Here is a 72,089-nt window from a genome sequence, read left to right as displayed (position 1 = left end):
ACACATGAAATATACTACAGTCACATGAATTATACTACAGTCACATGAAATATACTACAGTCACATTAAATATACTACAGTCGCTGTGGTAGAAACATGAAATATACTACAGTCACTGTGGTAGAAACACATGAAATATACTACAGGGTTTACGGGAGGGAAAAGTCTTGGGCACGGCCAGTATTTCATGGGCTGGTAGGGGGAGGCTATGGGTCCAAAAATAACCATGGGGACTAGTATGTGTGCAGAGGCAGATGGTAACTGAAGACGCTCCTTAGTTCACACATGTGCAGGGGGATCACTGTCAGAGCTGTTGTCTCCAGTAAGAGAGACCCTAAGCACTGATTCAGGGTCAGTGTTAATTTGTGATGGTAATACCAAAGGCAGTACAGTATGAAGTTCGGCAGAAACTGCTTCTCCAATAGAAATCCCCGATCATGCTTGTATGTGATGTCATGGTGACGTTGGCTAAGCTCACGCACAGAAACACTTAGTCAGGTCTAACGGTCGTCTTCGGCCGACGTGCGCATGTACAAGCCGTTAAATGAAAGGCACTCGTTCAATATAAAGTCGTTTTTTTTAACGAAAATTTAAACGTGGCTGTTTGTCACTTTCATAAGGTTGGAGCAATATGTTTAGCTACTTTAAGACATTGGCGCAAATCTAGGTTGTGCCTTTAAGAGTTTGAGAAAATTAACAACAAAGGAAAAAAGGTTCACTTCTCATTGACTTCTCAAACCCCAAACCCGGGTCTGGTCTGCCGAGTCTGCTTCCCAAGCGTTCCTGTAAGTCTCGCAATGTTGCTCCTCTGGGTTTAGAAGCTGGTAATACTATCGCAGAGCAGTGTGAAGGGTCAACTTCTTCTCAGAGAGTAGAATACAATGTTGCTCCTCTGGGTTTAGAAGCTGGTAATACTATCGCAGAGCAGTGTGAAGGGTCAACTTCTTCTCAGAGAGTAGAATACAATGTTGCTCCTCTGGGTTTAGAAGCTGGTAATACTATGGCAGAGCAGTGTGAAGGGTCAACTTCTTCTCAGAGAGTAGAATACAATGCTGCCTCCAGGGGATAATGTGGTCTGTTTTAAGAGGCTTGTGCATAATTCCCAAACCTTATGAACGTCGTGACCTACCTTTAGCCTTTCAACGTTTCTTGTGACCTTCCAGTCAGGCTAAACAATATTTCTAGCCACAACTCAGTTGAAAGCTGCTTTGACGTCCAAGTGCACTTTTCTGGGGGAAAACTACTAGTGCTGTAGTGCACTACTGTTACATCATGTCCACTCATTAGCCTGATGAAGAAAACGATTATTTGTACGTCTGATTGCATCAGAGGTCAGTGAGACACGTGCTGTTCTTCAGGTCAAGGCTGAACAGAGGAAAACCAAAAGGTACCTGTCAGACACTCACAATGTTGTCGTACCCTCATTAAAGGCCATCCCTCAGTCGACGTAAAGGAACCAGCTTGTTTTAGCCTGGGTATCAGTCTGTTTAGCTAACATCCCACTCCTTGTACTCGTGTCATTGTGAAACATGACACGAAGTCAGACTGGTGCCCAGGCTTAACTTATTCTGCCGATCATGATACCCTCCCATAGCCTCTGATAAGTCCATTCAAGAACATTTTGATTGAGTAGTAATACTACTGTATACTGTAATACTTTATATTTACAGGTATAGCTATTACTAGCTACAGATAGACCTTTTTGGAACATGGCTGTAGAGCTGGCTAGAAATCAAATTATTTGTTCATTTGGACTGTCATGTTACTGACTGTTGTAGTCTTTCGAGGATAATTATTCAGAACCACACCAGTAGTCATAAATATGCTTTATTTATTAAAAATACACTATTTACAGTACATATGTGCTGAGAGTCAATGTGACTCAGTAAGTGGTGATAACTGCTGTTATTCAGGTGTATGCCTGTGTGCTGTCCATCCAGCTCCTCACCACTCCGTACCTGGTTGTATCCAGACTTACAGTAAGATCTGCACGCTCAACTCAAATGTTCACATAAAAGAATGATGTACGTTTTGCATATTTATGAGGTTTGTGTGCAGATCTCAGGTATGAATACCATCCACCATTAATACAGTCTGAAATACAGTCACATAGAGGATTCCTCAAATGCATGTAATAATAACGAGGATTTGTCGAACAATTTCACCCTAAAATTAGAACGCTAAACTGAGTATAAAAATGTTAGACAATTAATTTGGTTCCTTGTGTCCCAAAGCCTTTAATACCGAAGAGGAGAAGTGAATCCTTTTCAGACTAGCTATAAGGCAAACTGGTTTAGAGACACAGATTCAGAGTCCTATTCAATCAACTTGGTCCGACTGTGCAGCCGACAGAAGAGACTCACTAAACTGACCTCCTAAATCTCCTTAAGGCCTTGTTGTCAGAGACTTATCACATATTTTCGCCAAAGGTTGGCCAAGGTCTTGTTTCTGTCCAGAGGTAAATGTCTGGTGTTCATTCTGAGCTGAAGTTGCCTGTCTCTGAGGAGGTTGAAGCGAAGATAGCGGCAGGGGTGGAGCGAATGGAGATCTGGGTGGATCGGAGGAAGTAGGAGGCCCCTCGGGTTGGCATCCAGTGGATTCCCCTCCTACGCTCTGACCGTCCCTTGGGTCTCACGTGGATATATTTCCCGTTCAAATTGGTGTCTCCGCAAGCGTTGAACCACCAGCCGCCTGCAAAAACCCATCGGATTAGTTAAACTGGATGCTGGTGTGAAAAATAGCAATCTCCATTCAATCTAATGTTCCATTAAATCGTATGCTTCATAAATTAGAGGAAATTAAATGATTTCATTCAAACAAACCCTGTACTTGAGCCCTACGATAAACAATGCATCCATAAAATCCTATAACATCCTCCCCACTCCCCACCACTTTACCTGTGTAGGTATAGGCACAGTGTGAGTCTTCAAGTTTGTCATTGTCCTGGTCCTTGGTGGAGAACATCATACCAGTGTGGTTGCTCATTGCGTCAGGCAGATTTCCGGACGCCCGTGAGAGGTGGATTCTATAGTGGGCCTCGGGTCCATCCAGAGAGAAGTTGTACTCAATGAAGCGCTTGCCCCTTTTCCAGTCCTCCAGTTGGATGTTCAGGAAAGTGTCACCTTGACTAGCGAGGGAGTGGATCTTCCTCAGGCCCAGCCAGAACTCTCCTGTGACACAGACAAATCAATAAGGCTCAGTGCTGAAGTTGTACACACATACCCAGGCAGGTGACTGGTCTGGTTCACTGGGTCATGGCAAGTACACATTACACCTCACAACTTGATCACTCACCTTGAAAGTCTCCAAATCCGTTTTCATATTTCTCCCAATTCTGATGGAAATTCATCGACCCATCCTTCCTTCTCTGGATGACAGTAGCGCCTCCATCTGCAGAAAGGAAAGAAGAAATGCTTAACTTCAAATCAATAAATATACGTTAGTACATAAATGTTTCAGCTCATACGAATGGCTGGAATGGTGAAAATGGAATGGTATCGAAAACATGGTTTTCACGTGTTTGATACCAGTCCATTCCACTCCACTCCACTCCACTCCACTCCATTCCACTCCATTCCACTCCATTCCACTCCACTCCATTCCACTCCACTCCATTCCACTCCACTCCACTCCACTCCACTCCATTCCACTCTACTCCACTCCACTCCATTCCACTCCACTCCATTCCAGCCATTATTATGAGCCGTCCTCCACTCAGCAGCATTCAATGGGAGCATTGGTGCTACTCGTCTGTCTTACCTTCACCCATGTCACAGTAGACCATGAAGGGCTCAGATTGGTTGGGCTTGATGGCGTACACTCCACTGGCTCTCTCGCCCTTGTTGAATAGCTCACTGCAGTCTGATGAGAGATCTGTGACACAACCATATTTTACAGTCTATCAGCAGCACCTTGCTGAAACCTGTAGTTCCTCAAACACTGTGTTTTAGTGTGGACCTTGAGTTTTGTAGGGACCCTGAAAGAGTAGCGGCTAATGGGAATACAAATAAACAAAAGGATCATGACCCTTTTAAAGCACCGTACCCGTCATGTCCAAACTACCATTGGTGGAGGTGTTGGTCAAATACCCAGCGAGGGTGGGTGTGGCAGACTGGAAGTTGTCAGATGGTTTCTCAATGGTCTCTTGCATGAAAGGGTTGTAGGTGAGCTGAAAATGAGAAGGAATAGTGTTGTTACGGCACAAGCAGTCATTTCTGTCACTCTGCACAATAGTTGTTTTTATAGGTTTGAAGCGTACACACAAATAATCCTGGTAGATGAGGTGAATAATCGCAGGTTGGTGTTTTTAGTCATGAATCTTGTTCTGGAGGCAGCTCTGCAGAGTGGTCACTCGCTGGCAGAGCCACAAAGTCATCAAGTCTGATTTTAAACCTAACTCTGACCTCAATTATTATTATTTATTTTTTTACTCCATAGACAATTTTAACTTTGCAGCTACCTCCAGGACAAGATTCATGACAAAAAAATGTCAACCTGCTGAATAATCAAAATAGACTAAGTGAGTTTCACCCATATAATGTAAAGCACTTTGAGCATCTGGTTATATATACATCCAAATAACTATCGTTACTATAATGGATTGAACATAAAAATGAAGTCATTTGTCTGTTCTCATGGTTGTAAGACTGTAAGGCTCAGGCTACATGTTGTACAATAACTACCTTCACCTCCAGAGTTTTCATCTTGCTCCTCTGGTGGTCGAGCTGGTCGCTCTGCTCTCTCACAGCCTTCAGCAGCTCACTGATGCTCCTCTCCTGGGTGTGGATCACATCCTGTGGGACACATGACGGGACAGGGTTGGGTCATTTCTCCAGACATGACTATTTATCCTTATAGGGTTCAACAGTTCTATCTGGTACTATAGTGGTGTTAGGGAGTAAGCTAATCACTAGAACCAAAGGTGACTTTGGCCAATGTATCTTCTTGAGGTTGGTTGAAGTGACTAAAACCCCTGCCAAATTTCCCCATAAACCTTACCTTGTCCTTGGTATCTTACCACGTCAGTATTATACATGGATATTGCAGTGAGTATTGGGAGAATCTTAATCAGCTTTAACACTATGTTAAGGTCATGTTTGGGGTGGCTCACCTTCAGTGAGTTGATCTCAGCCAGCTGCTCGGCGGGGACGAGGCCCTGAGACAGGCTGCTCAGCTTCACCTCCAGCCCTCCCACCTTGCTACGAAGCTGGCTACGCTCCTGCAGGATGCTCTCCACTTTTGAATTGATCTCCAGCGACAGGTTCCGTATCTCCTCGTTGTTGGCCTTGAGCACCACTGTGGTTTTCTTCAGCTCCTCCTCTTCCCCCTTGATCTCGCTGGCCAGCACGGAGAGCTGGTTGAAGGAGCTGTCGAAGATGTTGAGTTTCTGGAAGATGTCGTTTATCTGGCTCTTGGTCTTATGGACGAAGTCCCTGAGGCTGTGGCCGAGCTGGAGGAGACCGTTGGCCAGGAGGCGCACGTCATCCAGAGCGGCGAAGCGGGAGCGAGTTTCAACGGCGGGAACCTGAGGGAGAGGAGAATCTTTGGACATGGGCTCCTCCTTGGCGCAGAGGACCAGGGGCCAAGAAGCCACAAGAACGAACAGAAAGGTTAGCGTTAGCTTCATTATGTTTTTTTTTCTGTCTTGAGACCTTCAAGGTGTTGGTAGTGAGCTGGCCAGCCACTTCAGTCCCCTCTTCCCTTGAAAAGACACCACAGGACACAGAGCTAGTAAACTATATAGGCTGCCTGGGATGAGGTTGATTATTAACTTACTCAACTGATTTTACCTCTACATATATGGATGCAACGTTCACGAGTCCAATTTACAAAGAGCTTAACTCCTTCATGAGAAGACTGTTTGAAATGACTGGAGTCTGACTATTACTTCAGTGTTCTATTCTGAAATTCAAAAGAAAAGAACTGAGTGGGCAGCTGTTTGTGATGCATTCAATCGGAATGTTCAGTTCAAAACACACTGGTGTGCCAGTCTGGTACCATCGATGCCAATTCCAAAATTGGTACCAGTCTGGTACCATCGATGCCAATTCCAAAATTGGTACCAGTCTGGTACCATCGATGCCAATTACAAAAATTGCCACATCCGTGTGCCAGTCGGGGAATCGTCATGGAAGACCAAATAATATGTTCTTGTTGGTTCTCAGAAAGCATCTTAAGCAAAAAATTGTTGGAATAAAGTTCCAAGTCCAAATGTATTTAGACTTGAACAGGGCACACAATAATCAACAACCACTGTGTATAATTATTATATCTGATTGGAGTTTCTTTTACATTTTTTAGAAATAGACATTCATAACATTTACATTGGGTGAGTTGCAGGAAATTAAGCTACTGGAGTGCAGTACAGTGATTCTAAAGCCTTGTTCAAATTGGCAGTTTGAAGTAACACATTTTTTTGGGGGGGGAGTTAAATATCGTATTCGAATCTGTTCTTTTTCCTGCAGTCTGAACAGCCAAAAAGCAGATGGAATAAGATATTTCAAGCCCCATTTCAAACAACCTCTGATTCCTGGCCATGCGACTTGTGTCTGTTCGCCATGCAAACAGTCAAATCTGATTTATTTTCCCTCAAGTGGTTTTTAGACTGTTATTAGGCATATCTTGTTGCGTGCTAGCTACTTTGTTGACAGTTTTGACAAGAACATGTGGTAGCTAACTAATTTGTTAATTGTTTACAAACAAAATTAGTGAATGTGCTCGAATGCAAAACAGCTACTTAGCTAGCTAGTTGACTTCTGTGGCTAGCCAGAAAGGACTTGTTTTGAAAGTTGGATCATCGTCCAATGGCGGCGAGCTTTACACCACTCCAGCCGACGTTTGGCATTGCGCATGGTGATCTTAGGCTTGTGTGCGGCTTCTCAGCCATGGAAACCCATTTCGTAAAGCTCCAGATAAACAGTTATGCGCTAACTTTGTTTCCAGAGGTAGTCTGGAACTCGGTAGTGAGAGTTGCAACCGAGGAGACAATTTTTATGCGTTACACGCTTCAGGAATTGCCAGTCCCATTCTGTCAGCTTGTGTGGCCTACCACTTTGCGACTGAGCCAATGTTGCTCCTAGACAACACCACTTCAGAATAATAGCACTTACTGGTGACCGGGGCAGCTCTAACAGGGCAGAAATTTGACAAACTGACTTGTTGGAAAAGTGGCATCCTATGATGGTGCCACGTTGAAAGTCACTGAGCTCTTCAGTAAGGGCCATTCTCTTACTGCTGTTTGTCTATGGAGATTGCATGGCTGTGTGCTCGATTTTATACACCCGTCAGCAACCGGTGTTGCTGAAATAATTTGAAGGGATATCCACATACTTTTGTATATTTAGTGTACTAGCGAGCAATAATGGTGCATTTGGAAAGTGACTTTTTCCACATTTTGTTACGTTACAGCCTTATTCTTCTCATCAATTTACACATTATACCCCATATTGACAAAGAAAAAACAGAAATATCACATTTACATTAGTATTCAGACCCTTTACGCAGTACTTTGTTGAATCACTTTTGGCAGCGATTACAGCCTCGAGTCTTCTTGGGTGTGACGCTACAAGCTTGGCACACTTGTATTTGGGGAGTTTCTCCCATTCTTCTCTGCAGATCCTCTGAAGCTCTGTCAGGTTGGATGGGGAGCGTTGCTGTACAGCTATTTTCAGGTCTCTCCAGAGAGGTTCGATCAGGTTCAAGTCCGGGCTCTGGCTGGGCCTCTCAAGGACATTCAGAGCCTTGTCCTGAAGCTACTCCTGCTTTTTCTTGGCTGTGTGCTTAGGGTCGTTGTGCTGTTGGAGGGTGAACCTTCGCGCCAGTCTGAGGTACTGAGCACTCTGGAGCAGGTTGTTATCAAGGATCTCTTTATGCTCCATTCATCTTTCCCTCGATCCTGACTAGTCTCCCAGTCCCTGCTGCTGAAAAACATTCCCACAGCATGATGCTGCCACCACCATGCTTCACCGTAAGGGATGGTGCCGGGTTTCCTCCAGACGTGACGCTTGGCATTAAGGCCAAAGAATTTAAACTTGGTTTCATCAGAACAGAGAGTCTTGTTTCTCATAATCCGAGACTCCTCAAAGCGGGCTGTCATGTTCCTTTCCTGAGGACTGGCTTCCTTCCGTCTGGCCCTTCTATCATAAAGGCCTGAATGGTAGAGGGCTGCAGAGATAGTTGTCCTTCTGAAAGGTTCTCCCATCTCCACAGAGGAACTCTGCAGCTCTGTCAGAGTGACAATCGAGTTCTTAGCCCCTCCCTTACCAAGGCCCTTCTCCCCAAATGAGCTGGGCTGCCAGCTCTAGGAAGAGTCTTGCTGGTTCCAAACTTCTTCCATTTAAGAATGATGGAGGCAAGTGTGTTCTTAGGGACCTTCAATGCTGCAGAAATGTTTTGGTAGCCTTCCCCAGATCTGTGCCTTGACACAATCCTGTCTCTGAGCTCTACGGACAATTGGCTTGGTTTTTGCTCTGACCTGCCTTATGTAGACAGGTGTGTGTGCCTTTCCTAATCATGTGAATTTCCCACAGATGGACTCCAATCAAGCAATAAGGCCCGAGGAGGTGTGGTATATGGCCAATATGCCACGGCTAAGGACTGTTCATAGCACGACGCAACGCCGAGTGCCTGGATACAGCCCTTAGCTGCGGTATATTGGCCATATACCACAAACCCCCGAGGTGCCTTATTGCTGTTAGAAACTGGTTACCAATGTAATTACAGCAGTAAAAATACATGTTTTGTCATACCCATGGTATATGATCCCATATACCATGGCTGTCAGCCAATCAGCATTCAGGACTCCCACCACCCAGTTTATAATAGAAAATAGGATATTGATACTGCAAATACTGCTACTGTACAGTAGTGCTGATGTGATTTTGATCCATACAACCAATATACAACCTACATACAACCTAATATACAAACTCTGATGCAACATAAGATATGCCCGTGCTCCAGAGGTCCCTCTGTTAAATGTTAACTGATTGGTCCGACATCAAGCCCCAGTGTGTGGACACAGCAAACACTGCCCTCACCCCTGTGTTGAACCAGAGGCCCCTGTCTCTGGTCACTCTCTCTGGAGGGGAGCGGCTCTAACCCTCTATGCTGTGTGTGTGTGCGCGCATATGTTTGCGTGGGCGTATGTGCTGAAGGGATAGTTTCATGGGGCACGGCGGAGAAGTAAGTTGGAACTGGTCAACAGGAGTTGACACATTGCCCTGTTGCCCTACATTTTGCTTGATCACTTCAAATGGAAGTACCTGTTAACCTGACAGTGACCATAAAGGCTAGTTTATAGTCTGTGAGAAAAATGCAACTAGCTACGAAAAAAGCCTGGTTAACTGCTATGCTAAAGAAAAACTCTAGTCATGGTTGCCAACAGCCTTTTGACTTTTGGTCGTGGAACCATGTGTCTCATGTGATGCAAGAGAAGCTACTCTTGCCTCACATATGCTTTCTGTCAGTAGCTCAGTCTGGCTGGAACGCAGTGTAATGTGACGCAACTACACAACGTAGTCATTTTGAGTAGCTAATTGCGCTGTGAGCTTTATCTATGTAGACAACAAATGAGGCTTTAGAATTGTCTCGTGGAGGAAAATCTGATTTTGACCAATTGAATTTAAAGCTAATTTTGTATTTGAAGATTCAGTTAAAGATCCAGTAAGATAAGGTTTCATCTGGCACACGCTTGACAGTAGATAACTGGTTTCCCTTGAACTGTCTGCGGCCAGGCATGCTATACGAGTCTACAGTGGCTTTTTATCATTGACTAGTCAAACAGTTTCGCCAGAGAGCATATCTACAGTAGACACAGCTTGCTAATCAAACCAAAGCCAATGTGTGTTTGAGCAATCGATAAGTCACGTTTCAAGCCCAACCAGTGATGAATGTCACGTTTTTGTCCTCGCTGTCAATCACCCCCTATAACCCCGTTTTGCCTCATCATGTTCCTATCCATGTCATCTGTGTAGCAGCGGCTAGATGTTCTTTACCATTCGGGCTTATCAGATTTGCCACCAATGCTCCTTATAGGACACATCACTGCACTCTATACTCTTCTGTAAACTGGTCATCTCTGTATTTCTGTCGCAAGACTCACTGGTTGATGCTTATTTCTAAAACCCTTTTAGGCCTCACTCCCCCCTATCTGAGATAGCTACTGCACCCCTTGTCCTCCACATACAACACCCGTTCTGTCAGTCACATTCTGTTAAAGGTCCCCAAAGCACACACATCCCTGGGTCGCTGTCTTTTCAGTTCGCTGCAGCTAGAGACTGGAACGAGCTGCAACAAACACTCAAACTGGACAGTTTTATCTCAATCTCTTCATTCAAAGACTCAATCATGGACACTCTTCCTGACAGTTGTAGCTGATTTGTGTGATGTATTATTGTCTTTGACTTCTTGACCGTTGTGATATTGTCTGTGCCCAATAATGTGTGTACCCTGTTTTGTGTTGCTACCATGTTGTGTTGCTACCATGTTGTGTTGCTACCATGTTGTGCTGCTACCATGCTGTGTTGCTACCATGTTGTGCTGCTACCATGTTGTGTTGCTACCATGTTGTGCTGCTACCATGTTGTGTTGCTACCATGCTGTGTTGCTACCATGTTGTGCTGCTACCATGCTGAGTTGCTACCATGTTGTGTTGCTACCATGTTGTGTTGCTACCATGTTGTGTTGCTACCATGTTGTGCTGCTACCATGTTGTGTTGCTACCATGTTGTGCTGCTACCATGTTGTGTTGCTACCATGCTGTGTTGCTACCATGTTGTGTTGCTACCATGTTGTGTTGCTACCATGTTGTGCTGCTACCATGCTGTGTTGCTACCATGTTGTGCTGCTACCATGCTGTGCTGCTACCATGCTGTGTTGCTACCATGCTGTGTTGCTACCATGTTGTGTTGCTACCATGTTGTGTTGCTACCATGCTGTGTTGCTACCATGCTGTGTTGCTACCATGCTGTGTTGCTACCATGTTGTGTTGCTACCATGTTGTGTTGCTACCATGTTGTGCTTCTACCATGCTGTGCTGCTACCATGTTGTGCTGCTACCATGTTGTGCTGCTACCATGTTGTGTTGCTACCATGCTGTGTTGCTACCATGTTGTGCTGCTACCATGCTGTGTTGTTGTCCTAGGTCTCTCTTTATGTAGTGTTGTTCCTCTTGTTGTGATGTGTTTTTGTCCTATATTTGTAAGTATTTGTATGTATGAATCCCAGGCCCCCGTCCCGCAGGAGGCATTTTGGCAAGGCGTTATTGTAAATAAGAATTTGTTCTTAACTGACTTGCAGACATTTGATTTAGATTTGTTTCTAATACTTGTTTGATTAAGTCTGTAGTGCCAGATGGGTTCGCATATTTATTTAACTAGGCACGTAAGTTAAGAACAAATTGTTACTTTACAAATAAAAAATGTGTAAGGAAAGGGAAAGGATACACAGAGACAAGTAAATATGGATCGTATTTGATCCTTGATATATATACAAAGGGACAGGACTTCACACTAAACTGCATAGACCTTTGCAGTAAAGTCGAATCGTCGCTATAGTAACTGTTTGGATAGTGCAATACATACTACAACGACAGGTAATCCTTTTGTGGATGTGGATTCTAGTAAGATACGTTGTGATTGGTCCTTCTTGCTGAAAGAGGCCAGTTCAGTTTGAGGTCTATGAACTCTCGATCAAGAGGAGACCTCTGCAGCACAGAGGACTATACTAATACTGCCAATAGGAACCAATAACCACACTGACCTACAGTAGCATAGAGGACTATACTAATACTGCCAATAGGAACCAATAACCACACTGACCTACAGTAGCATAGAGGACTATACTAATACTGCCAATAGGAACCAATAACCACACTGACCTACAGTAGCATAGAGGACTATACTAATACTGCCAATAGGAACCAATAACCACACTGACCTACAGTAGCATAGAGGACTATACTAATACTGCCAATAGGAACCAATAACCACACTGACCTACAGTAGCACAGAGGACTATACTAATACTGCCAATAGGAACCAATAACCACACTGACCTAGAGTAGCATAGAGGACTATACTAATACTGCCAATAGGAACCAATAACACTGACCTACAGTAGCACAGAGGACTATACTAATACTGCCAATAGGAACCAATAACCACACTGACCTAGAGTAGCATAGAGGACTATACTAATACTGCCAATAGGAACCAATAACACTGACCTACAGTAGCATAGAGGACTATACTAATACTGCCAATAGGAACCAATAACCACACTGACCTAGAGTAGCATAGAGGACTATACTAATACTGCCAATAGGAACCAATAACCACACTGACCTAGAGTAGCATAGAGGACTATACTAATACTGCCAATAGGAACCAATAACCACACTGACCTAGAGTAGCATAGAGGACTATACTAATACTGCCAATAGGAACCAATAACCACACTGACCTACAGTAGCATAGAGGACTATACTAATACTGCCAATAGGAACCAATAACCACACTGACCTAGAGTAGCATAGAGGACTATACTAATACTGCCAATAGGAACCAATAACCACACTGACCTACAGTAGCATAGAGGACTATACTAATACTGCCAATAGGAACCAATAACCACACTGACCTACAGTAGCATAGAGGACTATACTAATACTGCCAATAGGAACCAATAACCACACTGACCTAGAGTAGCATAGAGGACTATACTAATACTGCCAATAGGAACCAATAACCACACTGACCTACAGTAGCATAGAGGACTATACTAATACTGCCAATAGGAACCAATAACACTGACCTAGAGTAGCATAGAGGACTATACTAATACTGCCAATAGGAACCAATAACACTGACCTACAGTAGCATAGAGGACTATACTAATACTGCCAATAGGAACCAATAACACTGACCTACAGTAGCATAGAGGACTATACCAATATTGCCAATAGGAACCAATAACCACACTGACCTACAGTAGCACAGAGTTACATAATGCACATCAAATTCATGTATATTGTAGTCCAGATTTATGATTTACAATAACCCAGCACGTATACCTTCATATAGTCACTGTGGGGACGACGTAGTCTATGCACTTATCATTGCATTGCTGCTGTTTTTATTTAAAGAAATGGAGGTCGTAGCGGGCTTATTTATATGGGTCCATGTCCGTGTCCCGTTCCTTGTAATCGGTAGCTCTAGCCTTTAACCCAGCATGCATACCTTCATGTAGTCGACTGTGGGGACGCCGTAGTCTATGCACTTATTGATGAAGCCTGTGACAAATGTGGTAAATTAGCCTAGCCTCTGTTTCATCGGAAACACTTCCGTATTATCGTTGCATTGCTGCTGTTTTTTATTTAAGGAAATGTTCAAGGCTGTTCTATTTATGTGGCCTATACGGTAGTCCTATGAATTTGTTAGTTTATTTTCAGTTATCGACTCTGTCAATTTCGTTAAAATGTGTTTCCGCCCGGTCTCGAACCGGGGACCTTTCGCGTGTGAGGCGAACGTGATAACCACTACACTACGGAAACCTTGAAAAGATTGCAGACTTGCAGTGTGCCATCACTAATGGCACAGTCCTAAGGATTGTGTATCACTTCCAATAGAGAAATGTTTATGGAGTGAATTCAGTCACACTTAGATTAACATATTTCTTACTTAGATAAACATATTTTCTACTTAGATATTTTCAGTTGTGCAAATTACGCAACACTACATGCAACAACATCTCCTGGGTTTAACTTTAACTTAAAGCCTCCGTTATAAAAGGGCCATACATGCTTAAAACACATTATACAGTATTATACCTGCAAGCTGGTACCGTTACCAATATCAAATATGCACGTAATAAAAGCACCAATTGGAGCTCTCCTAAACCTGACCTTTATGTGATGATCACCTTTCACCACTAGAGGGCATTCTTGACAAATGAACAATATAAGCATTGGGGAAAGTTGACATGGAACAGATTTTAGATTTTTTTTTTATTGTCACAGCTAAATGTTTTTTTTTGTCACAGCTAAATGTTTTTTTTTGTCACAGCTAAATGTTTTTTTTATTGTCACAGCTAAATTTATTGTTTTACAGGGTACGGCACCCCTAGATGAAATTAGGGTTAAGTGCCTTGCTCAAGTGTTGACAAAAAATTGACCGTTTTTTATTTATTTTTTACCTTGTCTGTTTGGGTATTTGAACGGGAGACTTTTTGGTTACTAGCCCCACGCTCTAACCGCTAAGCTAACTACCTGCAGGCCAAAATACAGTGCATGTCCCAAAGATGTAGAACAAAGATTTATACAGGTAGAAACAAACATCTAGATGATTTGCAGTCTTAGTACTAATCAAGAGAGAGTGATCTTCAACTAGCCTACATTCACATGTTTTAAATGTATGCCTTTCCTTACCACAGTAAAGTAACGCTGACTCTTCCCTTTATACTGTAGCCGCCCAGATCTGCAGGGGCGGAATGGGACCAAAAATCCGTCTGGGCATTTTTAACACAACATCCCATTTTTTTCCTTGAGGCTCACCATTATTAGCCACATAATGATCATTTTGCACAAAACTGTAATTTAGACTGGTCCACTGGGCTAAAATGGAGCAGTCCATCTGGAATTTGCACAAACTGCCCTATGGCCAGTCCATTTCTGCAGACCAGCTATGGCAGCTCAGAGTTTTCTGTTGTGTACGCTGCAGTATGTAGTCATTCAGCAGTGCTTTGGTCCCGTGTTTTTTTTTGCCTTCGGAGTTAAACAACAATCCCTTTCGGAGTCAGATGTCTGCGTGTGTAATGGAAAAGGAGCCTTTCTTTGCTAATTCCTTTTCTATCCGTGTTAGGAACACAATGAAAGTGAAATGCCGTGGTTAATGCTCCATGGGCATCTCTTTCTGTGTAATTAAATTCAGCAGAATATTATTTTGACTATGTCAATAAGGTTTTTTGTTAGTTTGAACAAACTCGTTTAAGTATAGTATTTCTGTTTTGAGATTGGTAATTTGTTTTTTCAGTTTTCCTCTATTGCTGGGAGGACTATATTTCTCTTGGCCTGGGTAGATGAAGTGCCATTAGGCGAGTTAAAATAGAAGTGTGCTTGTTTGTAGGAGACACACATTACTGACTACCTAGGGGAGTTTATTTTGAAAACTCACATCCAACAGCACGGGTCTCGAGTGAGCTGCTGTCCACTGCTTTGAGTGAGGGACCCCACCTGCAAGCTCCTATTGGTCGATATCTAATAACGTGGGTGTGGCTGTTCAGTGTGGGCCCCCACCCGCAGTCTATTTGGACGGAGGGAGAAAGGCATGCTCTGAAACCCATCCCCACAACAACAGTACAGCCTGTGCTATGAGAGGATTCTAAATTTGCCAAGCAGCTCAGGCATCCCATTCTCCATGTTGGTACCTCCCTCTAGGAGACAGACTGACAGACAAGCTGGGCTGAGAGAAGCGACTGGAGAAGTACTGGAACTCAGACTGGAGTGGACACTCTGACATCAGGTTACAGTAGAACACTCTGAAAAAGCCGGGGCAGAGTTGGTAAAGGTAAAGTTGGACACAGTTGTTTCTTCCAGTTCTGTGCTGCTTGCTTGTACTATAATAATTCACAAGGTGGATAATACTTGTAGGTGCTGTATGTTTCAGAATATATGTATGTTGTCCTTAATTGTCTTGAATTAAACATGGGTCATTTTAAACTTAGAATTTAAATAACAAGTAGATAGCATAAGGGGTATTCAGTTGTCCGAGAATCAGGTATACAGGTTGGACTTGGAGCCCTTACAGTTTATCATCTGACTGTCTGACAGACAGTCGACTTTTAGAGGTCAGATGTCTACCACACCCCTCACTCACTCACACACACAAACTCTCTCTCTCTCACACACACACACACACATTTGAAATACCATGTTGTTTTTCTTCCTTGCGTGAAAGACCCACTGGCAGCTGTTTCATCCCATTGGCTTTATGTCCTGCTGCACACGGAGAGGAGACCCTGTAGTTGTTATTTTAGTTGATTTATTTGACCATTTTGAGCACAATACAACCACACACGTGGATACAGAACAATGGTATTAAAATTCATTGAGGATGACACAAAAACAGTTTTAAAACGTATTTCCATTGGGGAGATACACACATCTCAATCAAAATACATCTCAAATACATTTCATCAATAGGGAGGAAACAGTTAAAAGAACAAATGGATTACCAAGTGACAGTAAGTTAATTGAAGCAATTATACTTTCTTTTAGGCTGTGCAGTTTTAAAGCATTTTGCCCATAAACCATTTCTTAAGGTATGGATTTGATATGGTTTGGTGTGGATTTGATATGGTTTGGTAAGGATGGGATAGATATATGGTTTGGTATGGCTGGGTTAGATATATGGTTTGGTATAGATGGGATAGATATATGGTTTGGTATGGCTGGGATAGATATATGGTTTGGTATGGATGGGATAGATATATGGTTTGGTATGGCTGGGATAGATATATGGTTTGGTATGGATGGGATAGATATATGGTTTGGTATGGATGGGATAGATATATGGTTTGGTATGGATGGGATAGATATATGGTTTGGTACGGATTTGATATGGTTTGGTATGGGTTTGATATGGTTTGGTACGGATTTGATATGGTTTGGTACGGATTTGATATGGTTTGGTATAGATGGGATACATTTTATATGGTTTGGTTCGGGTTTCATATGGTTTGGTATGGATTTGATATGGTTTGGTATAGATGGGATACATTTTATATGGTTTGGTTCGGGTTTCATATGGTTTGGTATGGATTTGATATGGTTTGGTATGGATTTGATATGGTTTGGTATGGTTTGGCACGGTTTCGTACGGTTTCATATGGTTTGGTACGGATTTCATATGGTTTGGTATGGATTTCATATGGTTTGGTATGGATTTCATATGGTTTGGTACGAATTTGATATAGTTTGGTATGGGTTTGATATGGTTTGGTATGGATTTCATATGGTTTGGTACGGATTTGATATGGTTTGGTATGGGTTTGATATGGTTTGGTATGGGTTTGATATGGTTTGGTATGGATTTCATATGGATTTGGTATGGATTTCATATGGTTTAGTACGGATTTCATATGGTTTGGTATGGATTTCATATGGTTTGGTATGGATTTCATATGGTTTGGTACGGATTTCATATGGATTTCATATGGTTTGGTACGAATTTGATATAGTTTGGTATGGGTTTGATATGGTTTGGTATGGATTTCATATGGTTTGGTACGAATTTGATATAGTTTGGTATGGGTTTGATATGGTTTGGTATGGATTTCATATGGTTTGGTACGGATTTGATATGGTTTGGTATGGGTTTGATATGGTTTAGTACGGATTTCATATGGTTTGGTATGGATTTCATATGGTTTGGTACGGATTTCATATGGTTTGGTACGGATTTCATATGGTTTGGTACGGATTTCATATGGTTTGGTACGGATTTCATATGGTTTGGTACGGATTTCATATGGTTTGGTACGGATTTCATATGGTTTGGTACGGATTTCATATGGTTTGGTACGGATTTCATATGGTTTGGTACGGATTTCATATGGTTGGGTATGGATTTCATATGGTTTGGTACGGATTTCATATGGTTGGGTATGGATTTGATATGGTTTGGTATGGATTTCATATGGATTTGATATGGTTTGTTATGGATTTGATATGGTTTGGTATGGATTTGATATGATTTGGTACAGATTTCATATGGTTTGGTATGGATTTCATATGGTTTGGTACGGGTTTGATATGGTTTGGTATAGATTTCATATGGATTTCATATGGTTTGGTATGGATTTCATATGGTTTGGTACGGATTTCATATGGTTTGGTACGGATTTCATATGGTTTGGTACGGATTTCATATGGTTTGGTATGGATTTCATATGGTTTGGTACGGGTTTGATATGGTTTGGTATAGATTTCATATGGATTTCATATGGTTTGGTACGGATTTCATATGGTTTGGTATGGATTTGATATAGTTTAGCATATCTTCGCATTCTAATGTAAAACCAAGAGGGCAGCATCATCCACATCCATGAACAGGCAGAGTCCATGAACAGGCAGAGTCCATGAACAGGCAGAGTCCATGAACAGGCAGAGTCCATGAACAGGCAGAGTCCATGAACAGGCAGAGTCCATGAACAGGCAGAGTCCATGAACAGGCAGAGTCCATGAACATGAAGAGTCCATGTCAAAAGCAAAGGTCTCAAAATGTTGAAGAGATAGCAGAATGATCTAAATTCTCTAAAACACACAGAACAGAGTCATTAGAACACAGAACATAAACACTAGAACACAGAACAGAGACACTAGAACACAGAACAGAGACATTAGAACACAGAACAGAGGCATTAGAACACAGAACATAAACATTAGAACACAGAACAGAGACACTAGAACACAGAACAGAGATAATAGAACACAGAACAGAGGCATTAGAACGCAAAACAGAGGCATTAGAACGCAGAACAGAGGCATTAGAACACAGAACAGAGACATTAGAACACAGAATACAGACATTAGAATACAGAGAACACTGCAGAACCACAGGGAATCAAACTGGATGGAGGGATAGAACGAGTGCGTGTGTGAGAGAGTGACAGATACAGGAAGTTGGGAGAAGAGAAAGACAGTGGTTGGTTAGGGGCGGTTGGAGTCCAACAAGTTGGCTTGAGTTTCTAAACCAACTCCAAATAGAAGACAAGGAATAGAGTTATGTACTGGAAATACCACATAGTCAGCATGGCCAAACTGGAGGAAGAAAATATCCCTTTTCCTGACAACAGAACAGAGATGAGAAAGTCACTGCGCCCTCCAGTTGTAGAGTACGTCCCAAAAGGCACCCTAATCCCTATCTAGTGCACAACTTTTGACCAGAGCCCTATGGGTTGGAAGTAGTGCACCAAATGGGGAAGGGAGGTCATTTGGAATGCATCTGTAGTCATGCCTGTAACTAGTACACTGACTACAGAGCAAAACTAACACATGGCCTTCTGTTCTACCCACTAGGGTGCCATGAGTGAAGAGAAAACAATCACCTGGATGTAGAAGTGGGATGGATTGCTTTGTTAATGGAACCATTCATTCATTCCAGTCCACAGCACTTTGTAAGTAGCACTTCAGAGTGAATCACAAATAAAATGCACACACACCACCACCGCCACAGCTAAAGGGTCAATCTGCAGTAGGTACATCTATTTTTGGACTATGTACCCATTGATTCTTGAAGAATTTAACTTGTAAATGGCTCATGAGCTGTAGTTCAACAGTTGTACCCCATCAGAATCCAAAATATCAGCTTGTTTTACCACAATGTTTGTAAACAAAGTAAATGTTGTTGTTTTTTACACTAAAAATCCTCTAAACATGGTTAAAACCATCATGGATGGTCAGTCTTTGCATCCATAGTGGTCTATGAATGTGAGAGCTGTTCCATTTCTCCAGTCCCATCCCTCAGCTTTATAGTGAACCAGTGGTGGTCCTTCTTTTGCTTTGTTATTGTTTCAACTGCTGATTGGCGCTTTAAGGAAAGGGAGAGAAGAACATCTGATCTTATCAGAGGAACCAGTCCAGGAACAGCTGAGATACCAGGAATCTTCTGGACTCATATGTTGATGACAGCTTTATGTCTTCTACAACATTCTCCACAAAGCTTGTGTGAGAGCCCAATTCCCAACCCTTTGTCTTACTGTAGCAACTTATGTAGCCTGGTCCCAGATCTGTTTGTGCTTGCCAACAATGGTCAGTGTCAACATACATTATAGGTGTTAACACAAATAGATCTGGGACCAGGCTAACTTCAAAGTGTTCTAGAACAAAAATCTAAACAATGTGTCTGTGTCCCCATTATGGATCTAAAACCAGAAACTAAATGGTGGCCTTAGTGTTCTAGAACATATCTAAAACCAGAAACTAAAATGGTGGCCTTAGTGTTCTAGAACATATCTAAAACCAGAAACTAAAATGGTGGCCTTAGTGTTCTAGAACATATCTAAAACCAGAAACTAAAATGGTGGCCTTAGTGTTCTAGAACATATCTAAAACCAGAAACTAAAATGGTGGCCTTAGTGTTCTAGAACATATCTAAAACCAGAAACTAAAATGGTGGCCTTAGTGTTCTAGAACATATCTAAAACCAGAAACTAAAATGGTGGCCTTAGTGTTCTAGAACATATCTAAAACCAGAAACTAAAATGGTGGCCTTAGTGTTCTAGAACTTATCATAAACCAGAAACTAAAATGGTGGCCTTAGTGTTCTAGAACTTATCATAAACCAGAAACTAAATGGTGGCCTTAGTGTTCTAGAACATATCTAAAACCAGAAACTAAAATGGTGGCCTTAGTGTTCTAGAACTTATCATAAACCAGAAACTAAAATGGTGGCCTTAGTGTTCTAGAACTTATCATAAACCAGCAACTAAAATGGTGGCTTAGTGTTCTAGAACATATCATAAGCCAGCAACTAAAATGGTGGCTTAGTGTTATAGAACACATCATAAAACAGAAACTAAAATGGTGGCCTTGGAGCTTTCGAACATATCATCTTAGGGAGGCGACAGTTTCAACAGTGTCATGAGTTCAAATTTAATTTGCGGTTTTTAGTCAAGAATGCTGTGGCTGGAGATTTTTGGTTTGTAACGATGTGAGGAGAAACCAATGCATTTATACACAGGACAGAGCAGTGGTGGGAACAGGAAGAGAAACAAAGCCCTCAAATTGGCCCCAAAATGGCCATTGAAAAATATCTAGACTTCTTTCTTCGATTACCTTTAAAATGGGGAAAAGGCTTTAAGGGCCATCCCCACCAAGGACGATAACTATACGATAAATTATACATACTGGAACTATAAACATTGACGAGCATCCACACCAGCGGACAGTTTATTGTTCTGCAGTAGGGGAGGGTGGGGTAAGTTAGGCCAAAGGGGTCATTTGAGCCATCCTTGTCTCTCAATCAAAAAAAAATGTATTTTCATCAAGTCAACTGAATATATTTTGTTAGATGAAACTTGTATCAAAAACAAAGTAGATCATTTTAAGATTGTTCAATACATCGGCTGGGGTCTCTATACGTTTTAATATTAGGACCTAAACCTAGCATGAATGTGCATACTGTACTTATAGCTGTGTGGGCTAATATAGTCTAAATGTTTGCCTTGGGGTAAGTTGAGTCAATGGCCATGTGGTAAGTTGAGACAATGGCCTTGGGGTAAGTTGAGTCAATGGCCATGGGGTAAGTTGAGCCAATGGCCATGGGGTAAGTTGAGCCAATGGCCATGGGGTAAGTTGAGCCAATGGCCATGGGGTAAGTTGAGCCAATGGCCATGGGGTAAATTGAGCCAATGGCCATGGGGTAAATTGAGCCAATGGCCATGGGGTAAATTGAGCCAATGGCCATGGGGTAAATTGAGCCAATGGCCATGGGTTAAATTGAGCCAATGGCCATGGGGTAAATTGAGCCAATGGAAAATTGAGCAAGTTGGATTTTTTTCTTCCCAGGCATAATGCAAGGCCTTATTGCTGGGATGTGAGGTAACAACAGGGCCTGGCCTATGTTAAGTGTTTACGTTGTACAAAGACAGTTAAAGTCATGTCTGTAGCTATAACACCACAGTTAAAGTCATGTCTGTAGCTATAACACTGTAGTTAAAGTCATGTCTGTAGCTATAACACCATAGTTAAAGTCATGTCTGTAGCTATAACACTGTAGTTAAAGTCATGTCTGTAGCTATAACACCATAGTTAGTCATGTCTGTAGCTATAACACTGTAGTTAAAGTAATGTCTGTAGCTATAACACCATAGTTAAAGTCATGTCTGTAGCTATAACACTGTAGTTAAAGTCATGTCTGTAGCTATAACACCGTAGTTAAAGTCATGTCTGTAGCTATAACACTGTAGTTAAAGTCATGTCTGTAGCTATAACACCATAGTTAAAGTCATGTCTGTAGCTATAACACTGTAGTTAGTCATGTCTGTAGCTATAACACCATAGTTAAAGTTATTATGTAGCTATGCACCATAGTTAATGTTTCTAATTAGCTATGCACCACAGATAACATTTCTAATTAGCTATGCACCATAGTTTACAGTTTCTAATTAGCTATGCACCACAGTTAAAGTTTCTAACTAGCTATGCACCATAGTTAAAGTTTCGAATTAGCTATGCACCATAGTTAAAGTTTCTAACTAGCTATGCACCATAGTTAAAGTTTCGAATTAGCTATGCACCATAGTTAAAGTTTCGAATTAGCTATGCACCATAGTTTACAGTTTCTAATTAGCTATGCACCATAGTTAAAGTTTCTAACTAGCTATGCACCATAGTTAAAGTTTCTAACTAGCTATGCACCATAGAAACTTTAACTAACTAGCTATGCACCATAGTTAAAGTTTCTAATTAGCTATGCACCATAGTTTACAGTTTCTAATTAGCTATGCACCATAGTTAAAGTTTCTAACTAGCTATGCACCATAGTTAAAGTTTCTAATTAGCTATGCACCACAGTTAAAGTTTTTCGAATTAGCTATGCACCATAGTTAAAGTTTCTAACTAGCTATGCACCATAGTTAAAGTTTCTAACTAGCTATGCACCATAGTTAAAGTTTCTAACTAGCTATGCACCATAGTTTACAGTTTCTAATTAGCTATGCACCACAGTTAAAGTTTCTAACTAGCTATGCACCATAGTTAAAGTTTCTAACTAGCTATGCACCATAGTTAAAGTTTCTAATTAGCTATGCACCATAGTTAAAGTTTCTAATTAGCTATGCACCACAGTTAAAGTTTTTCGAATTAGCTATGCACCATAGTTTACAGTTTCTAATTAGCTATGCACCACAGTTAAAGTTTCTAACTAGCTATGCACCATAGTTAAAGTTTCTAATTAGCTATGCACCATAGTTAAAGTTTCTAATTAGCTATGCACCATAGTTAAAGTTTCTAACTAGCTATGCACCATAGTTAAAGTTTCTAACTAGCTATGCACCACAGTTAAAGTTTCTAATTAGCTATGCACCACAGTTAAAGTTTCTAATTAGCTATGCACCATAGTTAAAGTTTCTAATTAGCTATGCACCATAGTTAAAGTTTCTAATTAGCTATGCACCATAGTTAAAGTTTCTAATTAGCTATGCACCACAGTTAAAGTTTCTAACTAGCTATGCACCATAGTTAAAGTTTCAAACTAGCTATGCACCATAGTTAAAGTTTCTAATTAGCTATGCACCATAGTTTACAGTTTCTAATTAGCTATGCACCATAGTTTACAGTTTCTAATTAGCTATGCACCATAGTTAAAGTTTCTAACTAGCTATGCACCATAGTTAAAGTTTCTAATTAGCTATGCACCATAGTTAAAGTTTCTAATTAGCTATGCACCATAGTTTACAGTTTCTAATTAGCTATGCACCACAGTTACAGTTTCTAATTAGCTATGCACCATAGTTAAAGTTTCTAACTAGCTATGCACCATAGTTAAAGTTTATAATTAGCTATGCACCATAGTTACAGTTTATAATTAGCTATGCACCATAGTTACAGTTTCTAATTAGCTATGCACCATAGTTACAGTTTCTAATTAACTATGCACCATAGTTAAAGTTTCTAACTAGCTATGCACCATAGTTAAAGTTTATAATTAGCTATGCACCATAGTTACAGTTTCTAATTAGCTATGCACCATAGTTACAGTTTCTAATTAGCTATGCACCATAGTTACAGTTTCTAATTAACTATGCACCATAGTTAAAGTTTCTAACTAGCTATGCACCATAGTTAAAGTTTCTAACTAGCTATGCACCATAGTTAAAGTTTATAATTAGCTATGCACCATAGTTACAGTTTCTAATTAGCTATGCACCACAGTTACAATTTCTAACTAGCTATGCACCACAGTTACAGTTTCTAATTAGCTATGCACCACAGTTACAGTTTCTAACTAGCTATGCACCATAGTTACAGTTTCTAATTAGCTATGCACCATAGTTACAGTTTCTAATTAGCTATGCACCATAGTTAAAGTTTCTAATTAGCTATGCACCATAGTTAAAGTTTCTAATTAGCTATGCACCACAGTGTGGCAAATCGTTTGGGGGAAGTCCGACCAAGATCCAGCAAATGTCAAGCCAACACCTTAACCGTTATGCCAAAACATCTGAACCGCTTGAGGAGGTTAGTTAGTTATGTTAGTTTAAGGCCGTTACAATGGGAACAGTTATGTACAGTATATAGCTTCATACAGCGGCCTCATCCTGGATGCTGATTGGTTAAAACGGCATTCCGTCTCGGTCCTAACAACATCCGGACCATTACATCCTCCAATCACCTGCTTCTGGGGCATTATCACTTGATCACACCACAGAATAGATAGACATGTGTGTACAGTTTAGTATCTTAGAGGTAACAGAGCGTCTCAGTCAACACCCTGCTCTCTCTCTCTTCACTAACTCCTAAGACAGTTTGTTTTGTTTGACATTTCCCCTTCTCTTTCCTTCCTAAGATGTCTCTGTTTGTTTCACCCCATTGAACATACTAGAGTATTCTGTCAACAGTCACCTGTGAACATTAAGATTGCGTGCCTTGGTCTATACCCTCTGCTGTCACAGCCCCAGGCCTAATCAGGTGTTCAAAGACTACTTTCATCTCAGTGAAAAGGCCTGGCACCACAATGTCTCCATCACCTTTGTACTGTGATTTGTATTGTTTGTTTATATTGGGGGGCAATTGGTGTCAACGATGATGTGTGTAGCCTGGGGATTAAGGGATAAATCACACGTGTGTGGATTGTTGTGGGTCACACGTTGTGTGTGGATTGTTGTGGGTCACACGTTGTGTGTGGATTGTTGTGGGTCACACGTTGTGCGTGGATTGTTGTGGGTCACAGGTTGTGTGTGAATTGTTGTGGGTCACAGGTTGTGTGTGGATTGTTGTGGGTCACACGTTGTGTGCTGATTGTTGTGGGTCACAGGTTGTGTGTTGTGTGTGTAACAAGAACTGTGTGTCAATACATTCCATTAACACAGTATATTTTTTATTAAATGTATTTTACCTTTATTTAACTAGGCAAGTCAGTTAAGAAGAAATTCTTACTTACAATGACGGCCTACCAAAAGGCAAAAGGTCTCCTTTCGGGACAGGGGCTGGGATAAACAACACAGCATGGTAGCGATACAACATGGGAGCAGCACAACATGGTAGCAGCACAAAACATGGTACAAACATTAAGAAGGTAGAGACAACAATACATCACGTGAAGCAACCACAACTGTCAGTAAGAGTGTTCATGATTGAGTATTTGAATGAAGAGATGGAGATAAAACTGTCCAGTTTATCTTATTTTATTTACAGTAGTATGCACATGTATGTAAGTGATCTTTATGAATGTATGCACAGTATGTTCTGTATGCATGGAGAGTGTGTGTGTGTGTGTGTGTGTGTGTGTGTGTGTGTGTGTGTGTGTGTGTGTGTGTGTGTGTGTGTGTGTGTGTGTGTGTGTGTGTGCACGTCTATTATAGTGCTTATTGCATGTGTGTAGGGCGTCATTCACAGCGGGACTGTTCAGTCAGTGGTGTTTCTCTGTTTACTGCATAGCTGACATTGTTTGGGTCTGTGGCTGCGTGTGGCTGTCACTGTGGTCCCCCAAGAGGCCAGAAACTCTAGCACCTACCCACTGAGGGGTCTGGAGAGAGAGGGGGGTTTAGAGTCTAGCATCTACCCACTGAGGGGTCTGGAGAGAGAGGGGGTTTAGAGTCTAGCACCTACCCACTGAGGGGTCTGGAGGGAGAGAGGGTTTAGAGTCTAGCACCTACCCACTGAGGGGTCTGGAGAGAGAGGGGATTTAGAGTTTAGCACCTACCCACTGAGGGGTCTGGAGAGAGAGAGGGTTTAGAGTCTAGCACCTACCCACTGAGGGGTCTGGAGAGAGAGGGGGTTTAGAGTCTATCACCTACTCACTGAGGGGTCTGGAGAGAGAGGGGGTTTAGAGTTTAGCATCCACCCACTGAGGGGTCTGGAGAGAGAGGGGGTTTAGAGTCTAGCACCTACCCACTGAGGGGTCTGGAGAGAGAGAGGGTTTAGAGTCTAGCACCTACCCACTGAGGGGTCTGGAGAGAGAGAGGGTTTAGAGTCTAGCACCTACCCACTAAGTGGTCTGGAGAGAGAGGGGGTTTAGAGTCTAGCACCTACCCACTGAGGGGTCAGGAGAGAGAGGGGGGGTTTAGAGTCTAGCACCTACCCACTGAGGGGTCAGGAGAGAGAGGGGGGTTTAGAGTCTAACACCTACCCACTGAGGGGTCTGGAGAGAGAGGGGGGTTTAGAGTCTAACACCTACCCACTGAGGGGTCTGGAGAGAGAGGGGGTTTAGGGTTATAGAGGGGAAGGAGGGAGGAAGCTTTGGAAGAGGTGAGAGACTAAAAGAAAAGTGAGATAGATATGGGTGGTCAGGATAGACTAAAAGAAGAGTGAGATAGATAGATATGGGTGGTCAGGATAGATTAAAAGAAGAGTGAGATGGATAAATATGGGTGGTTAGGATAGATTAAATTTAGACAAGATGGCTGGAGGACAAGAGGGGAGAATGTAGAATAAGTAAAGAGAGTTGAAGAGAGGCGAGAATTATCAGGAGAGAAATATATTGAGGAAGAGAAACAGAGAAAGCACCGGGAGAAAAGAGGGAGGCCGAGAGAGTAGGAGAGACATTTTTATATGTAGGAGTGTATTGGGTTCCCTGGCTATTGGTCCCAACCGTCTAGGAGTTATTTTGAGATCTGTATTTGGACTGAAGGTCTATAATCAGGGGCGGACTGGCCATTTGGCATTTCGGGAAATTACCAGATGGGCTGGTCCATTATCTGGCTAATAATGGGGGCCTCAGGGAAAACAATGGGCCGGTGTGCTAGAAATGCCAAGGCTAATATATTCAAGGGAACATCAGGCCTTCCACTGTTATACGCAAGTCAGTAGGGTTAATTCTGATGGATGGATGAAGCAGGTGAGTGAATGAGAAGTCAATGTTACTGCCACAAGTTCATGATCAGCTGTCCACTCGAAAATACAGTGCGGGTCCTCATTTGGAAATACCAGAAGTAAACCACAAGTCCACCAGTTCCAGAAATGTAGGCCCTAGTGCATTCAGTATGAATTAGAAGGATACAGAAGGTTGTGTAAACAGAAGGTTACTTAATAACCACTTTTATAAATATCAGTTACAGTGTCTAATTTACTTATTTTTTCAAAATGGTAAAAATAAAATAATGGTGAAAATAACAGTGTTTTACATGCTCCGTGTGCAGAACCGTTTGATAAATACAGAACAGAGATTAGAATACACAGAACAGACGTTAGAACACATAGAACAGAGATTAGTACACACAACAGAGACATTAGAACACATAGACCAGACATGAGAACACACAGAAAAGACATTAGAACACACAGAACAGACATTAGAACATACAGAACAGAGATTAGAACACACAACAGAGACATTAGAACACACAACAGAGACATTAGAACATACAACAGAGACATTAGAACACACAACAGAGACATTAGAACACAGAACAGAGACATTAGAACACAGAACAGAAACATTAGAACACACAACAGAGACATTAGAACACACAAGAGAGACATTAGAACACAGAACAGAGACATTAGAACACAGAACAGAAACATTAGAACACAGAACAGAAACATTAGAACACACAACAGAGACATTAGAACACACAAGAGAGACATTAGAACACACAACAGAGACATTAGAACACACAACAGAGACATTAGAACACACAACAGAGACATTAGAACACAGAACAGAAACATTAGAACACAAAACAGAGACATTAGAACACACAAGAGAGACATTAGAACACACAACAGAGACATTAGAACACACAACAGAGACATTAGAACACACAACAGAGACATTAGAACACACAACAGAGACATTAACAACAATAATCTACAAATGTTCTCACCCTCCTCCTCTGTCCCCTGTTTGCTCTGTCTTGCCAGGCAGTCAAGTTGCTTTCCATCACGAGAAAAGAGTCACAACGCCTGTAGAAGTTGGCAAGAGAGCAGAAACTGACTGGCACTCAGACTACCAACAGACATATAATGTGCTAAAAAATGACGGACAAACAAAATGGTAACAGTTTAAAAAAATATATCATATCAAATGTATCAATGAAAATTGGCTACCTTTTTGATAGTTATATGAAACAAAATGTTTGTTAGATAATTCCTAAACACATTTATGCTCCACACACTATAGTGCTTATTATGTATCAATGCTATGATAACAAGTATAGAAACACTGTAATCCTTTTTTTAGGAAATGGGCCCAAAGCCCCAGAGAATAGGGTGAAGGGGAAGCCTCCTCCGTACTCGGTGGAGACGCCCTATGGCTTCAGCCTGGACCTGGACTTCCTCAAGTACGTTGACGACATCGAGAAGGGCCACACCATAAAGAGGGTCCCCATCCAGCGCCGGAGCAAGGGGCAGAGGCCCAGCACTCTCCCCAGGAACCTCAATCTCTCTGGGCATGGCTACCAGCCTAGCGCCTGGGGCTCCACTGGAGCTCTGGCCTCCAGGTCTCGCCTCCCAGACCCCCACCAAGGCTATGGCTCTTGGGCTTATGACGGCAGATCACCAGCCACCCCTGGAGGATACAAGTCTGTGGCAGAGATGGAAGCCAGTATCAGGGCCTTTGATGAGCAGCCCTTGGGGGACCACATCCAGCCCAATCTCCTGCGAGCCTCCAGCCTGCCTCTCACCGTCCTGCTAAGGAAAGGTTCAGAGTCAACTGAGGACCCGGCCAGTCTCCGAAGCTCCAGAGACCATCTCAGAGGAAGGGACACTTCCACGGAAGACATCTTCTACTCCCTGGACCGCTCGTCCAACTGTCAGTCCAACCAGGATTTTTCTGGAACCATGCGCCGCCTCAATGAAGCCCTGGAGCACATGGGCAAGCTGGAGGAGGAGGTCCGGGTCATCCCAGAGCTCAAGGCACAGATATACATCCTGCAGGAGGAGAGGGAGATTCTCCGTCTTGGACTGAACCCCAAACCCGCATCCCGATCCTTCTCCAACAGGGCCAAAGACCACTCTTACGTGACCTCTGACCTCAAAAGACCTAGGAAAGAGAGTAATCTCTTCCTCGCCAACAATGACGTCACCGATGACGACTCTAACCCGACACACGAGTGGAGGACAAGCACAGACCTGGATGAGCTTCTCACAGTGACGTCTCTGCAGGCCAAAGTAGCCATGCTGGAGCAGAGGCTTCATGAGAGCAGCCTGGACCTCCAGAAGGCCACCGTGCTACTGAGAGAACAGCAGGAGGAGGGCCGGAGGAACGATGAGAGGATGTGCCAGCTGATCAGGAACACTGGGGACTGGGGGAGAGCAGAAAGAGTCCCTGTGGAGCAAGATGAAAAACAGACTGAGAATTCTTCTCGGTGGGTCTTAGCAGGTGTGCATGGATCCATTAGAGAAAGCTTGAATGTAGAAGCTTTGTTGACAAATACAGTGACCATTAGAACAAATAGACAAAACCCAGGCACTCAGATTGAGGACCTAGAAGATGATCAAGTTTGGGTTTCAGCTAGCTCTTTCATGATGGAGGCCCAAGCGAACAGTCTTGGAGCTGGTCAACACAGTTCAGAAACGGTGGTCCATTGCTCCGTCAGAGAACCAGGCCTAGCAGTACCCATGGAGCACATGCCCCAGGAGGAAACCCCCCCAGGGAGCATGGATCAAGCTGTGGCAGCCCTCCACGTAAAGAGGATCCAGTGTCTCCTGGAACAGCAGTGGGAGTGTCTGTGTGGGGGGACAGCACCAGAGGGTGGCAAGGCCCTGGAGCACCCAGACCCCAAGGTCAATTCACTGCAGGAGGAGATGATGAGTCTGGTTCATACTCTTTCCTCCCACTACATCCATGGATCCAGTGACAGAGAGGTTTCTCAAGGAGGTATAGCCTAATTTCACAGGTCTTTCGTGTTGATTTCCAGAACACAGATTAAGCCTTTTTTCTGGACTAAAAAGTATACTCAATGAAGAATCTCCATTGAAAGTGCTTTCTAGTCCAGGAGAAGACTTGATCTAGGACTGGGAACCTGGAAAACAATTGACAGTCTACATTGACAATAAATATTTTCAATTAAATATAAAAAGAAAAGTTATTTGGAACAAGGAATAATTTTCTCAGGTTCCTTATAAAGCAAATTGAATTCCAATGTTTATTTTATAGAACAGAGCTCTTTTGTCTTTCATAAATTAGACATTTTCGAACTCATTTGAATTTCAAAGCACAGTCATAATGTAATATACAATCGATTCCCAATGCTTTTGAAACCCCATTCACGTCACGTCAGCACATTTAACTCATAGCTTTGAGCTATTTCTCCATCTAGCATGAAAGATTAGGTCCGATTTATGAGTCAATGACAGGAATTTACTGCACCCAAAATCCCATTACCATGTCAGAGACTCTACTTACAGACAACCTTCCTTGCCTCTCACATTGAGACCCACAATTCACGATGCAGTGTAAATGAATGGTTATAGCTGGCCTGGCTTTATTCATGATAGATGTGTATTGATGACTGTAACTCTCTCATACTGTATGGATTTTATGAAGAATTTTGATTTGCCATATTGGAATGACTCTTCAGTTCCTACAAGTACTTCCCTTCTCTACCTTTGTACTAGCACTTTGGTCATAGTTACAGGGAAATTATTTTGTTCTTGTGCTAAAGACAATTCAATGCTGCTGAGGGCACAACTTACCAGACTCGCGTGTCTAATTAAAGCAAAGAAATTAACATGAATACAGTTTATATGTAGTTATCAAACTTCCCCCATAGCGTACCATTGTTATTAGGCTACCAACCATGTATAATGGAGTATGTTTAAGGACTGTCTATTTCCATGTCACACTGTGTGGTTGGTCCCACCTGAAATGACAATAATTTGCAAAGCATTTAGAATTCTTTATTTTTTTATAAAGGGTTCGAGCTTCACCAACCCTTTAGTTGTTGTTGTTTGTTTAGCCGTTGTTGTATTCAAAGTGGGACCGTGTGATTTAACAACTCCTACGCCTTAAAAAAATGTTTTCGTCTCATCTAGGGTTGCAAAGGAAGGGTATATTACTGGAAACTTCTGAAGTTTACCAGAACTTTCAAGGTATTTTAGGAGTTTTATCTAGTGGCCTTTTTTTGGGGGTACTTTAGATTATCACAGGTGTCTGTAATTATCTCTGTCCCTCTGTGTGGCCTTATCACATGTTAAATATGAATATAGACCAACTTAGTGAATACCATAGGGTGTTTAATATGAGACTTTCAGCATGAAATATCCTTTATACTGTGTTTGTATTACTGTGTCAATATGTCGTTGTTGTAAATGTTTTGGCGCCAAACTGGTGGTAGTTGTGTAAGAAGTCAATAGTTGGAAGAGTCTCATACTTAATGGAAAATAATGCCATTGTTCATTAGATGCTTGTTGTTCATTTAAGTAGGCTATTTCCTCTTGAATTATGTGGCCAGAGCAGTGGGTCCCAACCTTTTTTGGCTGCTGTACTACCAACTGAATGTTGCTCTGCCCGGAGTACCCCTGAAGTTTACCAGTAGACCTATGGTCACATGAGTCCTCTCATGTACCCCCTGTGGATAGACCAAGTACCCCCAGGGGTCCTCGTTCCCCTGGTTGGGAACCTCGGCACTAGAAACACATTGGCAATATGAAAAATAGATATGAATACATTTGTTTAAAGTTATTCAAGTATAAATTACCAGGAGTTCCTATAGGTTACCATAGCTTTTACCAGTAGCTTTGCAATCCTAATCTTGGCGTTTTCTCTCCCAGTCCCAAAATCCATCATGAAGAGAAATGGGAGTGCTCGGATGTCAAAGGACCTCCACTTTGCTGGTGTGAACGGAGGGTAAGACACTAGACTCCTGACATTTATGTTGTTAACAAATAACTAACTTGAGCATCACCCTCTGAATGTATGACCAATTTATGGCTAACCCTGAAGATCTCACTGTGCAGAAACTCAAGTTGGGTACAGTCTGCGTTTAGCTATGAAAACCTCTTGTACAGGGCCTTCAGAAAGTATTCACACCCCTTGACTTTTCACATTGTGTTGTGTTACAGCCTAAATTTAGATGAGAGATTCTGTGTCACTGGCCAACACACAATACCCCATAATGTCAAAGTGGAATTTGGAAATGTTCACAAACTAATTAAAAATGATAAGATGAAATGTTTTAAGTCAATAAGTATTCAACCCCTTTGTTATGGCAAGCCTAAAGTTTAAGAGTAAAAATGTGCTTCACATAATAAGTTGCATGGACTCACTCGGTGTGCAATAATAGTGTTTAACATGATTTTTGAATGATTAGCCCATCTCTGTACCCTCAGCCGAGGAGTGAATTTCAAACACAGATTCAACCACAAAGACCAGGCAGGTTTTCCTCTGCCTCACAAAGAAGGGCACCCATTGGTTCAATGGGTAAAACATTTAAAAAGCAGACATTGAATATCCCTTTGAGCATGGTGAAGTTATTAATTACACTTTGGATGGTGTATCAATACACTCAGTCTCTACAAAGATACAGGCGTCCTTCCTAACTCAGTTGCTGGAGAGGAAAGAAATGGCTCAGGGATTTCACCATGAAGCCAATGGTGACTTTAAAACAGTTACAGAGTTTAATGGCTGTGATATGAGAAAACTGAGGATGGATCAACAACATTGTAGTTACTCCACAATACTAATCTCATTGACAGAGTGAAAAGAAGGAATCTTGTACAGAATAAAAATATACCAAAATATGCATCCTGTTTGCAATAAAGCACTAAAATAAAACTGCAAAAATGTGACAAAGAAATTAACTGTATGTCCTGAATACACAGTGTTATGTTTGGGGCAAATCCAGCACTCTTCATATTTTCAAGCATGATGGTGGCTGCATCATGTTATGGGCATGCTTGTCATTGGCAAGGACTAGGGAGTTGTGTTAGGATAAAAAGAAACGGAATAGAGCTAAGCATGGGGAAAATCCTAGAGGAAAACCTGGTTCAGTCTGCTATCCAACAGACACTGGGAGACAAATTCACCTTTCAGCAGGACGATAACCTTAAACAGAAGGCCAAATATACACTGAGTGTACAAAACATTAGGAAAACCTTCCTAGTATTGAGTTGCCCTCAGAACAGCCTCAATTCATCAGTAATGGACTCTACAAGATGTCGAAAGCGTTCCACAGTGATGCTGGCCCACATTCACTCCAATGCTTCACACAGTTGTGTCAAGTTGGCTGGATGTCCTATGGGTGGTGGACCATTCTTGATACACACAGGAAACTGTTGGGTGTCAAAAACCAGGCAGTGTTGCAATTCTTGACTCAAACCGACGTGCCTGACACCTACTATCACCTACTACCCCGTTCAAAGGCACTTAAATCTTTTGTCTTGCCCATTCACCCTCTGAATGGCACACATACACAATCCATGTCTCAATTGTCTCAAGGCCAAAAAATCCTTCTTTAACCTGTCTCTTCCCCTTCATCTACACTGATTGAAGTGAATTTAACAACTGACATCAATAAAGGATCATAGTTTTGGTCACCTGGTCAGTCTATGTCATGGAAAGAGCAGGTGTTCGTAATGTTTTGTCCACTCAGTGTAGTTGCTTACCAAGATGACAATGAATGTTCCTGAGTTGCCTAGTTATGTGCAAATATTGTACAATCCAGGTTTGGAAAGCTCTTAGAGATTTACCCAGAAAGACTCACAGCTGTAATCGCTGCCAAAGATTATTCTAACGTGTATTGACTCAGGGAATACTTATGTAAATGAGATATTTCTGTATTTCATTTGCAAAAATAAACTTACAAAATGTTTTCACTTTGTCATTATGGGTAAGAAAAAAATAATATTTAAACCATTTTGAATTCAGGTTGTAACCAAAAAAATATGAAATAAGTCAAGGGGTATGAATACTTTCTGAAGGCAATGTACATGGCTAGATAGTCAGGACGGCTGTACACGCTTAGAAAAAAGGTGCTATCTAGAACTTAAAAGGGTTCTTTGGCTGTCCCAATAGGAGAACCCTTTGTAGAACCCTTTTTGGTTCCACAGAGGGTTCTAAATGGAACCCCAAAACGGTTATCATACGGGTACAGCTGAAGAACCCTTCTGGAACCCTTTTTTCCTAATAGTATAATGTCAAAACACATTGGTTCCTACTGATATGCATTTAGCTTCGAAACAACACCAAATGAGGACTTGGATCGTAAGAGCCATGCAAAGGAGCACATGTCAGCCCTACAGCAACCAGAAGGACAACCTTGCCCTGGGGAGATGGCAGAGAAACTTGCAGACCATGGGGGTTCCAACCATGGAGACCAGAAAGAGGGAGACCCAAGCCCAGGTCAAGAGATGATGGAAGGAACCGATCCGATGAACCAGACTACTCAAACTGCAGAACCAGACAAACAGACAGATAGTGGTGGGGATGTGGAAGCTGCAGAACCAGAAAAACAGAACAAGACAGACACAACACCAGAGGAACCCATGGAAGCAGAACCAGATCCAAACACAGATCCCAAACAAGACAGGTGAGGGGAACTGAGTATATTTGCATTTCGTTCATGAATTATACAATTTGATGATTTGCCAGTTGTTTTTGGCATATTCATTTTTTAATTTTGAAAAGTGTCATGACGATCTTTATTGTAACGTATTGACGTTAGTGAAAGTATATGACTGATGATTCTATGTCCTCATAGGGAGGCTGTAGGAGGGGAGTTCATAGCAGCATGTCATTTCGTCAGCGATCACATGGATAACATGGATAACCCCAATGATGACATGGTATGCATGGCACAGAGATACACTTAGACACAGGCCTATAGGAACAAACCTAATTAAAACAAGCCTTATTCAACATGAATGGCTGTCAACACAGATAAGGCAGGCACTACCGAAACACAGTGTGTTAATGATGAAATCATTTTTCATTTAATGAAGAGGAGCATAGTTATGCACCTCATTAGTTTCATTAGCATCATTAAAATGTACAGGTAATTGTCAAAATAAAGGAAACACCAACATAAAGTGTCTTAATAGGGCCACCACGAGCCAGAACAGTTTCAATGAACCCTGACATAGATTATACAAGTGTCTGGAACTCTACTGAAGGGATACGACACCAGTCTTCCATGAGGAAATACATAATTTGGTGTTTTGTTGGTGGTTTTGTTGATTGTGTTCAACTGGGTTGAGATCTGGTGACTGAGACGGCCATGGCATATATGGCTTACATCGTTTTCATGCTCTTCAAACCATTCAGTGACCACTCATGCCCTGTGGATGGGGGTGTTGTCATCCTATGGGGGCAAAGCCATGGTAACCAAAATAATGGTCTGCCCAGCATTTTTATACATGACCCTAAGAATGATGGGATGTTAATTGCCTAATTAACTCAGGAAACACTCCTGTGTGGAAGCACCTGCTTTCAATATACTTTGTATCCCTCATTTACTCAAGTGTTTCCATTATTTGGGCAGTTACCTGTATATGTGCTGTTAGCGTCGTTAACATGTCCATGTGCTGTTAGCGTCGTTAACATGTCCATCTGCTGTTAGCGTCGTTAACATGTCCATCTGCTGTTAGCGTCGTTAACATGTCTATGTGCTGTTAGCGTCGTTAACATGTCCATCTGCTGTTAGCGTCGTTAACATGTCCATCTGCTGTTAGCGTCGTTAACATGTCTATGTGCAGTTAGCGTCGTTAACATGTCTATGTGCTGTTAGCGTCGTTAACATGTCCATCTGCTGTTAGCGTCGTTAACATGTCTATGTGCAGTTAGCGTCGTTAACATGTCCATCTGCTGTTAGCGTCGTTAACATGTCTATGTGCTGTTAGCGTCGTTAACATGTCCATCTGCTGTTAGCGTCGTTAACATGTCTATGTGCAGTTAGCGTCGTTAACATGTCCATCTGCTGTTAGCGTCGTTAACATGTCTATGTGCTGTTAGCGTCGTTAACATGTCTATGTGCTGTTAGCGTCGTTAACATGTCTATGTGCTGTTAGCGTCGTTAACATGTCCATCTGCTGTTAGCGTCGTTAACATGTCTATGTGCTGTTAGCGTCGTTAACATGTCTATGTGCTGTTAGCGTCGTTAACATGTCCATGCGCTGTTAGCGCCGTTAACATGTCCATCTGCTGTTAGCGTCGTTAACATGTCCATGTGCTGTTAGCGTCGTTAACATGTCTATGTGCTGTTAGCGTCGTTAGCATGTCTATGTGCTGTTAGCGTCGTTAGCATGTCTATGTGCTGTTAGCGTCGTTAACATGTCCATCTGCTGTTAGCATCGTTAGCATGTCTATGTGCTGTTAGCGTCGTTAGCATGTCTATGTGCTGTTAGCGTCGTTAACATGTCTATGTGCTGTTAGCGTCGTTAACATGTCCATCTGCTGTTTGCGTTGTTAACATGTCTATGTGCTGTTAGCGTCGTTAACATGTCTATGTGCTGTTAGCGTCGTTAACATGTCTATGTGCTGTTAGCGTCGTTAACATGTCTATGTGCTGTTAGCGTCGTTAACATGTCTATGTGCTGTTAGCGTCGTTAACATGTCTATGTGCTGTTAGCGTCGTTAACATGTCTATGTGCTGTTAGCGTCGTTAACATGTCTATGTGCTGTTAGCGTCGTTAACATGTCTATGTGCAGTTAGCGTCGTTAACATGTCTATGTGCTGTTAGCGTCGTTAACATGTCTATGTGCTGTTAGCGTCGTTAACATGTCTATGTGCTGTTAGCATCGTTAACATGTCTATGTGCTGTTAGCGTCGTTAACATGTCTATGTGCTGTTAGCGTCGTTAACATGTCTATGTGCTGTACGCATTTTCTCCCTGAAATATCCAAGGTTATGGAAATAAGTCTTCAGTTAAACTGATCTTAGATCAGAGTCTATGGCAGGGCAACTCCAGTCCAGGTGGACCACAGTGTGTGCAGGCTTTTGTCCCAGCCCCAAACTAACTAACACTCCCCGTTTATCTTCTGTCTGTTCCCCAGAGGCGTGGCCTGGTGGTGCTGTTCCAGCATTGGTTCCGGGTGGCGGCTGAGGAGGACTCTCTGGCCAATACGGTGTCTGTGCACCTCAGAGAGGTGAGGACGGCCACGCCGTCGCTCCTCCCCTTCTTAGTTAACATGGCAGACGACAACGGCAACACAGTGCTGCACTACAGCGTGTCTCACACCAACTACCCCATTGTCAGCCTGCTACTGGACACAGGTAGGCACCACTGTGTATGTGTGTATGATTACACTATTATGAGAATGGTGAAGGTAGGACAGGAAGTGTACAGAAGAACACGCTGTATGGGATATCTACACTACCGTTCAAAAGTTTGGGGTCACTTAAAAATGTTTTTGAAAGAAAAGCACATTTTTTGTCCGTTTAAAATAACATAAAATTGATCAGAAATACAGTGTAGACATTGTTAATGTTGTTAACGACTATTGTAGCTGGAAACGGCAGATTTATTATGGAATATCTACATAGGCGTATAGAGGCCCATTATCAGCAACCATCACTCCTGTGTTCCAATGGCACGTTGTATTAGCTAATCCAAGTTTATCATTTTAAAAGGCTAATTGATCATTAGAAAACCCTTTTGCAATTAGGCTAGCACAGCTGAATGTAGATATTCCATTAAAAAATCTGTCGTTTCCAGCTACAATAGTCATTTACAACATTAACAATGTCTACACTGTATTTCTGATCAACTTGATGTTATTTTTAAACGGACAAAATATGTGCTTTTCTTTCAAAAACAAAGACATCTCAATGTGACCCCAAACTTTTGAATGGTAGTGTACATGGTTCCACCGTGCATCTACATGGTTCCACCGTGCATCTACATGGTTCCACCGTGCATCTACATGGTTCCACCGTGCATCTACATGGTTCCACCGTGCATCTACATGGTTCCACCGTGCATCTACATGGTTCCACCGTCCATCTACATGGTTCCACAGTGCATCTACATGGTTCCACTGTGCATCTGCATTGTTCCACCGTGTATCTACATGGTTCCACCGTGCATCTACATGGTTCCACCGTGTATCTACATGGTCCCACAGTGTATCTGCATGGTTCCACCGTGCATCTACATGGTTCCACCGTGCATCTACATGGTTCCACCGTGCATCTACATGGTTCCACAGTGTATCTATAGTCTCTCTTGAAACAACTCTACAAAAACACAAGTTGACATGACGGTCCAATACACGTTTGTAAATGGGTTCCAGGTGTTTGTGAGGTGGACCTTCAGAACAAGGCGGGGTACACAGCGGTGATGCTGGCCTCCCTGACAGCCCCGGACAGCTCTGGGGACACGGAGGTGGTCGGCAGGCTCATGGAGCTGGGGGACGTCAATGCTCAAGCCAGCCAGGTCACTGTCACTGCCTCTGTCGACACCCAAAATACACACCTCATACTTCATCCTAACTCTATTATATGGTACATATTGTACTGTAGGACCAAGCATCTCAGTCTTCCAACCCTGGCGTTTTTAAGCGACAAGCTCTATCAACTGAGCCACATGGGAATACCGTGGAGTCTTTCTGCTCAGAAATCATAATAACATGTCTTAACTGACCAAGGGCCGCGCCAGCATCATTTTCCTCTCTATTTTAAACACACTACAAAATATTGTCCTATAAAACCAGCCTCTGTACTAAAGATGGATTTGCCCAAACTGCCTCCTGGCCAGTCAGTTTCAGCTCTCTCTGCATGCCGAGATAATTCTCCTCTCTTGGCCCTCCTCATCCCTCTGCCTGTCTCTCTCCCTCCAGGGGGGTCAAACAGCTCTGATGCTAGCAGTGAGACATGGCCGGGGCCTGATGGTGCGTCTGCTGCTGCGCTGCGGGGCCGACACCAACATCCAGGACTGCCAGGGGGCCACGGCCCTCGTGTGCGCCTGCGAAAGGGGCCACACACACATCGCCCGGCTGCTGTTGCAAGCGGCCGAATGTGACACCAGCGTCACTGACAGGGTGAGTGCTGGATGGATACACTACAGAACACACACACACAATCCAACCACCCCCTGACAACCTCAGGGGTTTCACCATGAGGCCAACGGTAACTTCAGGAGACGACAATACATCTAACGATACATCTAACAACCTCCTACGCCACCTAGTGAATAAGACTACAAACTACACTCTTGGGGGGAATTATCAACCATCTCAAGTCATTTATTTTGCCATTATAAGACTGAATGTTAACAGGATGTTAGTCCTCTTTTCTCACTACAATTAGCGACTTTGCTGAAAGAGCAGCTTAGGCAATTGGAAGCATTTGATAGCCCAAATACCTCAGTTTGAAACCCAAATAGCACCCTATTCTCTATGTGCCCTAGTCAAAAGAAGTGGACTAAACGAGGAATAGGGTGTAGTTTAGGATGTAGCCCGTGACTCATTGAGCTGAGAGTGACAGCGTGGCTGTTCTATAATAACACTCAGATCTCTGTGGATTAATGAAGCCTTTTGTTGAGGCAAACCTCACTGGGCTTTGACAAGCTAATCACTAATCTGCTAAATCTGTTCGGGAAAGAGGGCAAAAATGAAAAGGGAAATCCTGTACACTGTCCAATTTCCCCGAAGACTGGTAGAGAATAAGAGCGAAGCTTTCTCAGTTTAGGGCCTCCTGCTTTGAATTGACTCCAGCCTATCCTCAAAGTGTTCATTGAATCAATTCTTATTCACTTGGCGAATGTGCACTATACCGTTTTCTCTCACGTTTTTAATTTTATATTACTGTCGTTTAGCATAGTTGCATACTTAAGTATAGTGTGTTCCAAACCTCTCCTGCAGTACTCCCACCCATTTCAGCAGTAGCACACCTGATTCATCAAGCCCTTCAGTTATTGAATCAGGTGTGCTAGTTCAGGAATGTCAATGTGGAATAGCTAGGGTTCCTCAAGGAGAGGTTTAGGAAATACTGACTTAGCATACCCAGAATGATTTATAGTGCATACCTCAAGTATTGATCTTCTTTCTTTCTCATCTCCCTGTTTTCGTCTCCACATCCTCCAGCGTGGTCGCACGGCCCTGTCTGTAGCACAGCAGGGTTCCCACGTTGACATCACAGCCCTTCTCCAGGCCCACCAAACACACGCTGAGACGTCTGTCTGAGACTCCTTACCCCGTGGATGGACTCAAAGACACAGATGTTGCAGTGCAAGGACTGTCCAAGTCCAAATGGAACCCTGTTCTGTGCTGTCAATAGAGCCCTGCCTGCTGCCAATAGAGCCCTTCCTGCTGCCAATAGAGCCCTTCCTGCTGTGAATAGAGCCCTTCCTACTGTATATAGAGCCCTTCTTTATACCACAACTTAGGTCAATTATCTCCTTCCGTCTCTCTGTCTCCGGTCTCCTTTTTCTTCTCCTTCGGTCTTCTTTCTCTTCTCCTTCTCTCTCTTTCTCCTTCTGTCTCCTATCTCTTTCTCCTATCTCTTTCTCCTATCTCTTTCTCCCTCTGTCTCTCTTTCTCTTCTCCTTCTCTCTCTTCTTCTTCTGTCTCTTCTTCTGTCTCCTATCTCTTTCTCCTTTTGTCTTCTTCTCTTCTCCTTCTCTCTCCTGTCTCTTCTTCTGTCTCCTATCTCTTTCTCTTCTCCTTCTCTCTCTTCTTCTTCTCTCTTCTGTCTCCTTTCTCTTCTCCTTCTCTCTCTTCTTCTGTCTCTTCTTCTGTCTCCTATCTCTTTCTCATTTTGTCTTCTCTTCTCCTTCTCTCTCTTCTTCTTCTGTCTCTTCTTCTGTCTCCTATCTCTTTCTCCTTCTGTCTCTCTTTCTCTTCTCCTTCTCTCTTATTCTTATATCTCTTCTGTCTCCTATCTCTTTCTCCTTTTGTCTTCTTTCTCTTCTCCTTCTCTCTCTCTTTCTCCTTCTGTCTCTCTTTCTCTTCTCCTTCTCTCTCTTCTTGTCTCTTCTTCTGTCTCCTATCTCTTTCTCATTTTGTCTTCTCTTCTCCTTCTCTTTCTTCTTCTTCTGTCTCCTATCTCTTTCTCCTTATGTCTCCTATCTCTTTCTCCTTCTGTCTATCTTTCTCTTCTCCTTCTTCTGTCTCTTCTTCTGTCTCATGTCTCTCTTTCTCTTCTCCTTCTGTCTCTCTTTCTCTTCTCCTTCTCTCTCTTCTTCTGTCTCTTATCTCTTTCTCCTTCTGTCTCTCTTTCTCTTCTCCTTCTCTCTCTTCTTCTGTCTCTTCTGTCTCCTATCTCTTTCTCATTTTGTCTTCTTCTCTTCTCCTTCTCTCTCTTCTTCTTCTGTCTCCTATCTCTTTCTCCTTCTGTCTCTCCTTCTCTCCTATCTCTTTCTCCTTCTGTCTCTCTTTCTCTTCTCCTTCTCTCTCTTATTCTTATATCTCTTCTGTCTCCTATCTCTTTCTCCTTTTGTCTTCTTTCTCTTCTCCTTCTCTTTCTTCTTCTTCTGTCTCTTCTTCTGTCTCCTATCTCTTTCTCCTTCTGTCTCTCCTTCTCTCCTATCTCTTTCTCCTTCTGTCTCTCTTTCTCTTCTCCTTCTCTCTCTTATTCTTATATCTCTTCTGTCTCCTATCTCTTTCTCCTTCTGTCTCTCTTTCTCTTCTCCTTCTCTCTCTTCTTCTGTCTCTTATCTCTTTCTCCTTCTGTCTCTCTTTCTCTTCTCCTTCTCTCTCTTCTTCTGTCTCTTCTGTCTCCTATCTCTTTCTCATTTTGTCTTCTTCTCTTCTCCTTCTCTCTCTTCTTCTTCTGTCTCCTATCTCTTTCTCCTTCTGTCTCTCCTTCTCTCCTATCTCTTTCTCCTTCTGTCTCTCTTTCTCTTCTCCTTCTCTCTCTTATTCTTATATCTCTTCTGTCTCCTATCTCTTTCTCCTTTTGTCTTCTTTCTCTTCTCCTTCTCTTTCTTCTTCTTCTGTCTCTTCTTCTGTCTCCTATCTCTTTCTCCTTCTGTCTCCTATCTCTTTCTCCTTCTGTCTATCTTTCTCTTCTCCTTCTTCTGTCTCTTCTTCTGTCTCCTGTCTCTCTTTCTCTTCTCCTTCTCTTCTCCTTCTGTCTCCTATCTCTTTCTCCTTCTGTCTATCTTTCTCTTCTCCTTCTTCTGTCTCTTCTTCTGTCTCCTGTCTCTCTTTCTCTTCTCCTTCTCTTCTCCTTCTGTCTCCTATCTCTTTCTCCTTCTGTCTCTCTTTCTATTCTCCTCTCTCTCTCTCTTCTTCTGTCTCTCCTTCTGTCTCCTATCTCTTTCTCCTTCTGTCTCTTTCTATTCTCCTTCTCTCTCTCTCTCTTCTTCTGTCTCTCTTTCTCTTCTCCTTCTCTCTCCTTCTGTCTCTTCTTCTGTCTCCTATCTCTTTCTCCTTCTGTCTCTTTCTATTCTCCTTCTCTCTCTCTCTCTTCTTCTGTCTCTCTTTCTCTTCTCCTTCTCTCTCCTTCTGTCTCTTCTTCTGTCTCCTATCTCTTTCTCCTTCTGTCTTCTTCTCTTCTCCTTCTCTCTCTCTTCTTCTGTCTCTTCTGTCTCCTATCTCTTTCTCCTTCTGTCTTCTTCTCTTCTCCTTCTTTCTCTTCTTCTTCTGTCTCTTATCTCTTTCTCCTTTTGTCTCTCTTTCTCTTCTCCTTCTCTCTCTTCTTCTTCTGTCTCTCTTTCTGTCTCCTATCTCTTTCTCCTTCTGTCTCTCTTTCTCTTCTCCTTCTCTCTCTTCTTCTTCTGTCTCTCCTTCTGTCTCCTGTCTCTCTTTCTCTTCTCCTTCTCTCTCTTCTTCTGTCTCTTATCTCTTTCTCCTTCTGTCTCTTTCTCTTCTCCTTCTCTCTCTTCTTCTGTCTCCTCTTCTGTCTCCTGTCTCTCTTTCTCTTCTCCTTCTCTCTCTTCTTCTTCTGTCTCTCCTTCTGTCTCCTATCTCTTTCTCCTTCTGTCTCTCTTTCTCTTCTCCTTCTCTCTCTTATTCTGTCTCTTCTTCTGTCTCCTATCTCTTTCTCATTCTGTCTCTCTTTCTCTTCTCCTTCTCTCTCTTCTTCTTCTGTCTCTTCTGTCTCCTATCTCTTTCTCCTTCTGTCTTCTTCTCTTCTCCTTCTCTCTCTTCTTCTTCTGTCTCCCATCTCTTTCTCCTTCTGTCTCTCTTTCTCTTCTCCTTCTCTCTCTTCTTCTTCTGTCTCTTCTTCTGTCTCCTATCTCTTTCTCCTTTTGTCTTCTCTTCTCCTTCTCTCTCTCTTCTTCTGTCTCTTCTGTCTCCTATCTCTTTCTCCTTCTGTCTTCTTCTCTTCTCCTTCTTTCTCTTCTTCTTCTGTCTCTTTTCTCTTTCTCCTTTTGTCTCTCTTTCTCTTCTCCTTCTCTCTCTTCTTCTCCTTCTCTCCTTCTGTCTCCTATCTCTTTCTCCTTTTGTCTTCTTTCTCTTCTCCTTCTCTTTCTTCTTCTTCTGTCTCTCCTTCTCTCCTATCTCTTTCTCCTTCTGTCTCCCTTTCTCTTCTCCTTCTCTCTCTTCTTCTTCTGTCTCCTATCTCTTTCTCCTTCTGTCTCTTCTCCTTCTCATTCTCTCTCTTCTCCTTCTGTCTCTCTTTCTCTTCTCCTTCTCTCTCTTCTCCTTCTGTCTCTTCTTCTTCTGTCTCCTATCTCTTTCTCCTTCTGTCTTCTTTCTCTTCTTCTCTCTCTTCTTCTCTCTTCTTCTGTCTCCTATCTCCTTCTGTCTTCTTTCTCTTCTCCTTCTCTCTCTCTTCTCCTTCTGTCTCTCTTTCTCTTCTCCTTCTCTCTCTTCTTCTGTCTCTTCTTCTGTCTCCTATCTCTTTCTCCTTCTGTCTCTCTTTCTCTTCTTCTGTCTCCTATCTCTTTCTCCTTTTGTCTTCTTTCTCTTCTCCTTCTCTTTCTCTTCTCATTCTGTCTTCTTTCTCTTCTCCTTCTGTCTCTCTCTCTCTTCCTCTTCTTCTTTGTGTTGGTCACTTATTGGCTCAGTATGGACTGAGCTCAGCTGGTCGCATTAGTTGCTGACTACTAGGCTCTGGCCAAAAGTAGTGCACTATACAGTAGAGAATAGGGTTCTATTTCAAACACAGATGAAGTTCTCTCACCTCCGCTCGTCTGATTCGGTCTCCTTTCCTCACTCCCTCTTGGGCCTCTAAGGATCAGGTTGTGAGGTCAATGACATTGGACTGAGCTCTTCACTTCCTGTTCCTGGACAGGGAAAACAAAATCTTTAAAAGACTGTGTGTGTGTGTATATAAATGTTATTATGACAGCTGTGCAAATCCTGGAGGGCGATATTGTCTGCTTGTTTTTGTCCTCGCCTTTAAATGTGTCTTTTTTTTTTTACCTGGGCAAGGTAGCAATCAATGACATGAATTGACCCAATAAGTGCCACGAAGGGAGATCCCAAAAGCCAGCAGGACTGCGGCTCTTGAGGACTTGGTTGATCCCTGTTACGTTCACAAGAAAGGTTTTTGAGAAAGCGTGTTACAAATAAAATGCCACCAATTGGATGGATGGGTTGATTGCTCTGCTGGTACTGTAAACATAGCATAACAGCAATACAGCTATCACCTGGTATGGCATTAGGTTAGGGGAGGGTTTGGCCTGGGGGGGGGGTATTTACAAGTAGACCGTCATTGTAAATAAGAATTTGTTCTTAACTGACTTGCCTAGTTAAATAACGGTAAAATAAAAAAATACATCAAATAAGAATTTGGGGGAAGATGTTCTATCAGTGTGTTAAATGCTTTCTTTTTTTTGTGTCTTCAAATTGTAATGTGTGACTTTAATTTTGATCTGTTATTCTGACTCTGCTTATACTAGCTGTACTATGTGCAGCAGGAAGTAGTGTGTCATCAGACTGATTGGAATATCAAAGAAAGACAATGGTCTTCAGGTCTGCACCGCTAACCTCGGGGCATTTCAGCCAGAGACAATTATTACAGTAAATATACAGAGCATTTACATTGAACTGTTTCCTACTATCAGCAATATGTTGCATGTTAATCTCGAAACTGTATGAAGTAAAATATTTAGCTATACTGTTAAAAATGGATTTCATTATGATCAATATCCATTGTAGACAAACCCGACTGTTGATTTAACTACTTATTTCCATGCATTATTCTTAAAACAAAGCAAGACTGTTGACCTATAACTGTTTCAATAAAATGTTTTCCAATTATTTTGTATTGGATGTGGGGAAAACACATTACAACTCATTGTACTCCGTGATAACAGAAATGGACAGCAGATGGCGCTACCTTTCCATACTGTTATGAATGTATGGTGTGAATGCAGTACTGACTGAATGTCTTGAAATTTCATTCAGAGACGTACATACATTTGAAGTGGGAAGTTCCCATACACAAGCCAAATACATTTAAGCTCAGTTTTTCATAACTCCTGACATTTAACCCTAGTAACAATTCCCTGTTTAAGGTCAGTTAGGATCAGCACTTTATTTTAAGAATGTGAAATGTCAGAATGATAGTAGAGAGAATTATTTATTTCAGCTTTCATTTCTTTCATCACATTCCCAGTGGGTCAGAAGTTTACATACACTCAATTAGTATTTGGTAGCATTACCTTTAAATTGTTTAACTTGTGTCAAACGTTTCAGGTAGCCTTCCACAAGCTTCCCACAATAAGTTGGGTGAATTTTGGCCCATTCCTCCTTACAGAGCTGGTGTAACTGAGTCAGGTTTGTAGGCCACCTTGCTTACATACACTTTTTCAGTTCTGCCCACAAACTGTCTATAGGATTGAGGTCAGGGCTTTGTGACGGCCACTCCAATACCTTGAATTGTTGTCCTTAAGCCATTTTGCCACAACTTTGGAAGTATGCTTGGGGTTATTGCCCATTTGGAAGACTCATTTTCGACCAAGCTTTAACTTCCTGACTGATGTCTTGAGATGTTGCTTCAATATATGCAAATAATTATCCTACCTTATGATGCCATCTATTTTGTGAAGTGCACCAGTCCCTCCTGCAGTAAAGCACCCCCACAACATGATGCTGCCACCCCCGTGCTTCACAGTTGGGATGGTGTTCTTCGGCTTGCAAGCCTCCCTCTTTTTCCTCCAAACATAACGATGGTCATTATGGGCAAACAGTTATATTTTTGTTTCATCAGACCAGAGGAGAATTCTTCAAAAAGTATGATCTTTGTGCAGTCCCATGTGCAGTTGCAAACCGTAGTCTGGCTTTTTTATGGCTGTTTGGAGCAGTGGATTCTTCCTTGTTGAGCGGCCTTTCAGGTTATGTCGATTTAGGACTCGTTTTACTGTGGATATAGATACTTTTGTACCTTTTTCCTCCAGCATCTTCACAAGGTCCTTTGCTGATGTTCTGGGATTGATTTGCACTTTTCGCACCAAAGTACGTTCATCTCTAGGAGACAGAACGCATCTCCTTCCTGAGCGGTATGACGGCTGCGTGGTGTTTATACTTGCGTGCTATTGTTTGTACAGATGAACGTGGTATCTTCAGGTGTTTGGAAATTTCTCCCAAGGATGAACCAGACTTGTGGAGGTCCACAATTTTTTTCTGAGGTCTTGGCTGATTTCTTTTGATTTTCCCATAATGTCAAGCAAAGAGGCACTGAGTTTGAAGGTAGGCCTTGAAATACATCCACAGGTACACCTTCAATTGACTCAAATGATGTCAATTAGCCTGTCAGAAGTTTCTAAAGCCATTACATAATTTTCTGGAATTTTCCAAGCTGTTTAAAGGCACAGTCAGCTTAGTGTATGTAGACGTTTGACCCACTGGAATTGTGATACATTGAATTATAAGTGAAATAATCTGTCTGTAAACAATTGTTAGACAAATTAATTGTGTCAAAGTAGGTGTCCTAACCTAACCAACTTGCCAAAACTATAGTTTGTTAACAAGAAATTTGTGGAATGGTTGAAAAACAAGTTTTAATGACTCCAACCTAAGTGAATGTAAACTTTCGACTTCAACTGTATGTATAGGATTAGCAATAAAATAATTTTGTAACGTGACACATCAACCTGAAATGTCTTATTTCTCCAGTGAGTGCTACTCATTGATGATAGTAGTAGTAGTAGTAGTAGTAGTAGTAACAGTAGTAGCAGTAGTAGTAGTAACAGTAGTAGCAGTAGTAGTAGTAGTAGCAGTAGCAGTAGTAGTAGTAGTAGCAGTAGTAGTAGTAGTAGTAGTAGTAGTAGTAGTAGTAGTAGTAGTAGCAGTAGTAACAGTAGTAGCAGTAGTAGTAGTAGTAGTAGTAACAGTAGTGGTAACAGTAATAGTAGTAGTGGTAGCAGTAGTAGTAGTAACAGTAGTAGTAGTAGTAGTAACAGCAGTAGTAGTAGTAGTAGTAGTAGTAATAGCAGTAGTAGTAGTAGTAGTAGTAATAGCAGTAGTAGTAGTAGCAGTAGTAGTAACAGCAGTAGTAGTAGTAGTAGTAGCAGTAATAGTAGTAACAGCAGTAGCAGTAGTAGCAGTAGTAGTAGTAGTAACAGTAACAGCAGTAATAGTAAGAGTAGTAGTAGTAGTAGTAGTAGTAGTAGTAGTAGTAGCAGTAGCTGTAGTGGCAGTAGTAACAGCAGTAATAGTAGTAGTAACAGCAGTAGTAGTAGTAGTAGTAGTAGTAACAGCAGTAGTAGTAGTAGTAGTAGTAGTAGCAGTAATAGTAGTAACAGCAGTAGCAGTAGTAGCAGTAGTAGTAGTAGTAACAGTAACAGCAGTAATAGTAACAGTAGTAGTAGTAGTAGTAGTAGTAGCAGTAGCAGTAGCTGTAGTGGCAGTAGTAACAGCAGTAATAGTAGTAGTAACAGTAGTAGTAGTAGTAGTAGTAGTAGCAGTAGTAGTAGTAGTAGTAGTAGTAACAGTAGTAGTAGTAGCAGTAGCTGTAGTGGCAGTAGTAACAGCAGTAGCAGTAGTAGCAGTGGCAGTAACAAGCGTGGTAGCTAGCAGTGGTAGTGCAGTAGTAGTAGCAGTAGTAGTAGCAGTAGTAGTAACAGCAGTAGTAGTAGTAGTAGTAGTAGTAGTAGTAGCAGTAATAGTAGTAACAGCAGTAGCAGTAGTAGCAGTAGTAGTAGTAGTAACAGTAACAGCAGTAATTGTAACAGTAGTAGTAGTAGTAGTAATAGTAGCAGTAGTAGCAGTAGTAGCAGTAGTAGCAGTAGCTGTAGTGGCAGTAGTAACAGCAGTAGTAGTAGTAGTAACAGCAGCAGTAGTAGTAACAGCAGTAGTAGTAGTAGTAGTAGTAGTAGTAGTAACAGCAGTAGTAGTAGTAACAGCAGTAGCAGTAGTAGTAACAGCAGTAGTAGTAGTAACAGCAGTAGCAGTAGTAGTAACAGTAGTAGTAGTATTAGTAGTAGTAACAGCAGTAGCAGTAGTAGCAGTAGTAGTAGTAACAGTAGTAGTAGTAGTAGTAACAGCAGTAATAGTAACAGTAGTAGTAGTAACAGCAGTAGTAGTTGTAGTAGTGGTAGTAGTAACAGTAGTAGCAGTAGTAGTAGTAGTAGCTGTAGTGGCAGTAGTAACAGCAGTAGTAGTTGTAGTAGTAGTAGTAGTAGCAGTAGTAGTAGTAGTAGCTGTAGTGGCAGTAGTAACAGCAGTAGTAGTATTAGTAACAGCAGTAGTAGTAGTAGTAGTAGTAGTAACAGCAGTAGTAGTAGTAACAGCGGGTGTAGTAGTAACAGCAGTAGTAGTAGTAGTAGTAGTAGTAACAACAGTAGTAGTAGTAACAGCAGTAGCAGTAGTAGTATTAGTAGTAGTAACAGTAGTAGTAGTAGTAACAGCAGTAGTTGTAGTAGTAATGATGATGGTAGTAGTAGTAGTAGTAGTAACAGTAGTAGTAGTAGCAGCAGCAGTAGTAGTAGTAGTAGTAGCTGTAGTGGCAGTAGTAACAGCAGTAGTAGTAGTAGTAGTAGTAGTAACAGCAGTAGTAGTAGTAGTAGTAACAGCAGTAGCAGTAGTAGCAGTAGTAGTAGTAGTAGTAACAGCGGGTGTAGTAGTAACAGCAGTAGTAGTAGTAGTAGTAGTAGTAGTAGTAACAGCAGTAGTAGTAGTAACAGCAGTAGCAGTAGTAGTAGTAGTTGTAGTAGTAACAGCAGTAGTAGTAGTAGTAGCAGTAGTAACAGCAGTAGTAGTAGCAGTAATGGCAGTAGTAACAGCAGTAGTAGTAGTAGTGGTAGTAGTAACAGCAGTAGTGGTAGTAGTAACAGCAGTAGTAGTAGTAGTAGTAACAGCAGTAGTGGTAGTAGTAACAGCAGTAGTAGTAGTAGCGGTAGTAGTAACAGCAGCAGTAGTAGTAGTAGTAGCAGTAGTAGTAGTAGTGCATCTGGATAAGGTGAGTCCGCCCCCTTAAAATGCTAAATGCATTTAGAAGTTACAAAAGCTCCAATCCATTACTAGTGTTATAATAAACACAAAAGCATTCAAAGTAATCCACCTTGAGCTTACAAATTGAGATGCAATGCCCTGTCAACCCTAATAGATCACATGAATTATAACCGGACCAGTAGGACTTATTCTCTATTCTAGTGGGCGTAAGTGAGGCTTGGCTGTATGGGTAGAACGAGTATGTGAGGCGTGGCTGTATGGAGAGAAGGAGTGTGAGGCTTGGCTGTATGGAGAGAAGGAGTGTGAGGCTTGGCTGTATGGAGAGAAGGAGTGTGTGAAGCTTGGCTGTATGGAGAGAAGGAGTGTGTGAAGCTTGGCTGTATGGAGAGAAGGAGTGTGAGGCTTGGCTGTATGGAGAGTAGGTGTGTGAGGCTTGGCTGTAATGGAGAGTAGGAGTGTGAGGCTTGGCTGTAATGGAGAGAAGGAGTGTGTGAAGCTTGGCTGTAATGGAGATGAGTAGTGTGAAGCTTGGCTGTAATGGAGATGAGTAGTGTGAAGCTTGGCTGTAATGGAGATGAGTAGTGTGAAGCTTGGCTGTAATGGAGAGAAGGAGTGTGTGAAGCTTGGCTGTATGGAGAGAAGGAGTGTGTGAAGCTTGGCTGTAATGGAGATGAGTAGTGTGAAGCTTGGCTGTAATGGAGAGGAGTGTGTGAAGCTTGGCTGTAATGGAGATGAGTAGTGTGAAGCTTGGCTGTAATGGAGAGAAGGAGTGTGTGAAGCTTGGCTGTATGGAGAGAAGGAGTGTGTGAAGCTTGGCTGTATGGAGAGAAGGAGTGTGTGAAGCTTGGCTGTATGGAGAGAAGGAGTGTGTGAAGCTTGGCTGTATGGAGAGAAGGAGTGTGTGAAGCTTGGCTGTATGGAGAGAAGGAGTGTGAAGCTTGGCTGTAATGGAGAGGAGTGTGTGAAGCTTGGCTGTATGGAGAGAAGGAGTGTGTGTGTGTGTGTGTGTGTGTGTGTGTGTGTGTGTGTGTGTGTGTGTGTGTGTGTGTGTGTGTGTGTGTGTGTGTGTGTGTGTGTGTGTGTGTGTGTGTGTGTGTGTGTCAAGGTTATTACAGTAAATGAAAACTGAAAATAAAAACTAAAATTGTTTGAAAATATAAAACTATACAGAAACTATTCTCTTTGACTGCAAAACAAATTAAACTTCTAAAATCAAATTGGTTTTCAAGTTTTTAAAACATTTTTAATTAGGTTTTCGAGCTTTTGAATCTGGTGGGTAAATGTTGCCAGTAGATGGCAATGATTCATATAGGTCTGTCTAGCTTGTGCATCCCTATCACTAGCTAACAGGGAAGAAATCCGTGGGCCAGCACAGAGCGTGACTCGAACGGCTTGTGAAGTTGCTGGAGCCATTCGTGACCAACTTCAAACTGACTGCCAGTCGCGGTCTGAAGTGGTGTTGAGCCTTCTCAATCTTGAGGCACACTTGCAGTCACCTACTGCTGCAAAACATTTGGTGCAGGTCCTCCTGAAGTCACTGTGTAAGTAAGCGCTTCTCATGCATACTGAATCCTCTGGCAGCCAACCCCTACAGCAGCTTGCCTGATGGACCCAGGTCTGCCTCTGTCACTTCGCTCAACAGAGATGCAGCCACTGATGAGGGAAGTAGAGTCTCTTGTACAGTGGGGCAAACAAGTATTTAGTCGGCCACCAATTGTGCAAGTTCTCCCACTTATGGAGGAATGGGCCAAAATACCAGCATTCCTCCTGCATGGAGGAATGGGCCAAAATACCAGCAACAAGTGTGTGAAAACCTTGTGAAGACTTAGAGAAAACGTTTGACCTCTGTCATTGCCAACAAAGGGTATTTAACAAAGTATTGAGATAAACTTTTGTTATTGACCAAATACTTATTTTCCACCATAATTTGCAAATAAATTCATAAAAAAATCCTACAATGTGATTTTCTGGATTTTTATTTTCTTCTCATTTTGTCTGTCATGAAGTGTACCTATGATGAAAGTTACATGCCTCTCTCATCTTTTTAAGTGGGAGAACTTGGTGGCTGACTAAATACTTTTTTGCCCCACTGTACCTCAGCAAATCGCAGTGTACAGCAGTAACACCCCAGGAAGATGCCAGCAGGAAGAATTCAACAAACATCTCGACCACAGTGCTTCAGACATAGGAAGGAAGGTCAACCTGACATTAAGTTCCATATTTACCGAGTCATCTCTCCAGGTCTGGCAGGCAACGCTCTTAGAGACTTACCCAGAAAGACTCACAGCTGTAATCGCTCCTTGAGACTTACCCAGAAAGCTGTAATCGCTGCCAAAGATGATTCTAACATGTTTCTCAGGGGTGTGAATACTTATGTCAATTATATATTTCTGTATTTCATTTTCAATACAATTGCAAACATTTCTAAAAACACATTTTCACTTTGTCATTATGGGGTTAAAAAAAAATATTTAAAAAAAATTCAGGCTGTAACACAACAAAATGTGGAATAAGTCCATGAATATTTTTCTGTCTAAAAAGGCACTGTATAGAATGATTCATTTATATTCATACAGTATATGGTCTATATGACACATCACTGGCACACTATCATCAAATCACTTCTGCTACTGTCTAGTAAACCCAGCTGTGCACTATACAGTATGCCTGAGACCCAAATGGCACTCTGTTCCCTATTTAGTGCACTACATTGACCAGAGAGCCCTATGGGTGCCAGTTGACTCCCACATCCTCCCCGTCCTGTTTCACGGAGCTCTGATTAAAGATGTCGATCTGGGCTCCAGTCTGGGGGAACAACATCTGTGACACATTCCTGTCTGCCCAAAGCTCAACTGGGCTTCCTATGCCTAGTGCATCATTTAATGTGGGAACAATACAGGAACTATGCAGACAAATGGCCATTTTACTTTCTGCCCTTAAAATGCGTTGCCTCATAAATTAGCACCCTTGTGGAATGAGATACAGCCGGATGAGGATTCTGTGACTTAGTTTGCTCTCGACCATTTTACTTTGTGTGGTTAAAGGTGGCACACATAGAAGTTATCTGAATTACACCCCCTATATGTGGAAGCTAGGTGCATTGCAACAGCACTAGGCTGCATTCAAAACAAATCTCCTCCCTCCCCCGCATCCCAAGATGTTGTGTGGGAAAATTGCTTTTTTTCTCCACTCGATCTGTCCAACTTATCGCCTCTAAAATGTAAATAAAACACTATAAAGAGTTTATATAATGTGTCATTGCATACCTATTGGAAGGTTTTGTCTAATTTTAATCGGGTTTTTAGGGCGGTGCTAAAGTGATCTTAGAAGTAAACAGTGGCTTTGAGAATGATGATTGCATGCAATGATGACACAAATGACTAGGTATCCCCCCTTACCCCATCACTGTCAATTTCCTGTTTTTAAAGGATGATAGAAGTGCTACACCTGGTGGAGAGATTGTAAGACAGAAATAGTTGCTTTATGCGTGCTGTACATTACGACATGACACGTCAAGATGTAACGGAGGGTCCGTTTTTTCAACTTTTCTCTAATACTATAGAGCCATTACCATGTCGATCAACGCTTAAATAGAAACCTAGTTCACACCCTCGATTTTGACGTCAACACAGTCCCATTAGTTTTCTTTGTAGCCTCGTCAGAATGTTGCGGTTGCACACATTTATACGGAATGGGGTGAGTTTACGTTAGTGGTGAGAGTGATGGACGAGTAGCTGAAATGTTGTAAAATCAAATCCCCCGAGCTGACAAGGTAAAAATCTGTCATTTGGCCCCTGAACAATCAACATTGCCGGATAAGAAATACTATCATTCCAAAATTACTGAATATATTTTCTGAAATTACAATGCAAAAATCCAATGTGTTCGGGTTTGGCTGGTTTCTCAGCTAGCATGACAGTCTAAGGTAGGAATCATCAACGAGATTCAGTCGCGGGCCGACTTTCTTCTTGAGCAGATGGTCAGGGGGCTGGAACATAATTACAAATAGTTTGTAGACAGGCAAATTGACCTCAAGAAGCCCAAACCGATATATTGTTTGACTAAACCATAATAATTTTAAACCTTGCTCACATTTGTATACAATCACGTGTCTCTCCATTATGGATGGGAATACTTGGGAACAGATTTCTTCAATTAAAATCACGTGGAGCTTGATTTCCTGGTGTTTTTACAGAATTTTATGTCCAACAATAAAAATAAAATAACATTTTTTGAGGGCTCAGAAAACTTGGGGGGCCAAATAAAACCACCCACAAGCCGCCAGTTGGGGAACCCTGGTCTATGGTTTGGCTAGTCTCTCAGCTAGCATGACAGTCTGTTTGGCTAGTCTCTCAGCTAGCATGACAGTCTGTTTGGCTAGTCTCTCAGCTAGCATGACAGTCTGTTTGGCTAGTCTCTCAGCTAGCATGACAGTCTGTTTGGCTAGTCTCTCAGCTAGCATGACTGTCTGTTTGGCTAGTCTCTCAGCTAGCATGACAGTCTGTTTGGCTAGTCTCTCAGCTAGCATGGCAGTCTGTTTGGCTGGTCTCTCAGCTAGCATGACAGTCTGTTTGGCTAGTCTCTCAGCTAGCATGACAGTCTGTTTGGCTGGTCTCTCAGCTAGCATGGCAATCTGTTTGGCTGGTCTCTCAGCTAGCATGGCAGTCTGTTTGGCTGGTCTCTCAGCTAGCATGACAGTCTGTTTGGCTAGTCTCTCAGCTAGCATGACAGTCTGTTTGGCTGGTCTCTCAGCTAGCATGACCGTCTGTTTGGCTAGTATCTCAGCTAGCATGACAGTCTGTTTGGCTAGTTTCTCAGCTAGCATGACAGTCTGTTTGGCTGGTCTCTCAGCTAGTATGACAGTCTGTTTGGCTAGTCTCTCAGCTAGCATGACAGTCTGTTTGGCTGGTCTCTCAGCTAGCATGACAGTCTGTTTGGCTGGTCTCTCAGCTAGCATGACAGTCTGTTTGGCTCGTCTCTCAGCTAGCATGACAGTCTGTTTGGCTAGTCTCTCAGTTAGCATGACAGTCTGTTTGGCTGCTCTCTCAGCTAGCATGACAGTATGTTTGGCTAGTCTCTCAGCTAGCATGGCAGTCTAGGGTTTGTGTGGTCTCTCAGCTAGCATGACAGTATGTTTGTCTGCTCTCTCAGCTAGTATGACTGTCTGTTTGGCGAGTCTCTCAGCTAGCATGACAGTCTAGGGTTTGTGCGGTCTCTCAGCTAGCATGACAGTCTAAGGTTTAGCTGAAAAAGAGGATTCAAATCATAAGAGAAACAGTCGGAAGAAAAGACACAAGGAAGAGATGTTCAATAAAATTGTATATATCAATATATAGAAATATTTAAGAATAACTTCAGAAAATAATAAAAAGGTGACAGACCATTTTGGCAATTTGGGTACAGATGTTATTTTCATGTACATAAGAACCCTTCTCCCTCCCACAGCAAAACAGTGTAAAAAAAGACCTAAAGAAGAAAGAAAGGCACGAGAAAACAGCAATTAATTTTCTAAACAGAGGAGGATGAAAGACAATGAGATGATATTGAGAATATTGAGGATGAACCACCTTGTATGACTTGTACTAATAAATAAAATAAAAATAGGAAAAATAAAAGGATATCAGATGAAAACAAGACCAAGCGACAACACAAAACACTTTGGTGGTTAATTCATATTTCGTACAATCAGGCAATACAGTGTTCTTTTATACAAATAAATTAATTTACCGTCATCAACAATTTTTTCTTATCTAAAATCTTATGTACATCTTATTCTTTTACACAATTGTATAATACTTTATCAAACATTTTTTTGCAATATGACAATGTATTTACAAATCATGATTTTCAAACTCCCCCCCCGCCAGCTACTCCGGTCCCAAATACACAAATTCATGTGCACTCACCCTGATAAACGTGCACAACACACACACACACACACACACACACACACACACACACACACACACACACACACACACACACACACACACACACATCATAGAAGGCATTCTGAGAGGGCTGTGCATCAAAGAGCCTACAAAAAGTTTTCAATATGGCTATGGGATGAACATAAACAAAACACACACACACACCCTCCATCTCACTCATTCCCATTCCCTCCTGTCGGTCTCCGTGAACAAAAATACAACAATGGAAGGGACTCTGAAATGTCTATTTACCCAGCACAGCGGAGCACTAGTGTGACAGACAGCACAAAAGGACAGGGGGATAAAAGAGAGGGGGACAAAAGAGAGGGGGACAAATGAGAGGGGGACAAATGAGAGGGGGACAAAAGAGAGGGGGACAAAAGAGAGGGGGACAAAAGAGAGGGGGACAAAAGAGAGGGGGATAAATGAGAGGGGGACAAATGAGAGGGGGACAAATGAGAGGGGGACAAATGAGAGGGGGATAAAAGAGAGCAGATGGGAGAATAAAATCACCAAAAACAGATGACACATTTACCAACCACATACCCTATGGCCATGGAAAACAGCTAAAAAGGAGAGAAGAATAATAGCTAACAATTAACCTGGTAGCCAATAGCCATTTCTGGTTTAGCCTAGATACACACTAGCCTGCTACCCAGAAAGCTAGCTATTTCTGCTTTAACCTTGATAAACAGCCTGTTAGCCAGAAAGCTAGCTATTTCTGCTTTAGCCGTTATAAACAGCCTGCTAGCCAGAAAGCTAGCTATTTCTGCTTTAGCCTTGATAAACAGCCTGCTAGCCAGAAAGCTAGTTATTTCTGCTTTAGCCGTTATAAACAGCCTGCTAGCCAGAAAGCTAGCTATTTCTGCTTTAGCCTTGATAAACAGCATGCTAGCCAGAAAGCTAGTTATTTACGCTTTAGCCTTGATAAACAGCCTGCTAGCCAGAAAGCTAGCTATTTCTGCTTTAGCCTTGATAAACAGCATGCTAGCCAGAAAGCTAGTTATTTACGCTTTAGCCTTGATAAACAGCATGCTAGCCAGAAAGCTAGTTATTTACGCTTTAGCCTTGATAATCAGCATGCTAGCCAGAAAGCTAGTTATTTCCGCTTTAGCCTTGATAATCAGCATGCTAGCCAGAAAGCTGGCTATTTCTGCTTCAGCCAACTCTGTTGTCATTATCCTGCCCAACACAGATACCCTTGGCCATTAGCTGGTAATTAGAAGTATTTTCACTGGGCCTATAAATCCAGGCCACCCTTAATAACTACAAAGGCTTCTCTTGCTAAGCCTTCAGTTTTTTCTTGGATCCCACCAAAATCTCTCCTTGACCCTCCTATTCCCTGCTTGCCTTCTGATAGCCTTTGTGGTTCAATAAAGAAAACATCAAAGAGGTTTCTGCCACGGCTCAACTGTACTTCACAGGATATCAACAAGGATGCAAAACTCCTCTCCAATGGCGAGAGAAAGTACACACACAGGTTTACACACACACGTAAATCCACACACAAATGCTGGGACAGACAAGCAAACTCATACTCACACACAAGCCCACACACTCTCTCTTAAACCTTTCACTCCACTCCAAGACAAATGCCCCGACCAGAATAACTAAACACTATGACATCTTTAGTAATAATGAGGTGAGCAATAAAACATGTTAAGTTAATATCTTAAAACCGTACAGATTGTCCCATCTACTAAGGTGCTGCCGTGGTTTAAACCTCCTACAAAGTCTCTCCAGAAATTTGAGGTTCCACCAGGGAAATAAAATGGAGAGCCTAAATTTAAAACGTCAATGATTGAAATAATATTTTGGATCTCCTCTCGCCCTTAAACGTGAGACATATAACACAGCTCAATACTGCTTAGATTGATCAAAAGTGGATGAAAAACATAAAGAATCGGAGTTGACTCCTTTTCAAGTACAGTGAGGAAATGTATCTAAATTCAATTGATACGTAGAGAATTCATGAACTGAATTCTTATCAGTTTTCTAAATTGACAGGAATTCAATTGAACCCACCCAAACTCTGACATCACATTTAAAAACGTAGAAAGTGTAAAACTGTCGATCCTGTGTAATGAACTGGCACATCATGGACTTTAATGGCTGGATGTGATGATATCATAACATCATATGTCCATCCATTCAACAAGTCAGTCAGCTTGAGTGACCTGTAACCTCAGTACTGTGTGTGCGTGTGCCTGAGCGGCGGCCATCTTGAAAATTAACCTCCTGAGCGGCCATCTTGTCTTGTCTCCATACTCATTTCGCCGTAGTAGACAGCATAGGCTGCTCCGTGTACCAATGAGTCCCCGGATCAGGCATACTGCCACCTAGTGGCAGCGCAATGAACTGTGGGCATGTATTTCCACCCCCGCCGACTACGCCACACCCCACTCCGGCCGGGTACGGGTGGTGCCCGTGGTGGCCGCCCATGATGCCATCCGTCCGGCCGATGTGAATCTCGTCCTCCTCGCCCTCGCCTGTGGTCTTGCGGTAGACAGGGTTGTCGAAATTCATGCTCTTGGTGGCGTTCTGCCGATAGTTCCGCCAAACCAGGTAGACGCCAGTGCAGAGCAGGCCGAAGATCACTGTGGCAACAATAGGAACTGCTTGCGTTTAACACACAGTGGCAGGGGAAGGATAGGGGGACACAGGGGAGATGGGGGAGCGTTAATGTCATCGGAGCATGAGCATCGTGAGACGAAAAGTAGAGCAAATTAAGGCATGCGGGGGGACAGAGCGGGGAAGGGGACGCAGAAGGAACTGGCCTTGTGTTGGAGATTTCTTTGCTAGGCTGGTGGACCAATTGCCATTAATATCATCAAAACAATTATCTAGGCAACATTATGGTTGTCTCAGAACTTCTGGAGGCAGCTAGGCTATGCGTAACCATGACACCAAGTCCTGTCAGATGGGTCATTTCTGAGAGATCTTCGCAAAAACTGGGCTTGAGTCAGTATTCCTGAAAAACTGTGGCTATTATGGACTGGACTTCTGGTCAGTGAAGTAGGATTTGGCACAGAGGAACTTCAACTGTCCAGCAAGCTCATAAAACTGAGGGTTTACTAGAATCTTTAAGGGTTGTATCTTTAACTGATGCATTTAAGTACCGAGAGACAAGGGTGTCTAGAAGACATCCTTTCTTACAGTAGGTAGAAGCTAACATTACCTTCACTAGCTACTTCAACATTATACTTCAATTGAGCATTACTACAGGTTAGCTTTAACTGCAGATTTATGACACTTTAATATTAGCTGGATTCCAAAAGGAGTTGCATATTATCTTCAGAGTAAAAGGTGACATCATTTCATAATCTAAGAGTTCATTGTAATTGATTTACATTTTAGTACAGAGTGACTTACTAACTTCTCCCTCTTTCCCCGAGTAACAACTCATATCATCATCACGATGCCATTACTTATGCTTGAGGACATTATTACATTATATGGGTAGGTCCTGTCCTGTCTAAGTCACCTTATAAATATTAGGGAGTGGGGTCAGGTGAAGGGGGTCAGCCCAAACATTGCTGGGTTCTTTCTGCTTATTGGCTAATTCTCTGCTAATCTAATTCACCTTGGCGAGTCTTCTGCTGTCCCTGTGACCACCAGTGTGTCCATTACTCTGTAATAAGAAGGTTAGGAGAGACTAGCATTGCCCATATGCCCTCACTATGACCTCAGTACCCTACACGTAAAGCCTCGGCTCCACATGAATTATGATAAAATGCTCCAGAAAAGGACAGAATTACAGGGTCACGTTCATTAGGGCACGCAACGCAATCATTTGCAGCGTAAAACGAAAATAACATTTCTTATTGGACAAATCCAGTTATCCTCCAGGTGTTTCAGTCAGTTTTTCATCCATTTCGACTACCTCCATCTCTATGCGTTTTCTGACTACCTGCAATAATATATGCAACCAAACCCACGGCCACCTGAAGGTCTATGGTTGTTTTGATTGGAACGTACCCAACACAGACAATAAATGGATGGATATGCAGTGGCAGAATGTCAAGACCCACACCATGGCTTCTGCGAGCCGGCATGATCTCTCTGGTCCAAACTGAACTAGAATCAGTGGATAGGAGAGTAGGGCCATGTCTCTAGGCATGGTCCCTCTCGTCCAAACTGAACCAGGATCAGTAGATAGGAGATAAATATAGAAGGTGGGACACAGGAGAAGCAGCCTCCGTGGAGTACAGATAGAGGACATGTACTTACCTATGGGGATCACTACTCCCAGAACTGCCACTGTCAGGTTCTCACCCAGGAGGAAATGTTCACTTCCAGCTATAGAGAAGAGAGAGAGGGGGAAGGAGGAAAGAGAGAGAGAGGGGGAAGGAGGAAAGAGAGAGAGAGGAAAGAAACCAAGAGAGAGAGAGAAGGAGAGAGAGATGGGGGAGAAAGAAAATGAGAGAGAATGACAGAGGGCAGAGAATTAAAAGTGAGCGAGAGAGAGAGTGATAGTGACAGAAAGAGGGAGAAAGAGAAAATCAAATATTACACAAGTGCCATTTCTCAATGTCTCACTTCTCCCTTCATGAACCCTGGTGCAGGGCTGTGTTACCCCTTAGGACCCCTGGGACAGGGCTGTGTTACCCCTTAGGGCCCCTGGGACAGGGCTGTGTTACCCCTTAGGACCCCTGGGACAGGGCTGTGTTACCCCTTAGGACCCCTGGGACAGGGCTGTGTTACCCCTTAGGGCCCCTGGGACAGGGCTGTGTTACCCCTTAGGACCCCTGGGACAGGGCTGTGTTACCCCTTAGGACCCCTGGGACAGGGCTGTGTTACCCCTTAGGACCCCTGGGACAGGGCTGTGTTACCCCTTAGGACCCCTGGGACAGGGCTGTGTTACCCCTTATGGCCCCTGCGACAGGGCCGTGTTACCCCTTAGGACCCCTGGGACAGGGCCATGTTACCCCTTAGGACCCCTGGGACAGGGCCGTGTTACCCCTTAGGACCCCTGGGACAGGGCTGTGTTACCCCTTAGGACCCCTGGGACAGGGCTGTGTTACCCCTTAGGACCCCTGGGACAGGGCTGTGTTACCCCTTAGGACCCCTGGGACAGGGCCGTGTTACCCCTTAGGACCCCTGGGGCAGGGCCGTGTTACCCCTTAGGACCCCTGGGACAGGGCCGTGTTACCCCTTAGGACCCCTGGGACAGGGCTGTGTTACCCCTTAGGACCCCTGGGACAGGGCTGTGTTACCCCTTAGGACCCCTGGGACAGGGCTGTGTTACCCCTTAGGACCCCTGGGACAGGGCTGTGTTACCCCTTAGGACCCCTGGGACAGGGCTGTGTTACCCCTTAGGACCCCTGGGACAGGGCTGTGTTACCCCTTAGGACCCCTGGGACAGGGCTGTGTTACCCCTTAGGACCCCTGGGACAGGGCTGTGTTACCCCTTAGGACCCCTGGGACAGGGCTGTGTTACCCCTTAGGACCCCTGGGACAGGGCTGTACTACATTGGCACTCACTGTCCTTACCCTTCTATTCATAAACTCTATAAAGCCTCCATTAGTACACAGTCACCACTACCTACCATAACCAGCTGCTCCCCTCTGCTTCCTCACTACCATAACCATCATCTCCCCTCTGCTTCCTCGCTACCATAACCAGCTGCTCCCCTCTGCTTCCTCGCTACCATAACCATCTGCTCCCCTCTGCTTCCTCACTACCATAACCATCATCTCCCCTCTGCTTCCTCACTACCATAACCAGCTGCTCTCCTCTGCTTCCTCACTACCATAACCAGCTGCTCCCCTCTGCTTCCTCACTACCATAACCAGCTGCTCCCCTCTGCTTCCTCACCACCATAACCAGCTGCTCCCTTCTACCATAACCAGCTGCTCCCCTCTACCATAACCAGCTGCTCCACCCTACCATAACCAGCTGCTCCCCTCTACCATAACCAGCTGCTCCCCTCTACCATAACCAGCTGCTCCCCTCTACCATAACCAGCTGCTCCCCTCTGCTTCCTCGCTACCATCACCAGCTGCTCCCCTCTGCTTCCTCACTACCATAACCAGCTGCTCCCCTCTGCTTCCTCACTACCATAACCAGCTGCTCCCCTCTACCATAACCAGCTGCTCCCCTCTACCATAACCAGCTGCTCCCCTCTACCATAACCAGCTGCTCCCCTCTACCATAACCAGCTGCTCCCCTCTGCTTCCTCACTGCCATAACCAGCTGCTGCCCTCTACCATAACCAGCTGCTCCCCTCTACCATAACCAGCTGCTCCCCTCTACCATAACCAGCTGCTCCCCTCTGCTTCCTCACTACCATAACCAGCTGCTCTCCTCTGCTTCCTCACTACCATAATCAGCTGCTCCCCTCTGCTTCCTCACTACTATAACCAGCTGCTCCCCTCTACCATAACCAGCTGCTCTCCTCTGCTTCCTCACTACCATAACCAGCTGCTCCCCTCTGCTTCCTCACTACCATAACCAGCTGCTCCCCTCGGCTTCCTCACTACCATAACCAGCTGCTCCCCTCTGCTTCCTCACTACCAAAACCAGCTGCTCCCCTCTGCTTCCTCACTACCATAACCAGCTGCTCCCCTCTGCTTCCTCACTACCATAACCAGCTGCTCTTCTCTGCTTCCTCACTACCATAACCAGCTGCTCCCCTCTGCTTCCTCACTGCCATAACCATAGGATGCCACCTTTTCAACAAGTCAGTTCATCAAATTCCTGTGCTGCTCGAGCTGCCCATGTCAACTGTCAGTGCTGTTAATGTGAAGTGGAAATGTCTAGGAGCAACAACGGCTCAGCCGCGAAGTGCTAGGCCACAAAAGCTCACAGAGAGGGACTGCCGAGTGCTGAAGTCTGGCCTCGGTTGCAACATTCACTACAGAGTTCCAAACTGCTTCTGGAGGCAACTTCAGCACAATAACTGTTTGTAGGGTGCTTGATGAAATGGATTTCCATGGCTGAGCAGCCACACACAAACCTAAGATCACCATGCACAATGCCAACCGTCGGCTGGAGTGGTGCAAAGCTCGCCACCATTGGACTCTGGAGCAGTGGAAAAGCGTTCTCTGGAGTGATGAATCACGCTTCACTATCTGGCAGTCCGACGGACGAATCTGGGTTTGGCGGATGCAAGGAAAAAGCTACCTGCCCCAATGCATGGTGCCAACTGTAAAGTTTGGTGGCGAAGGAATAATTGTCTGGGGATGTTTTTCATTGGTTCGGGCTAGGCCCCTCAGTTCTAGTGAAGGGAAATCTTAACGATATAGCATACAATGACATTGTAGATGATTCTGTGCTTCCAACTTGTGGGGAAGGCCCTTTCCTGTTTCCATGACAATGCCACGGTGCACAAAGCCAGGTCCATACAGAAGTGGTTCGTAGAGATCGGTGTGGAAGAACTTGACTGGCCCTCACAGAGCCCTGACCTCAACCCCATCGAACACCTTTGTGATGAATTGGAACGCCGACTGCGAGCCAGGCCTAATCGCCCAACATCAGTGCCCGACCTCACTAATGCTCTTGTGGCTGAATGGAAGCAAGTCCCCGCAGCAATGTTCCAACATCTCGTGGAAGGTCTTCCCAGAAGAGTGGAGGCTGTTACTGAAGCAAAGGGGGGACCAACTCCATATTAATGCCCTTGATTTTGGAATGACATGTTCGACGAGCACATACATTTGGTCATATAGTCTACATACCCACTTCTTGACTCACACTCACACACAATAATGACATTTTATATGATCATGCCTGCTTGGTGAAAAATTGTTTCTATCTCTCTAAATTATTGAAAATTACACATCCACGCTAATTGCTGAATAAGGGGAATACATGGATAATTAAAGCCTTTTCATGGTGTGCTGTCAAATCTATTTTACTATGTAGCTAACTGCCACTTATTTACATCTGTTAAACAGATACAAACAGATACAAACACCCACACACTCACAGTGGTGGGAGAGGTTGCTGTCCTCCTTGACGACGAAGCCTACTGTGGTGGAGGTGACCAGGATGATGGTGTCAGCAGTGAGGTCCAAATCCCGGCCTTCCTTCTCCTCCACCCCAGGTTTTGAGCTAGGGAGGGGCTCGGGGGTACTGGAGGGGGCTGGGAGGAGGTGGGGCACCCCGGCGTCTGCCTGGGACGACCCAGAAGTGCGAGGGGAGACCTTGTCGTTGGCGGCCGTGGTGATGGCCACAGGCGATGATGTGGTAGTAGTCTCATTTGCTAGAGGAAGAAGGAAAGTCAATATTAGTTATAGTTTATCAATTTATTTTGGACAGTGAAGCTAAAACTTTGAATTTGGCTCAACACGGCAGCATTTTGGATTTGAGATCAAATGTTTCATGAGATGCAACAACACAGAATGTAACCTTTTATTTGAGGGTATTTTCATACATTTCTGTTTTACCGTTTACAAATGAAAGCACTTTATGTATCTCGTCCCCACATCTAAAGAAGTCATACGTATTTGGAAAAAAATTGACTTATAGGATGAGCTCCAAAAGTATTGGATCAGTGACACATTGGATTGTTGTTTTGGCTCTGTACTCGAGCACTTTGGATTTGAAATGAAACTATGACTATGATGTTAAAGTGCAGACTGTCAGCTTTAATTTGAGGGTATTTTCATCAACTGTTTGGAAATGAAAGCACTTTATGTATCTAGTCCCTGCATTTGGAAGTGTCATAAGTATTTGGACAAATTCACTTATAGTGTATTAAAGTAGTTAAAAGTTTAGTATTTGGTCCCATATTTCTAGCACACAATGACTCTACAAACTTGTTAGATGCATTTGCAGTTTTGGTTGTGTTTCATATTATAGAAATTAATGGTAAATAATGCATTGTGTCATTTTGGAGTCACTTTTATTGTAAATAAGAATATAATATATTTCAAAACACTTTATTACATTAATGTGGATGCTACCATGGTTACAAATAATCCTGAATGAATCGTGAATAATGATGAGTGAGAAAGTTACAGAGGGTCAAAGATCATGCTAACCTCTCACCATTACCAATAACACGGGAGGTTAGTATGTCTTGGAGATATGATCTAACCTCTCACCATTACCAATAACACGGGAGGTTAGTATGTCTTGGGGATATGATCTAACCTCTCACCATTACCAATAACAGGGAAGGTTAGCATGTCTTGGAGGTATGATCTAACCTCTCACCATTACCAATAACACGGGAGGTTAGTATGTCTTGGAGATATGATCTAACCTCTCACCATTACCAATAACAGGGGAGGTTAGTATGTCTTGGGGATATGATCTAACCTCTCACCATTACCAATAACAGGGGGGTATGATATTTATGCCTCTGTAACTTTCTCACCTTTCATTATTCACGATTAGACTACAACACGATTAGACTAGAACACAATTAGACTAGAACACAATTAGACTAGAATAATATTAGACAAGAACAATATTAGACCTGAACAATATTAGACTAGACCAATATTAGACTAGACCAATATTAGACTAGACCAACATTAGCACAATTAGACTAGAATAGAACACAATTAGACTAGAATACAATTAGACTAGAACACAATTAGACTAGAACACAATTAGACGAGAACACAATTAGACTTTAAGGGGATCATATAGTTTTACTATAGTTTTATCAAAACCTAAAATAAAGTCAAATCCCACACAGTAGTGGAGGCTGGGGTCACATTAAATCAGAGGATGGGCTTTATGGTAATGCACAGAATGGAATGAAGGGAACGATATCAGTTGAGCCCATTCTCCCACCAGCCTCCACTAACACCCACCCACACCCATTCTCCCACCAGCCTCCACTAACACCCACCCACACCCATTCTCCCACCAGCTTCCACTAACACCCATCCACACCCATTCTCCCAACAGCCTCCACTAACACCCACCCACAACCATTCTCCCACCAGCCTCCACTAACACCCACCCACACCCATTCTCCCACCAGCCTCCACTAACTCCCACCCACACCCATTCTCCCACCAGCCTCCACTAACTCCCACCCACACCCATTCTCCCACCAGCCTCCACTAACTCCCCCCCACACCCATTCTCCCAACAGCCTCCACTAACTCCCACCCACACCCATTCTCCCACCAGCCTCCACTAACACCCACCCACACCCATTCTCCCACCAGCCTCCACTAACTCCCACCCACACCCATTCTCCCACCAGCCTCCACTAACTCCCACCCACACCCATTCTCCCACCAGCCTCCACTAACTCCCACCCACACCCATTCTCCCACCAGCCTCCACTAACTCCCACCCACACCCATTCTCCCACCAGCCTCCACTAACTCCCACCCACACCCATTCTCCCACCAGCCTCCACTAACACCCACCCACACCCATTCTCCCACTAGCCTCCACTAACACCCGCCCTCTCACCTGGCATGCAGGCACGCATTTCGGGGCCCAGGTCCTGTCCTGTGGGGCAGGCGCAGGTGTACTTGGGGGAGTGCTCTGTGATCTGGGGGGCTTTGAGACACAGGTACTCACAGCCACCGTTGTCCTCACTGCCCAGGTTACAGCTGTCTGGGCCTTAGTGAGGGAGATAGAGACACACACACACACACAGTCAGAGACACAATCAGAGACAGAGGCACAATCAGAGACAGAGACAAGAGACACAGTCAGAGACAAGAGACACAATCAGAGACAGAGGCACAGTCAAGAGACACAGTCAGAGACAGAGACACAATCAGAGACAGAGACACAATCAGAGACAGAGACACAATCAGAGACAGAGACACAATCAGAGACAGAGGCACAATCAGAGACAGAGACAAGAGACACCGTCAGAGACAAGAGACACAGTCAGAGACAAGAGACACAGTCAGAGACAGAGACAAGATACAGAGTCAGAGACAGAGACAAGAGACACAGTCAGAGACAGAGACAAGAGACATCGTCAGAGACAGAGACACAGTCAGAGATAGAGTCAGAGACACAGTCAGAGACAAGAAGCACAGTCAGGGACAAGAGGCACAGTCAGGGACAAGAGGCACAGTTAGAGACCATAGACACAGTCAGAGACAGAGACATAATCAGAGACAAGAGACACAGTCAGAAACACAGTCAGAGACCAGAGACCAGAGACACAGTCAGAGACAGAGACACAGTCAGAGACAGAAACACAGTCAGAGACACAGTCAGAGACAGAAACACAGTCAGAGACCAGAGATCAGAGACACAGTCAGAGACACAGTCAGAGACAGAGACACAGTCAGAGACCAGAGACCAGAGACACAGTCAGAGACCAGAGACACAGTCAGAGACAGAGACACAATCAGAGACACAGTCAGAGACAGAGACACAGTCAGAGACCAGAGACACAGTCAGAGACCAGAGACACAGTCAGAGACACGGTCAGATACACAATCAGAGACACAGTCAGAGACCAGAGACACAGTCAGAGACCAGAGACACAGTCAGAGACCAGGGACACAGTCAGAGACCAGGGACACAGTCAGAGACCAGGGACACAGTCAGAGACCAGGGACACAGTCAGAGACACAATCAGAGACACAGTCAGAGACCAGAGACATAGTCAGAGACCAGAGACACAGTCAGAGACCAGAGACACAGTCAGAGACCAGGGACACAGTCAGAGACCAGGGACACAGTCAGAGACAGAGACACAGTCAGAGACAGAGACAAGAGACATCGTCAGAGTCAGAGACACAATCAGAGACAAGAGGCACAGTCAGGGACAAGAGGCACAGTCAGGGACCATAGACACAGTCAGAGACATAATCAGAGACAAGAGACACAGTCAGAGACCAGAGACCAGAGACACAGTCAGAGAAAGAGACACAATCAGAGACACAGTCAGAGACAGAGACACAATCAGAGACACAGTCAGAGACAGAAACACAGTCAGAGACACAGTCAGAGACAGAAACACAGTCAGAGACACAGTCAGAGACAGAAACACAGTCAGAGACCAGAGATCAGAGACACAGTCAGAGACAGAGACACAGTCAGAGGCAGAGACACAGTCAGAGACCAGAGACCAGAGACACAGTCAGAGACCAGAGACACAGTCAGAGACAGAGACACAATCAGAGACACAGTCAGAGACAGAGACACAGTCAGAGACCAGAGACACAGTCAGAGACAGAGACACAGTCAGAGACACGGTCAGAGACACAATCAGAGACACAGTCAGAGACCAGAGACACAGTCAGAGACCAGAGACACAGTCAGAGACCAGAGACACAGTCAGAGACCAGAGACACAGTCAGACCAGAAACACAGTCAGACCAGAAACACAGTCAGACCAGAAACACAGTCAGAGACCAGAAACACAGTCAGAGACAAGGGACACAGTCAGAGACCAGGGACACAGTCAGAGACACAATCAGAGACCAGGGACACAGTCAGAGACCAGAGACACAGTCAGAGACCAGAGACATAGTCAGAGACCAGGGACACAGTCAGAGACCAGGGACACAGTCAGAGACCAGGGACACAGTCAGAGACCAGGGACACAGTCAGAGACACAGTCAGAGACCAGAGACACAGTCAGAGACCAGAGACACAGTCAGAGACCAGAGACACAGTCAGACCAGAAACACAGTCAGACCAGAAACACAGTCAGACCAGAAACACAGTCAGAGACCAGAGACACAGTCAGAGACACAATCAGAGACACAGTCAGAGACACAATCAGAGACACAGTCAGAGACACAGTCAGAGACCAGAGACACAGTCAGAGACCAGAGACACAGTCAGAGACAGAGACCAGAGACACAGTCAGAGACCAGAGACACAGTCAGAGACCAGAGACACAGTCAGAGACCAGAGACACAGTCAGAGACAGAGACCAGAGACACAGTCAGAGACACAGTCAGAGACCAGAGACACAGTCAGAGACACAGTCAGAGACAGAGACACAGTCAGAGACAGAGACACAGTCAGAGACACAGTCAGAGACAGAGACACAGTCAGAGACACAGTCAGAGACAGAGACACAGTCAGAGGCAGAGTCAGAGGCAGACACAGTCAGAGACAGAGAAAGTCAGAGACAGAGACACAGTCAGAGACAGAGAAAGTCAGAGAGACACAGTCAGAGACAGAGAAAGTCAGAGACACAGTCAGAGAGACACAGTCAGAGACAGAGAAAGTCAGAGACACAGTCAGAGAGACACAGTCAGAGACAGAGACACAGTCAGTGACAGAGTCAGTCAGAGACAGAGTCAGTCAGAGACAGAGTCAGTCAGAGACAGAGTCAGTCAGAGACAGAGACACAGTCAGAGACAGAGACACAGTCAGAGACCAGAGACACAGTCAGCGACAGAGACCAGAGACACAGTCAGAGACCAGAGACAGTCAGAGACACAGTCAGAGACCAGAGACACACTCAGAGACCAGAGACACAGTCAGAGACACAGTCAGAGACACAGTCAGAGACCAGAGACACAGTCAGAGACAGAGACACAGTCAGAGACCAGAGACACAGTCAGCGACAGAGACCAGAGACACAGTCAGAGACCAGAGACAGTCAGAGACACAGTCAGAGACCAGAGACACACTCAGAGACCAGAGACACAGTCAGAGACACAGTCAGAGACACAGTCAGAGACCAGAGACACAGTCAGAGACAGAGACACAGTCAGAGACACGGTCAGATACACAATCAGAGACACAGTCAGAGACCAGAGACACAGTCAGAGACCAGAGACACAGTCAGAGACCAGGGACACAGTCAGAGACCAGGGACACAGTCAGAGACCAGGGACACAGTCAGAGACCAGGGACACAGTCAGAGACCAGGGACACAGTCAGAGACACAATCAGAGACACAGTCAGAGACCAGAGACATAGTCAGAGACCAGAGACACAGTCAGAGACCAGAGACACAGTCAGAGACCAGGGACACAGTCAGAGACCAGGGACACAGTCAGAGACCAGGGACACAGTCAGAGACAGAGACACAGTCAGAGACAGAGACAAGAGACATCGTCAGAGTCAGAGACACAATCAGAGACAAGAGGCACAGTCAGGGACAAGAGGCACAGTCAGGGACAAGAGGCACAGTCAGGGACCATAGACACAGTCAGAGACATAATCAGAGACAAGAGACACAGTCAGAGACCAGAGACACAGTCAGAGAAAGAGACACAATCAGAGACACAGTCAGAGACAGAGACACAATCAGAGACACAGTCAGAGACAGAAACACAGTCAGAGACACAGTCAGAGACAGAAACACAGTCAGAGACACTGCTCCTGTGTGGCTCAGTCGGTAGAGCATGGCGCTTGCAACGCCAAGCGTCGTGGGTTCGATTCCCGTCGTGGGTTCGATTCCCGCTGGGGCCACCCATATGTAAAAGTAGTGACCCCAGCCGACTTGTAAGTCGCTTTGGACAAAAGCGTCTGCTAAATGGGATATATTATTATTATTATTATTATTAGAGACAGAAACACAGTCAGAGACCAGAGATCAGAGACACAGTCAGAGACAGAGACACAGTCAGAGACAGAGACACAGTCAGAGATCAGAGACACAGTCAGAGACAGAGACACAGTCAGAGACACAGTCAGAGACCAGAGACCAGAGACACAGTCAGAGACCAGAGACCAGAGACACAGTCAGAGACAGAGACACAATCAGAGACACAGTCAGAGACAGAGACACAGTCAGAGACCAGAGACACAGTCAGAGACAGAGACACAGTCAGAGACACGGTCAGAGACACAATCAGAGACACAGTCAGAGACCAGAGACACAGTCAGAGACCAGAGACACAGTCAGAGACCAGAGACACAGTCAGAGACCAGAGACACAGTCAGACCAGAAACACAGTCAGACCAGAAACACAGTCAGAGACCAGGGACACAGTCAGAGACCAGGAACACAGTCAGAGACCAGGGACACAGTCAGAGACACAATCAGAGACACAGTCAGAGACCAGGGACACAGTCAGAGACCAGAGACACAGTCAGAGACCAGAGACACGGTCAGAGACACAATCAGAGACACAGTCAGAGACCAGAGACATAGTCAGAGACCAGAGACACAGTCAGAGACCAGGGACACAGTCAGAGACCAGGGACACAGTCAGAGACCAGGGACACAGTCAGAGACCAGGGACACAGTCAGAGACACAATCAGAGACACAGTCAGAGACCAGGGACACAGTCAGAGACCAGAGACACAGTCAGAGACCAGAGACACAATCAGAGACACAGTCAGAGACCAGAGACATAGTCAGAGACCAGGGACACAGTCAGAGACCAGAGACACAGTCAGAGACCAGAGACACAATCAGAGACACAGTCAGAGACCAGAGACATAGTCAGAGACCAGGGACACAGTCAGAGACCAGGGACACAGTCAGAGACCAGGGACACAGTCAGAGACCAGGGACACAGTCAGAGACACAGTCAGAGACCAGAGACACAGTCAGAGACCAGAGACACAGTCAGACCAGAAACACAGTCAGACCAGAAACACAGTCAGACCAGAAACACAGTCAGAGACCAGAGACACAGTCAGAGACACAATCAGAGACACAGTCAGAGACACAATCAGAGACACAGTCAGAGACACAGTCAGAGACCAGAGACACAGTCAGAGACCAGAGACACAGTCAGAGACCAGAGACACAGTCAGAGACCAGAGACACAGTCAGAGACCAGAGACCAGAGACACAGTCAGAGACCCGAGACACAGTCAGAGACAGAGACCAGAGACACAGTCAGAGACCAGAGACACAGTCAGAGACCAGAGACACAGTCAGAGACCAGAGACACAGTCAGAGACCAGAGACACAGTCAGAGACCAGAGACACAGTCAGAGACACAGTCAGAGACAGAGACACAGTCAGAGACAGAGACACAGTCAGAGACACAGTCAGAGACAGAGACACAGGCAGAGACACAGTCAGAGACACAGTCAGAGACAGAGACACAGTCAGAGGCAGAGTCAGAGGCAGACACAGTCAGAGACAGAGAAAGTCAGAGACAGAGACACAGTCAGAGACAGAGAAAGTCAGAGAGACACAGTCAGAGACAGAGAAAGTCAGAGACACAGTCAGAGAGACACAGTCAGAGACAGAGAAAGTCAGAGACACAGTCAGAGAGACACAGTCAGAGACAGAGACACAGTCAGTGACAGAGTCAGTCAGAGACAGAGTCAGTCAGAGACCAGAGACACAGTCAGCGACAGAGACCAGAGACACAGTCAGAGACCAGAGACAGTCAGAGACACAGTCAGAGACCAGAGACACACTCAGAGACCAGAGACACAGTCAGAGACCAGAGACACAGTCAGAGACCAGAGACAGAGTCAGAGACAGAGACCAGAGACACAGTCAGAGACACAGTCAGAGACCAGAGACACAGTCAGAGACAGAGACACAGTCAGAGACACAGTCAGAGACAGAGTCAGAGACAGAGTCAGAGACAGAGACACAGTCAGAGACAGAGACACAGTCAGAGACAGAGAAAGTCAGAGACACAGTCAGAGACAGAGAAAGTCAGAGAGACACAGTCAGAGAGACACAGTCAGAGACAGAGAAAGTCAGAGACAAAGTCAGAGAGACACAGTCAGAGACAGAGACAGTCAGAGACAGAGTCAGTCAGAGACAGAGACAGTCAGAGACAGAGTCAGTCAGAGACCAGAGACACAGTCAGAGACAGAGACAGTCAGAGACAGTCAGAGACACAGTCAGAGACAGAGACACAGTCAGAGACCAGAGACACAGTCAGAGACCAGAGACACAGTCAGAGACCAGAGACACAGTCAGCGACAGAGACAGTCAGAGACAG

General features: G+C 43.7%; 3 protein-coding genes and 1 non-coding gene across 5 annotated transcripts in view; 1 reads left to right on the top strand and 3 right to left on the bottom strand.

Moving 5' to 3' along the window:
- Positions 1-1,811: 1,811 nt before the first annotated feature.
- LOC135558412 (angiopoietin-related protein 3-like) lies at positions 1,812-5,717 on the bottom strand. Of its 2 annotated transcripts, none has more exons than XM_064992195.1 (7): positions 5,111-5,717; positions 4,683-4,793; positions 4,045-4,168; positions 3,760-3,873; positions 3,295-3,390; positions 2,898-3,170; positions 1,812-2,691 (listed from the first exon to the last, which is right to left on the bottom strand). In XM_064992195.1, exons 1-7 carry the CDS (start codon positions 5,624-5,626, stop codon positions 2,474-2,476), a joined length of 1,452 nt encoding a protein of 483 aa, XP_064848267.1. In that variant the 5' UTR covers positions 5,627-5,717; the 3' UTR covers positions 1,812-2,473. The 2 variants fall into 2 exon arrangements, with proteins under 2 accessions (XP_064848267.1, XP_064848268.1); XM_064992196.1 differs by having other exon boundaries at positions 4,689-4,793.
- A 7,762-nt stretch (positions 5,718-13,479) lies between these two features.
- On the bottom strand, positions 13,480-13,552 carry trnav-cac (transfer RNA valine (anticodon CAC)). The gene has a single exon. It is a non-coding gene; the product is annotated as a tRNA-Val (tRNA).
- Positions 13,553-15,362: 1,810 nt separating this feature from the next.
- LOC135558411 (KN motif and ankyrin repeat domain-containing protein 2-like) lies at positions 15,363-40,569 on the top strand. Its single transcript, XM_064992194.1, has 11 exons — positions 15,363-15,563; positions 19,076-19,173; positions 28,082-28,214; positions 28,401-30,038; positions 31,934-32,009; positions 34,333-34,689; positions 34,861-34,945; positions 37,152-37,371; positions 38,391-38,533; positions 38,937-39,137; positions 40,182-40,569. Exons 3-11 carry the CDS (start codon positions 28,196-28,198, stop codon positions 40,278-40,280), a joined length of 2,838 nt encoding a protein of 945 aa, XP_064848266.1. The 5' UTR covers positions 15,363-15,563; positions 19,076-19,173; positions 28,082-28,195; the 3' UTR covers positions 40,281-40,569.
- Positions 40,570-64,860: 24,291 nt separating this feature from the next.
- LOC135558099 (low-density lipoprotein receptor-related protein 8-like) overlaps positions 64,861-72,089 on the bottom strand; it is a 148,476-nt gene continuing 141,247 nt past the window's right edge. Inside the window, exons 15-16 of the mRNA XM_064991847.1 lie at positions 65,700-65,852; positions 64,861-64,865 (exon numbers count right to left, since the gene is read on the bottom strand). Coding sequence (XP_064847919.1) covers positions 64,861-64,865; positions 65,700-65,852 — 158 coding nt within the window. The remainder of the gene's footprint in view (positions 64,866-65,699; positions 65,853-72,089) is intronic.

This window comes from Oncorhynchus masou, chromosome 17 (genome assembly GCF_036934945.1).
Source record: "Oncorhynchus masou masou isolate Uvic2021 chromosome 17, UVic_Omas_1.1, whole genome shotgun sequence".
In the NCBI taxonomy this organism is placed as follows: Eukaryota; Metazoa; Chordata; class Actinopteri; order Salmoniformes; family Salmonidae; genus Oncorhynchus; species Oncorhynchus masou.
The sequence above is the reverse complement of the archived record's forward strand: the minus strand, read 5'-3'. Positions and strand labels throughout refer to the sequence as shown.

Excerpts from the sequence above, each read along its gene's own strand:
- LOC135558411 (XM_064992194.1), top strand. Across the intron at positions 34,690-34,860 it reads ACAGATCCCAAACAAGACAG|GGAGGCTGTAGGAGGGGAGT; the intron begins GTGAGGGGAACT and ends ATGTCCTCATAG. Across the intron at positions 38,534-38,936 it reads TCAATGCTCAAGCCAGCCAG|GGGGGTCAAACAGCTCTGAT; the intron begins GTCACTGTCACT and ends CTCTCCCTCCAG.
- LOC135558412 (XM_064992195.1), bottom strand. The coding sequence starts at position 5,626 with ATGAAGCTAACGCTAACCTTTCTGTTCGTTCTTGTGGCTTCTTGGCCC. Across the intron at positions 4,169-4,682 it reads TGAAAACTCTGGAGGTGAAG|CTCACCTACAACCCTTTCAT; the intron begins GTAGTTATTGTA and ends TCTCATTTTCAG. Across the intron at positions 3,391-3,759 it reads CTACTGTGACATGGGTGAAG|ATGGAGGCGCTACTGTCATC; the intron begins GTAAGACAGACG and ends TCCTTTCTGCAG.